Genomic DNA, 72,089 nt, shown 5'->3' with positions numbered 1-72,089 from the left:
GCGCTGCTGAACTCAGCATTATGCCCGGACTCGTGTTTTTGTTCAACCATCAAATGATGAATAGAGAAGCTATTAGCATGAAATTCCTTAATGGGGCCACCATTCCCAGCAGGCATGTTTGTTGAGCATTTCATATACAGAGGAAAGGAGATTTTGTATTCATCCTTAAAAGGGAAAAAACGAGCCCGGCACAGAGAGCATGTGTCTGTTGACTTCCCCTTCTTGCAATGGGTCTTAAGATGGCAGAGGCATTTCCAAAACAAACTCATTTACAGTACTATCCTAAGCAGAGTTGCCCCTTTCTAAGCCTATTGTCTTCAGTAGCTTTAGAAGGGTGTAATTCTGTGTAGGATAGCACTGATTTTTAGCTATACAACCATATTCTGTGGTCGCTTGGGTTCTTGCAGTGTTACTAGTTGTGAAGAAGAGGTTATTTCTGCAGGAGCAACTTTTCTTAACTCTGCCTACCAAGACCACCTGCCAGAGTTCCCACTTCAACCTAACTATCAGAGGAAGTAGAAGACCTGCCCTTGTGACCGGCACCAGCAGTCAGCTAAGTTAGTTGCTGACCCAGACAATGACCAAGGACACACAGAACTGCCACCAGCAGTATTCATCTTTTGCTCAAGGTGTCCAGAAAGCAAGGATCTTTCTCATGCTGTGTCCCACCTTTCCATGTGCCCACCACAGAGAGAGTTCTCATGCACAAACACTCATGTGCACATACCCTCTGCAATGTGCAGAAGATTGGAGAGATTCTCACACCCCTAGTTAAAGGAGCCATGTCTGTCTACCTTCCTTTGCTTCTGATCAACCTCTATGAAACTCCGTAGGTAATGGGGGGAGGGGGTCGCAGTGGAAAGACCACTGTGATGATAAATGGTTGTCTGTCTTCATGGAAATAGGCATACAGCTAGAGGCTATTCTTCATTCTCATTTTCATCGCCCGTGTGTCCCTATTGCTTCAGGATTTTCCCCCCTTTTCCACATGTGTTTTGCTCACCCTAGTGGTTGGTTCAACATTACATCACTTTATGTCAGGCATATCTCCCTGCAGATTTAAACTGGAGGTTTTTATGTCAGACATACAGCACGTAATATTGACTCGACCACTGGAAGAAGCAAAACACATTCAGAAAAGGAAGAAAAACCCAAAGCAATAGGGAGACACAAGTGACGAAAATGAGGTGCAGAAGAGCCCTGGGATACGGATTTGCATTAAGGGATCAACACAGACTTTTTGTGTGAGGTTAATGGTCTAGATGATGGTTTAGGAGATAGTTTTGTTCAGAGGAAACAACAATGTTTATTGGCCATATTGTGACTACTCATTCCAGGAAATTATATAAATAACTAATCATGCCTTGTCTCGTGCATTGTTAAATTCTTAAGGATGTCTAATTGTCTTTCCCTCAGGAAATCAAGAGGTGCCACAACTCATTTAAACTATCTTGGCATGGTAGCAAAGCTTTTTTCAGGAAAGGGATCTCTGAGATACTGGAAGACCATCCTTTCTTAAGTAGATGGCTGGTTAACAGTCCGGAGTGATTGGCTGATCTTTCGTCAATGGCAGCTATTGACAGGAAATGTTCTCATGGTGACTGGGAATCTCTCTGAAGTTTTGGGTTGTAATAAATACCAGAGCATGGAAGAAGACATTCCTTTGCTAGTGGGAGGGAGCAGAAGAGTGGTGTTGTCCAGGTTCAGGCAGGCACCTGGAATAAGAGGCAACAAGTGGAGTCTAAACACAGTCTAGGTCAAATACAGATATTCAGAAGTCCAAGCATCAAACCAAGAGGGCAAATCTGAATAGCACAAGCTAGGTCACAGTTCAAGGTTGGGGTGAATCCAATAAGCAAAGTCTAAGATCCTCTTGTTTGTTTCCCATGCTCTGAGCATTAGTGTAGAGACATCGGAATCCATGGTTTATGTACCGTTTCATTTCTGTACTTACCTGCAAATTAATAGCTCCTTGTATATGTGCTGGAGCCCCATAGTGCAGAGTGGTAAGCTGCAGTACTGCAGTCCAAGCTCTGCTCATGACCTGAGTTCAATCCCGACGGAAGTCGGTTTCTGGTAGCCAGCTCAAGGTTGACTCAGCCTTCCATCCTTCCGAAGTTGGTAAAATGAGTACCCAGCTAGCTGGGGGTAAAGTGTGGACGACTGGGGAAGGCAATGGCAAACCACCCCATAAACAGAGTCTGCCTAGTAAATGTCAGGATGTGACATCACCCCATGGGTCAGTAATGACCTGGTGCTTGTACAGGGGACTACCTTTACCTTTTTTTAACCTATATATGTGCCATTCCCCACACATCTTTAGTGTTCTTATCTCCAGTTGTTGGCATCATACTAAGCTTTAAATTTTTGTCTCGTTCCCCTGCAGGATTAAGTTTAAAGCCCTTCTTATCAGGTTTGCAAGGTTCTTACCAAACACATTTTTCCTACCCTCATGAGGTGCAAACCATCATCTGACAGAAAAGCTTCATCTTGAAAATGTAAGCAATGGTCCAAAAAACCAAACCTTTCATGATGATACCGTCTACATAGCCAGTTATTTCCAATATTCTTCTTTCTTCTTAAGCCATGGCTTTTGACAGGAAGAACTGACAAAAACATAACCTGCGCTCCCAGGTCCTTCACCTATTTACCCAGAACCTCATAGTCTCTTTTAACATGTTTTGGGCTGTGCCAGGCAGTATCATTTGTTTCCACATGGATGAGCAGGAAGAGATAATAACCTGGGGCCTTGATGAGTCTTTTTCGCCTTTCTGTCACATCGTGGATGTGTGCACCTGGTAGACAGAACATGGATATGTGCACATTTCCCTCTGTGGGGCAAGCAATTGCATAGTGATCTTAGTGTGTGACAGAAGTTAGGAAAACAATAGGAGGGGATGGGGCCCCTCCCCCTTCTCCCATGCTCCGGCTCCAATCTGGACCTCCTTACAGCTGCTATTTTGCACTTTTAAAATGAGGGAAATCCATTTTACAGATCTCCAAAAGTCACACTTAGTTTAGGCAAACCAATTGTCCTGCTCAGTGCTGAGGTCCCCAAGTCAAAGTAGTGATCATTTGGGGTGGACTCAATGAAGCCGAGAGCTTTAGTGTTGGTTCAGCAAAACCCCACCTGTCTAGGAACAAGCTCCTGGCTGTTGAATGTGAAGAAGAAGAAGAGTTGGTTTTAATACCCTGCTTTTCTCTACCAAAAGGACTCTCAAAGCGGCTTACAATCACCTCCCCCACCCACACAACAGGCACCTTGTGAGGTAGGGGAGGTTGAGAGAGTTCTGAAAGAGCTGTGACTAGCCCAAGGTCACCCAGCAGGCTGCATGTGGGGAATCTAATCTGGTTCTCCAGATTAGAGTCCACCGCTCATGTGGAGAAGCAGGGAATCAAACCCGGTTGTCCAGATTAGAGTCCGCCACTCTTAATCACTACACCATGCAGGCTCTCCTTGACTTGACTCATTACAGTAGCAAGTGCTCTGAACGGGCTCAGATGTTTCTTGGCCTTGTGGAACTTGAGCGGTCAGCTGGGGAGAGATTTCAGGGTCTGTGGCAGGCTCTGAGGTGGGGGGGGGTCAGAGTCCGAGGAGAAAGGTAGGGCTCTTTCCCATGACAAGACACCTGGCCCTGTCTCTCAGGACTCCTCCTGGAGATCAAAGGAGCCTCCCAGAAGTGACTCGGATGCTTCTTTCTGGGTTGGTTCCAGAACATTGTCCTCCTTGTCTGAGTCTTCAGCTTTTCCAACTGGTGAGGAGGGGTCGGTGCCCTGGTCCTTGACACCTGTGAACTTTTTGAGGACACTGCTCCTGCCAGCAAAATAGCCTATGAGAACACAGGAAGAATGGCGTAATCTGTTAGATATTGAGTAATCATGCTTACGTGCACAGTCCCTCAAGGAACCATTTATGAAATCCCCACAGCCATGAACAAGAACAGTGCAAAGAGCCATACTGTGGATTGGGCCAGTTGTATTGTTTTTTTGAAGAGTTATTAGCATTTGTATCTATAAGCTCAGAATCATTCATCTCATGTTCAAACTCATGTTTTCCATGGTGTGATCGATGAGTTTGTAATATTTGAACACATATCTTGTCAGTCAATGCAGAAGTCTATCGCATTGAATTATAACATACAACTAATCTGCAGACAACAATTCCCTCCAGACTCGTCAGTTTTCCTTCTCTAATCAATCTTTTCAGACTGAACAAAGGATTGCAGCCTGTATATTGAAAATATCGTTGCTTGAATACTGTTGCGGAAGCCATGTGAGGAGTGAAAACCTACAGAGAATGTGCAAAATTCACACCGATTTTGTACAAAGTATGTCTCCACAAATCCTTGGGTGTGACATCCATCAACCAAATCTGTATGCATCACCAGGCAGCACAATCAGCAATGTGCATTGTACCAGGTACATTGATAGCATCAATGAACAAGTTGCTCACAGGGTTCCAGAGACAGATTGGAACTATCACTCTTGTAAGAGTGAGGACTTGCATACAGTAATGGAAGAAGTAAGGGTTTTTATATGACGACTTTCTCTACTTTTTAAGGAGAATCAAACCGGCTTACAATCTCCTTCCCTTCCTCTCCCCACCACAGACACCTTGTGAGGTAAGTGAGGCTGAGAGAGTTCAAAGAGAACTGTGACCAGCCCAAGGTCACCCAGCTGGCTTCATGTGGAGGAGTGAGGAAACCAATCCCGTTCACCAGATTAGAGTGCTGCTCTTGTGGAGGAGTGGGGAATCAAACCCGGTTCTCCAGATTAGAGTCCACCGCTCCTAACCACTACACCATGCTGGGGCTGTGGTTCAGTAATAGAGCATCTGCTTGGTAAGCAGAAGGTCCCTGTGATGGATAAGGGGTAAATCTGCAGCAAGAGCTGACAGACCAAGAGTGGGCAGAGCCAGAGAGCTGACGCTCTGAGCTCTGAGAGACAGAAAGCATTCGAAGCTTGGGGACCCAGCCTGGATAGGAGGCTGTGAAAGTAGTCGAAGCTTGGGACCCAGCCTGGGAGAAGGCTGTGATAGACTGGGAGCTTGGTAGCGAACCTGAGCAGAAGCGAGACTGTACTCTGTGAACCTGAGGGGGGTTCTGTTACAGCCGAAGCTATTGACACACACACAGCCTGTGGGAGTGGCAGGAGTGAGAACTGGGTTAGAGACTGAGGGCCCATTCTCAGGTCACAAAGGGGGATTAGTCTCTGAGGTAGAGCTAGTCCGGTAGCAGGGAGGTGTGGAGGATTACAGCCTCTGAGGTGGGGTAGTCAGAGAGAGCTGGGCTGGGGACAGAGACTGGGAGTCTGAAGCTGAATGACAGAGACTGAAAGTCTGAATAACAGTTCTGAGGGACAGAACTAAGCTTGAAACTGAGAACGGAAGGAACTGGAGTGAAGAAAACATCTAAGCTATTTCTCTGAAGTAATCTTGCGAATATAAACCTGACTTTGAGTTTCCCCTCCAAATTCTGCCTTTTTCTTGTAAACCAATCTCTCTTTCTGTTCAATAAACTTCCCTCTTTTGTCTGTTTAAGTTGAAAAGCCTCTTGTCTCCTATTTCTCTCTGAGGTAAATACTGGTGTGGGACTGGAGGAGAAGGGAAATACTCTCCTCACAAATAGACTCCGGCCAACGCCTTTTCCCCTCAGCATATACGGCCGGGCTGAGTGAGTGGGGTATTGAAGTGGTTGGAAGGGGGGTGCGTCATAGTCCCACATCCCATCCCTGGCATCTCGAGCTCAAAGGATCAGGTAGTAAATAACATGAAAGATCCTGAGACTCAGGGGAGCCACTGTCAGTCTGGGTAGACTGGGGGTCCCCAACCTTTTTGAATCTTAAATTCATACATGCCAGATTTATGCAACCCCAAGTCGGCTCCTTAATATGTATATTAGGAAGCTCCAGTTTGATGCCAAGAGTGGAGGGAAACCTCCGTATGGAAGAAGCTTCCATTCTGCCAGTAGCCGTTGTCACCTCCATGAATGCAAACTAATTAAACAAAAATATTTGATTGAACGAATTCTCTTCTGCAGGAGCTCGCGGCTCCTTAGTATCCAGATGGAGAGCTGATGAACACCTGAACCTTTCCTTACGGTCTCTGTTGCCCAACAGCTGCTATATGTTTAGCTCCTCTCTCCTCCTGCTGTGCATTTAGCTTTGCTCTATAATAATACCGCATAGAACTTGTGTTTGTGTGAAGTTGCGTCAAGTCGCAGCCAACGTATGGCAGCCCCAGCAAGGGGCTTTCAAGGCAAATGAGAAGCAGATGCGGTTTGCCATTGTCTTCCTCTGCAGAGCCATCCTTGGTGGTCTCCCTTCCAAGTACCAACCCTGCTTAGCTTCCAAGATCTCACGAGACTGGACTATACCATGCTGCCTCCCCTCACAAAACTTACCCACATCATATCACACTGTTCTGCATTTCCTCATTCAGCTCCATATTCTTGGCCATTGCTGGTGGAAGCAATGGTGGGGGGGAGAATGGGATGGTGGGTCAGGATACAGATATTACCAGATATTCACCCTTGTCGGTTGTTACATTTTACCATGCATATGGGGAAAGAATGCTAAATGTAATCCTCCAATACGCACAACAGCCATTCTGTCAAAAAGAGGTGACGTGTATTTTCAGCCTTGGTATAGACCAAGGATGAAAGTATGTACGTTGCAACATGGCAATCATGTGTATGGAGGTGGGAAACATTTGTCTTTGACCAGGATAGAGAGAATAGACAGAAAGAACTTTTTCTCCTTCACCCAAAATATTAGAACTGGAGGGCATCCAATGAGGTTGTTGGGCAGCAGATTCAGGATGGGCAAAAGGAATTATTTGTTTATACTGGTGGCTAAAATGTGGAATTCGCTGCCAGAGGATGTAGTGATGGCTGCATCCATGGACAGCTTTAAAGAGGGATTAGACAGATTCAAGGAGGAGAGGTCTCTGTGGCTACTAGACATGGTGACTAAAGGGAACCTCCATGTTCAGAGGCAGTCAACCTCTGATGACCAGTGCCAGGAAACAATCAGGGGAAGGCCTGGGCCTCTATGCCCTGTTTGTATGCCCAGCATGGTGTAGTGATTAAGAGCGGTGGACTCTAATCTTGAGAATTGGATTTGATTCCCCACTCCTCTGCATTAGTGGTGGACTCTAATCTGGCCCTTGAGAGTAACTGGTTGGTCCCTGTGTGAGACAGGATACTGGACTAGATGGACCACTGGTTTGCTCCAGCAGGGCGTAGTGGTTAAGAGCAGTGGTTTGGAGCGGTGGAGTCTGATCTGGAGAACGGAACCGGGTTTGATTCCCCACTCCTCCACATGAGTAGCAGAGGCTAATCTGGTGAACTGGATTTGTTTCCCCACTCCTACACATTAAGCCAGCTGGGTGACCTTGGGCTAGTCACACTCTCTCAGCCCCACCTACCTCACAGGGTGTCTGTTGTGGGGAGGGGAAGGGAAGGTGAATGTAAGCTTGTTTGATTCTTCCTTAAGTGGTAGAGAAAGTTGGCATATAAAAACCAACTCCTCCTACTACTCCTCCTCCTCCTCCTCTCCTCCTCCTCCTCCTCCTCCTTCTTCCTCTTCTTCTTCTTCTGTTGTTATGACCAAGTAAACATGCTTTGGCTCTTTTGCCTGTGCCTTACGCAGAGCACTGGATTCTGAACTTCCCTAATCTTCACATTAGAGCGAATCCTTCGTCCACCTTCCAGGGCTATTTTCAGAACCACTGTGTTCATGTCCACAAAGCATTTTAAAGACCTGCCTTGTTCCATCCAAGATCATACTGTCCTAATTAAGCTCAGATTTCTTATAGACAATCAATACTCTTTTATAGGCAACTTATCGCTGCCTGCGCTTGCGATCGAGCTTTACAGTCTAATCCTGACCCACCTTTACAACGCATTTATTTCCATTTGGGATTTAATTGGGGGCGCAGATGGTGCTCAAGAGCAGGAAGAAGTGGTTAATAACCTGTGAAGTTTAGGCAATTTCCTCCTGCCCGTGGAAGAAGAGAGTGCGTCGACTACCTGGGATTCCTGGTTGACAGATTTGCATTGCCACCCTAGATTCCAATCAGTCACCCAGTAAAACGTTTGCAAAGTGCTTGGTTCCATTTACGCAAAGCTCTGTCTGCTTCCCCTTTCCCAGCACAACAGATGAATCATCCGGGGCCGGGTGTTTTTATTCATGCATAGCCTACCTTTCTGCACCATGAATTGTTACGTCTTACTGACACCATCTGCTTCTCACGCCTAAACCAATTTGTATTCCATTTTGGACGGCGTCCCCTGCTCCTCCACTGCCTGACCTTGTAAATCCATCTCCTGGTGCCGTCATTTTTTTAAAACAAATGCTTTCCTAAAATCTGGATGAATTATATTGATGGTTTCATCTTTATCCACGCGGTAATGTGCTGGAATGACCCTAAGACATTTATCATACATGATCTTCATTTAACTGATCCAGGCTGACCAGCCCCGTACTAAATCACAACCTTAACTGAATTGTAGTCTTCTCCCTTATAAATATTTCCATTATCTTTTCCAATATTAGAAGCGATGCGGCAATCTGGATGTTTTGCTAGATCTTCCTGGAGCATCTCTCTGACAACACTCAAGTGTGCTTTGTGTTAAAAGGAGGGCCCCCAAAGGGGAAAAGAACCAAACTCGAAGCCTCACAAAGCATCGTCATTGTATAAACATTTAATTTAACGCACGGGAAGGAGGTGGATTTCTTTACTGCTAGTTTCCAATGGTGGCACAAGCTTCCACGACATGGCAAAATGATTGTGCTGTAGAGGATTTTCTATGGCCGCTGCTCAAATCCAGTCAGCTGGTCAGATGAACGCAGCTTAAAATATAACAAAGACTTGGGCCACCAAATCAATTTGAAGGTGCATAAAGATCCCATTTGAAGGTGCATGAAGATACCATTTTAGCAGGGTGTGTAAATCTCAGACACTTTTGAGCAGGGTTCTGTCTTGGAAAAGAAATCAACGAGAGAGTCTTCTAAGTGGGTAGACATTTCAAAAACACAACCTGGGTATATTATCAAGGGTCTATAACCCCAGTGGGCCTTAGAAGAGCCTTGAGGAGGCGAGCTCAACGCTGCTCTGATGAACAGCTAGAGATTCACTATGCAAAGACCAAATCATGGCCTTTGGCAGACATCTGAAAGTGTGAGCGTGGAGTATAAATGGCCACAAAGTAGAACAAGTGGGCAAGTTTAAATATCTTGGAGTAGTTTTACATGCTTCTGGTTCAAGGGGAGCCCACAGTGAATATGCAGCAGAGCTAGGACAAAAATCTGCCTTTAAAATAATCACATTTTTAAGAGCTGAAGGAGGACACTATATTCCAGCTGCCCTCAAACTATACCAGGCCAAAACTTTGGCCCCAATGCTGTTTGGGACCATGTTAGGACCACCTTTATCACGCTTTGCTCCACTTGAGCGAGTTCAATCAAAATTCCTGAGAGCCGTCTCACACTTGGCCCCGTTGTGTGCGTGACGCACTCATACAACCAGAGACAGGAATGGTGAGGGTAGAATCATTTCATCATTCTGTGGCTTAAATTTAATTTAAATCCCCAAGGCCTGAGGCCATTGATTCTGCAGGACAGTTTTCAGTCCCCGTGGCTTAAGGAGGTCTTCAACAAAATGGTAGGGTTGGGCTTCTCTCCACTATCTCTTTTGAAACAGGGCAAATATCAGGCAATACACCCTCTGAAACAAAGGGTAAATGACACTGACCGCCAGACAGACCTTGGGAGATCACTGTCTCTTTTGTCATCTGAAAAATCTAAATATATTGTCTCCCCCGCAGCCTACCTAACTCATCTGGAAATTATTAAGCATAGGAAAGCCTTTATTCTTACCAAATGCTAGGTCCTGCCATTGGCAGTTCTGGAAGGAAGATACAAGAAGGTTCATATAGCAGAACAGTACTGCTCCAGTATATGAGCCAGCGAGGTGCAGTGGTTAAGAGCAGTGGTTTGGTGCGGTGGAGTCTGATCTGGAGAACGGAACCGGGTTTGATTCCCCACTCCTCCACATGAGCAGCGGAGGCTAATCTGGTGAACTGGATTTGTTTCCCCACTCCTACACATGAAGCCAGCTGGGTGACCTTGGGCAAGTCACACTCTCTCAGCCACACCTACCTCACAGGGTGTCTGCAGCACTTCAGTCAACATTCAGCTCACAACCTGAGTTCGATCCCGATGGAAATCGGTTTCAGGTAGCCGGCTCAAGACTGACTCAGCCTTCCATCCTTCCAAGGTCGGTAAAATGAGCACCCAGCTTGCTGGGGGTAAAGTGTAGCTGACTGGGGAAGGCAATGGCAAACCACACCATAAACATAGTCTGTCTAGTAAATGTCGTGATGTGATGTCACCCCATGGGTCAGGAATGACCCAGTGCTTGCACTACAACCTTTACCTTTTAATTCATAATGTGACCATAAGTTGGAAGCGACTTGACAGCACATGACACACACATTTAAGGATAGTGAATTTATTAATAACCATGAATGCCAAACCTTTATGTAGACAGACATCCTTTTTTACCATCAAAAGTTAAAAGTCAAGGGGCACAACCTTGTTTTCCACTAACCTTGGCAATATGAACCAATACGTTGGGCATCCCCAGTCTTCTGGGTCTCTGGCAGCTTTGCTAGGTCTCCTGCAATGGCAGAAGACTTCCGAGCAAACTTGGTCTTTGCCTTCCAGCGCCTGAAATGCCGGCGGGAGGGAAATGGGGGGAAATCGGGGGGTGCACCAGCATGGTGCTGACATTGAGCCAGCACACTGACATAACTTCTAGCAAAACCCCAAAGTGGCATCATGATGTTAAGAGGTCCCTCTAGGATTTGCCAAAAACTCTACAGTTTAACCAAAAACTTTACAGTTTTTTTGCAAATCCTAGAGCTTCTCCTCAGCATTATGACATCATTTCCATTTTTCACCAGAATTAACATCAGTGTGCCAGCATGATGCCAGCACACCTGTACCTGCCCCCAAATGGTCTTGGGGGTTGCAGGCTGCAGCAGGGCAACCCTAGTCGCCAGGCAAATTGCCCTTTTTGCCCTCCATTGCATCTCCAATCATACAGAAGCTACCTTGAAGACCACTTGGTGGAAAGAAGGCTATTAATATTTTAAGTAAATAACTACACGTTGTGGTGATGAGGGAATCCCTCCACAGAGACGTCGTTTCCAGACCACTAGATGAATGTGGATGGATCCCAATACCCATGTGATCAAGTGATTTCAGGCACAAATTCAATAAAATCCCTAATCAGTTAATGGTCATCTATCACTCCAAGTAACTTCTATAAAATAGAAAAGGATAATATTGCATTTCATGCCTAGTTTATATAGAACAGCCTCTTCCTAGAAACTGCAAGGAGTCTCTCTCCGTTTTGCTACATATGTGTTTATGGTAATAAGCTTTGACTCATCTTTAAAAAATATGATTTATGGTTTCTTTAACACAGCAGTGTAAGCATTTGCAAAATAAGAAATTCCCCGAAGGTTAACAATTTTGCATACCCTGGATTTTAAAAGGTTCTGCAAGAGGATAGAACTGGAATGTAGAGATAAATTGATAGAAAAATCTTCAAATTACGTATCAGGCCCAGACTACAGTTAGATTGCAGAGTGCACAGGCTTGGTTTGGTATGCCCACTCTGTGGAGCAGTCAGACATGAAACGTGGAAGCCAATGTGGTGTAGTGGTTAAGAATGGGTGGACTCTAATCTGGTAAACTGGGTTGGTTTCCCCACTCCTCCACATGAAGCCTGTTGGGTGACCTTGGGCTAGTCACAGTTCTCTTCGAGTTCTCTTAGCCCCACCTACCTCGCAAGATGTCTGTTGTGGGGAGAAGAAGGGAAGGTGATTGTAAGCCTCTTTGAGACTCCTTAAAAGGTAGCGAAAAGCAGGGTATAAAAACCAACTCTTCTGCTGCTGCTGCTGCTGCTGCTGCTGCTGCTGCTGCTGCTGCTGCTGCTGCTGCTGCTGCTGCTGCTGCTTTGGAAGGTGGACTCTAGGGCATTATATTCCACTGCCAAAGCGGGCATTATACCCCATAGGCATTATACCCCATTGCCAAAGCAGCCATTTTCTCCAGGTAAACTGATCTCTATCGGCTGGAGATCAGTTATAATAGTGGGAGATCTCCAGCTGCCATGTGAAGATTGGCATGTTAGACATGTGGGCATAGGGTTGCCCTGGGTTGGGAAATTCCTGCAGATTTGGGGCTGGAAGGGGGGTTGGGGGAGTGTAAGGACCTCAGTGGGGCATAATGCCATAGAGTCCACCCTCCAAAGCAGCCATCTTTTCATGGGAAACTCACTCCTGTAGTCTGGAGATCAGTTATTATTCTGGGGTATCTCCAGGCCTCACATGAAGGTCAGCAACTCTAGGTGGGCTACAGGACTCGGGGAGACTTACTGACAGATGATTAACTGAAGCAAACATTATACTGACTGGAGATATCAACATCTGGGAAAGAGTGACAGCAATGAAAATGCACCTGGAGGTTGGCAAGCCTACTGCCGTTACTTCTGCTCCTACCTCCTTCCCAGTTCTTCGTCAAGGACTTATGTGAGGAAGCTACTGTTCTTCTGGCCTGCCTGGTTCTGCATGAGACAGAAGGTGTGGACAGGGGGTGGGGCTGTTACTCAGTGGTAAAGCATCTGCTTGGCATGCAAAAGGTCCCAACATCTCCAGTGAAAAAGACTAGGCAGTAGGTGATGTGAAACTTCTTCCTGAGACAGCCCTGGAGAGCTGCTGCCATTCTGAGTAGCCAGTACTGACCTTGATGGACAGATGGTCTGCTTCAGAATAAGGCAGCTTCATGCGTATGTACTATGTGTGCCTTCCTGGCATCCCTGTTGTGGGGAGTATTGTCATCAAATGAGATTGTGGTTGCATGGAAACAGCACTGCCAGAGTCAATGTGGGAGTTGCTGTCAGAAATACAGTCAGGGTACCCTTTTTTCTAGCCCTGTTATCGAGCTTGTAACAGGATTTTAATAGCATGAGAATATTCAGTTGTTAATAAATCCACCAGAGGGAGCTCACGTGGCCCTTTAAGGACATGAGCAGTCAAATGGACAAAGAGAATCAGAAAAAATGATTGGGCAAGCTAAGCAAACAATACTTTGCAGACTTGCCCAAAGGGAGACTTCTTTGTGTGTTCCATATTTTCAGAGTCCCAATCCAACGCTTTGTGGTGGTTGTTTTAATTTTATGGTGTAAGAGCCCCTTGCATTGGGCTTGATGCTACAGATCTCTTCTGCCAGCAGCAGCACTTTTCTCCATCACAAGAAATTTCCTGATCCAAGAGGCCCCGGCAAAAAGGGCCACTGCTAGCATAAGAGATCTGCAGGATATAATACACTGATGTGGTGTAGTGGTTAGGAGCGGTGGACTCTAATCTGGAGAACTGGGTTCGATTCCCCACTCCTCCACATGAGCTGCGGACTCTAATCTGGTGAATTGGGTTGGTTTCCCCACTCCTACACATGAAGCCTTTGTCTGCCTTTGCACAGCGACCCAGGTCTTCCTTGGTGGTCTCCCATCTGAGGGCTAACCAGGGCTGATGCTAATCAGCTTCTGAGCTCTGATAAGTTCAGGCTAATTTGGGTGATTCAGGCTGCTCCACTTATCTCATGTGTTAAGTGCCAGCAAGTAGCTTCCCATTTATGGCAACCCTATAAATTAATGTCCACCAAAACATCCTATCATTAACAGAATGGAGCGAGTGAAGAGGATAGCGACAGGGATGATTGGGGGCCTGGAGACCAAGACTTATGAGGAAAGGCTGAGGGACTCGGGAATGTTTAGTCTGGAAAAGAGGAGAAAAATCGGCATATAAAAACCAGCTCTTCTTCTTCTTAACTTCAGTGGATTTAGAAGGATGGTAACTCTGCTTAGGATCCAATTTCAGTTGGAGGGGTAAGCACATGCTCATTGGGATTATTATTGTTGTTGTTATCCTCCTTCTCAACTGTTAAATAAATTTGAATATAGAATAATATAGTAAACAAATACGAAATGACTACTGAAATCAATACAATTTAAACAGCATTTAAAAAAAATCTAATGGCACTAAACTTCAACATATCAATTATTCTCAAAGACCCTCTAGAACATATGCATTTTCAGAATACGGGGGAAGGAATTTCATTGCTTAGCTGCAGAGTGACTCCAGTCTAAGCCCATTGATTTCAATGGCTCGCACTGTAAAATTGTTTAATTTTGGTCAGATATGCTCAATAACCTTTAAAATAAAACAAACATACATACACATCAAATTCCTACATTATAATGGGCTTTATAACTTCTATTCTATTATACCTTTTTTGAATATTAAATTTGCATATCTGATTTCTTACTTAAATTCTTACATTCTATTATTTTTATTACTCAATAAACACTTTCCATTTTTCGTAAAAATCAGAAGATTCACTAAAGATGTAAACTTAGCTATAGTTGAATATTCTGCTACTTCATTTGTCCATTTGGTTACATCTGAGTAGACTTCTGCTTTCCACTTTCTTGCATACTCCACTCTTGCCGCTTCACCATATACTTAAATAGATATCCTCAGTAACTTGTAATTTTTAGAAAGCTTTTATGAGTGTGAAATCTTGGGAGTGAGCCTCCCAGCAGCTCAGTACTTTCCCAGAGACGTCAGCATTTTTTTTTTTTTTTTGCCATCAAGTCTCAGCTGACTTATGGTGACCCCGAAGGGTTTTCAAGGAAAGAGACATTCAGAGGTGGTTTACCTCTGCATCAAGCCCCTGATATTCCTTGGAGGTCTCCCAGCCAAATACTAGTCAGGGACAGGGCTGAGAGTGTGTGACTGGCCCAAGGTCACCCAACGAGTTTCCATGGCAGAGTGGAGATTTGAACCTGGGTTTCCCAGATCCTAGTCTGATGCCTTAACCACTACGCCATGCTGGCTCTCTAGAAAAGTGCATGGGGACAATCAGGGCCGGATTTAGTTTTGATGAGGCCCTAAGCTATTGAAGGTAATGGGGCCCTTTGTATGTCCAGCTGTCCTTTGTCAACAACAAATTGTCGGTGGTTTTTGTTGAATATATGCTATATGGTAATTTATGGACCTAGTAGGTATCTAAAGCCATTTGCACATAACAAAATATGTATTTTATCAAAGTAATTGTTGAACTGAAATACAATTAAGAAGTATAGCAGGCGGGGCCCATTGCTTACATCAGAGGAGCCTACACAACGCAAAACACTGTTGCTGTATATAGGTTTTATTTTATTTGTTTTTTATCTTATATTTTGGAAATGTACATCTAGTTTTTTTTTTTCGTTTAAATTTTTGGGGGGGCCCCAAGAGAGTGGAACCCTAAACTATAGCTTGTTTAGCTTATATGTAAATCCGGCACTGGGGACAACCGCATGGGGACCAGCAAATGAATGTCCTGGGTTTCTGTGGGTGGGAGATTTCTGAGTGTTCTATCCTGAGGAACTCTTGTTCTGTAAATTGTCTTTGAAGCACCATTTTTCCATGGGCCTGAGCCCAACTATTTATTGTTATTTGGTTTAAATCAGCGTGTTTAATTTTGCCTCCAACTTTGGCCAAAGATAAGGCCTGTATATAACAACAGACTAAAAATTAAGCTTCAGATTATTTATTTTGAAAAGTGGGGTGGGGTGGGGACAGATGTTTGAATATCTCAGTCGCAGTGCAGACCAAATGAAACTAGTGAGGTTCATCAGAACGTGTTACATAAAGATGCTTTCCTACAGCTCTAAAAGTTGCACTGATGATAGAATTGTACTAGGTGTGACTTTGCCCCCTCTGCCCTGCCTTAAAGGAAAACCTGGTGGGATTTCTCCTTTTTCTCAGTTCTTCTTTCTTTATTCGTTTTCTTCATTTGTGCCACACTTTCTTCCCCAGTGGGTACCCAAAGTGGCTTATAATATTCTCCCTTTCTCCATTCTGTCCTCAGAATGACCCAGGGAGGTAAGTTAGGCTGAGAGGGTTGTCAGCTCTGGGTTGAGACATTCTTGGATATATGGGGGTGGGACCTGTGGAGGGCTGGGTTTGGGGAGGGGAGGAACCTCCATGGAGATATGCCATAGCCTCCACCCTCTGACGCTGCCACCTGGGAACTGATCTCTGTGACCTGGAGACCGGTTGTCATTCCAGATAGGCAGACCCCACCTGGAGGGTGGCAACCATATTGTCAGGTTCAGGCGTTTACCTGCAGCATCCCAACACACTCAGGCAGGTGATCCTGAAGCAGTGTACTTTATTAGGAGCAAAAAGGTAAATATAAGATCTGGCTGTATGGAAACAGATGAAGGCTGCTAATGACCACAATAGGGAAAGCGCTAGCTTAAGGGAAATATACACAGTATTTACAGGCATGTGAACCAAGGTCGCTTGACCTGGAGCCAGAGCCAGGCCAGAACCAGCAATGGTCTGACAGAGTCATGTCAAGGGATCAGGCCTGAACCAGCAAAGGCCTGACACATATGACTATAGGGAGCAAGGTTCTCTATCTCTCTACCTGTCTCTCTCAAAAAAAAATTGGTGGCCTTGATTCTTTGCATAATTGTACGGCAGATTCAGGGGCTCACCTAAGATTCCCAACCTCCTGTTGGTGGCTGGAGATCTCCCACTGTTGCATCTGATCTCCAGGCAAAGGAAATCAATTCACCTGGACAAAATGGCTGCTTTGGCAATTGGACTCTATGTCATTGAAGCCCATCCCCTCTCCAAACCACACCCTGCTCAGGCTCCACCCCCAAAATCTCCAGGTATTTCCCAATCTGCCACTGGCAACCCTAGGCTGACCTCTTGGGTGGTGTGCAGCGTCTGCTGTGTGTGTAGGGTTGCCAACCTCCAGGTGGTGCCTGGAGATCTCCTGCTATTAGAACTGATCACCAGCCGATAGAGATAGAGAAAATGGCTGCTTTGGCAATTGGACTCTATGGCATTGAAGTCCCTCCCCTCTCCCAACCCGGTCCTCCTCAGGCTCCACCCCAAAATCTCCAAGTATTTCCCAACCTGGAGCAGGCAACTGTAGTCACAAATAAGGTTGCCAGCTCTGGGCTGAGAAATACCTGAAGATTTTTGGAGGGGAACCTGAGGTTGGGGGGTTGGAGAGGGGAGGGACTTCAATGGGCTATAATGCCACAGAGTCCACCTTCCAAAGCGGCCATTGTCTCCAGGTGTACTGATCTCTCAGCCTGGGGCTCAGTTGTAATCCCAGGGAATCTCCAGCCACCACCTGGAGGTTGGCAACCCTAGTCTCAAAGGCCCTTCAAACAGTACGGAGTGTGTTTTATTTGTCCCCGCTTTTGCTGTGTTGCTTTGCATTTTTTTTACTGGTGCCCTAGCCCTAGAGTATAGTATTACACTTCCTCTGCAGAAACCGATCTGGTGCTCATAAGACTAAGGGAAATGTCTGTGTGTGGTGGGGACAGGTCATGTTGCAGGAGACATTGCAGGTGAACGGGGACCTGGACACAAGGTCATGCTCCTGTGAGAAGAATCTGTGCTTAACAACCTCTTCTTAACTAACGTTTTAAATTTCAAGAGGCACTTTGCCATTATGCAGCAAAATGTCCATTTGAGAGGAAGAGAAAAACCAAAACAAACCAAGTGAAAGCCAACAGATGGCTGTAACCAGTGATTATTTTCTTTAAAAGGTCTTGGTACTTACCTGGCAGGTGGGCAGTGCAAGTCCAGGGTTGCCAGCACTGGGTTGGGAAACACCTGGAGATTTTTGGGGTGGAGCCTGCGTAGGGTTGCCAGGTCCCTCTTCACTACCGGTGGGAGGTTTTTGGGGCGGAGCCTGTGGAGGGCGGGGAGGGGAGGGACTTCAATGCCATAGAGTCCAATTGCCAAAGAGGCCATTTTCTCCAGGTGACTGGATCTCTATCGGTTGGAGATCAGTTGCAATAGCAGGAGATCTCCAGCTAGTAGCTGGAAGTTGGTAAGCCTAAGCCTGAGGAGGGTGGGGTTTGGAGAGGGGAGGAACTTCAGTGCCATAGAGTCCATTTGGCAAAGCAGTCATTTTCTCCCGGTGAGCTGATCTCTCTCAGCTGGAGAATCAGTTGTAATAGCAGGAGATCTCCTGCCACCACCTGGAGGTTATAAATCAAAACAATGAGGCACCTCCGTGCTAATACCAATGGTTAGGAAAAACTGCACCGGAGACTATACGTACAAAAGTAGCAAAATTCTTATTGGTGCTTAAGACATATATGACAGTCACACAATACAGTGGAATACATGAACAAGAAAGGTGGGAATATATACAATGCATACAAAACTAGTTTGATGCACTGTCTATGCAACAAGACGAAGAGACAATGGACTCTTCTGGGTATATATTTCAAAATGTTTCTTCAAAAGGGCCAATTGCTGGTACATAGATCCCAAAAGCAACACTTTTTTGCACTTTGGCTGCACTTTGGAGTATCCCTTGTGGAACTGAGAACTGTGAACTGCTTAAAGAATATTTAACAGATGGATATTTATCTGGCAACATAGATTTGATTGGTGCTGAAGAAAAGACTTTGAAACGGCCGTCCCCCAGCATTTCCCAAAACGTGTTGCTTTGGGGATCTATGTACCAGCAATTGGACCTTTTGAAGAAACATTTTGAAATATATACCCAGAAGACTCCATTGTCTCTTTGTCTTGTTGCATAGACAGTGCATCAAACTAGTTTTGTATATATTGTATATATTCCCACCTTTCTTGTTCATGCATTCCACTGTATTGTGTGACTGTCATATATGTCTTAAGCACCAATAGGAATTTTACTACTTTTGTACGTATAGTCTCCGGTGCAGTTTTTCCTAACCACCTGGAGGTTGGCAACCCTATCTGTCATAGACTTACCCTTAGTCCAGGTCTATATATATTTTAATGATGCCACAATGTTTGGCATGACGAACGAACGTTTCAGTAAATGGCTGACGGAAGGAATCAGCCGCAGAACGCAAGCCGGTCTCGCGAAGAGGAAGCACGGCAGTGCGACAAGCGTGAGCAAAGGGAGCCATCTTGTAGACGTGGTCGCAGCTGCGTCTTGCGCAGCTGTGCTAGTTATTTTGTTCCCTTAATTATAGTGCTGGGCAGGATGTTCATTAGGCAGGCAGCTACCCTCTCTTAGTCACCAGGACGCTCCGAGCGCTCTGCTGCTTCTCAATATGCTCCGAAAAGCAGGGATGGCTCCTTCTGCGATGGAGGGGACGTGCTCCGTCTAAGCAGAGTTGGAAGAAGCTGTAGGCTTGCCAAGGAGGTTTTCCACAGGTCAGACAACTTTACCCTCTCAGAAGTTAATATAATGGAAATATTTACAATGGATTAATCATTTTAGCATGGAAATACTCAGAAGACTTTCCCATCCCGTCCTTTCCAACCTCTTCCGTCTTTATGGGAGGCTTTGCCCCAGATCTACTTCCATCTGACTTTTAAAAAATTCAACTCCACGGCTGTATGCTGCAATGTTTTCTCAAATCCCTGCTTCTCAGCCTACTGTTTACTGTGTTCAGCTTCTATTAGCCAGGTGGACTCCATGTTGTGTGAACAGGAGCAACAAGGATATGGTATTTAACATGCACATACAACCTCGGTACATGTGAACACGAACCCTGAAAAAATCCAGTGGTCAGTTTGCACGTGCCCAACCTGTACACACATGGTAAAAACTTGTGTTGCCCTTGTTCACACAACATACCGGTAGCAACTGCCTGTATGTGTAGGGTTGCCAACGTCCAGGTATTAGTTGGAGATCTCCTGCTATTACAACTGATCTCCAGCTGATAGCGATCAATTCACCTGGAGAAAATGGACTCTATTTAGCAATTGGACTCTATGGCATTGAAGTCCCTCGCCTCCTGAAACCCTTCCCTCCTCAGGCTCCCTCAAAAGCCTCCCGCTGGGGGCAAAGAGGGACCTGGCAACCCTACGTATGGGGATGATCATGGGTAACACCCTCTCATTATGTGCGGTGTGTAGGCTCCTAGTATGTAATGTCTGAAAAGGTCTTGCATTACAGATCAGACTGAAAGAAGAAGCTGAGGGAAGAGGTGAAAGAGAAGGAAGGTTGAGAAAAGAGAATGAGGAGGCAGGGAATTATGGAGATGGGGCTCTGAAGGGCTATAAAATATTACTGGAGGCAATAGGGTTGCCAGGTCTCCCCTGGCCACTGGCGGGGGATGGGGGGTAGGGTTGCCAGATCCAGGTTGGGAACTCCTGGAGATTTGGGGGTGGAGCATGGGGAGGACAGGAACCTCAGTGGGGTACAATGCCATAGAGTCCACCCTCCAAAGCATCCATTTTCTCCAGGGGAACTGATCTCTGTAGTCTGGAGATGAGCTGTAATTCTGAGGGATCCTCAGGTCCCACCTGGAGGCTGGCATCCCTAGTCCACAGTCTTAAAGGTCCCAATTGGGCAGAAAGGTTACAATGGTTTAAATAAAATAACTATAAGTAGGGTTGTCAGGTCCCTCTTCACCACTGGCAGGAGGTTTTTGGGGGGAGCCTGATGAGGGCAGAGTTTGGGGTGGGGAGGGACTTCAATGCCATAGATTTCAATGGCCAAAGCGGTCATTTTCTCCAGGGGAACTGATCTCTATCGGCTGGAGATCAGTTGTAATAGCAGGAGATCTCCAGCTAGTACCTGGAGGTTGGCAACCCTAACTATAAGGAGGATCACAAGGAGTGTTCATTCCTATCAGTGCACTTGGTAGGCTCCTAGTATGTGTTGATTGTAATGGCCTTTTATGCATTCTCAGTTTCCTCCTGTCTAACTTCCTGTTTCTTCAGAGGGTTTTCAGTTATGCGTGCATTTTGCTTCCTCTAGTGGTCAATTCGATATAACACCAGTTTTTATGAAGCTTAAAAAGCTGCTGATGTAAACTACAGGGGGAAATGCTTCATTTAAAGCTGTATGATGTCGAATTGACCATCAGAGGGAGCAAAACGTATGCATAACTAGTAAACCCCCCCAAAGAAATAGGAAGTCAGATGTGAGGAAACTGAGAATGCATAAAAGGTCTACTATCTCAAAAGAGGTATTTTAAGTAGGGTTGTCACGTCCTCCCTGGCCACTGGTGGGGGATGGGGGTTTAGGGTTGCCAGATCCAGGTTGGGAAACCTGGAGATTTGGGGATGGAGCCTGGGGATGACAGGGACCTCAGTGGGGCACAATGCCATATAGTCCACCCTCCAAAGCATCCATTTTCTCCAGGGGAACTGATCTATGTAGTCTAGAGAGGGTTTGTAATCCCGGCCGATCCCCAGGTCCCACCTGGAGGCTGGCTATCCCAATTCAGAGGAATAGGGAGAAAATCTGGTGCAGGGATGCTGTTTTTGGTGGCAGGCATGTGTCCGAAATGGTCTTATTCCACTCTTCAGCAGGTACTTCCAGAGAGAAGGGAGAACTGCATTGAGGAAATGTGCATTGCCTACCCCTAGTTTTTAAAGAAATCCTTTCCAAAAATCATGTCATGAGGATGAAATTAGGATATATACACATCCTCTCTAATTCCTGGGTATGATGGGCCGTTGGACAAGCTGCATTTGTAAAGCTGCTATTATAAAGGCAGTTGTTATCCCAATTAGTATGCAGCGGACTCTGGTCCCTTGCATCCGCTAGCCAGTTCTCCTCTGGACATTCAAAATCAGGAGCTTATTGATAATAGCAGATGGTGAGTGTTTTATTAACCGCTGACCTTACACGCGCCACAATGAAAGGGAGCAAATTGCAGCCCAGCACCTGCAGCTCAACGATGATTCCGGCTGCTGAGTTGGTTACCCAAGAACCGAAGCCCCCAAGGAAGTGGAGAAAATGATCCATTTTTCACACAATCCAGCCCTAATGTCCGAGCAGTAAATAGAATTAAGTGTGTAGAGAGAGACACCCATATGCTCAAATGGGCAGAATATTGCAAGCTCGATTTAAATGTGGCAATGTAAGCCTTTACGGATGACCTTCAGAGACTCACGTTGAGAACAACAGAGTAAAAAAGGGGAGCTTAGCAGAAATGTGCAGATCTTGCATGAGATTGTATTTTCAGCTTGACCTTGCAGACAAATTAAAAACTCCAAATGGGCACTGGTTAGTAGGTGTGCCAATCCTGCCAGGTTCCAAATTTTTGTAATCATATTCATTGAGGAGTTTATACACTTGCTATGAGATCTCACAAGAACACACAGTGGCCAACCAGGTGCCTCTAGGAAGCTCACAAAAAAAGACAACTGCAGCAGCACCTAATAGGCATTCTCATCTGATCCTGGAGAGAATAGGTACGCATCATGACTAGTATCCATTCTAACTAATAGCCATGAATACCCCTCTCCCCCATGAATATGTCCACTCCCCTCTTAAAGCCTTCCAAGTTGGCAGCCATCACCATATCCTGGGGCAGGGAGTTCCACAATTTAACTATGCATCTCGCTAGGGTTGCCAGCTCTGGATTGAGAAATACCTGAAGATTTTGGGGGTGGAGCCTGGGGAGGGCAGAGTTTGGGGAGGGAAGGAATCTCGGTAGAATATAAAGCCATAGAGTCCACCCTCCAAAGCAGCCATTTCTCCTGTAGTTACCCCGGGAAATATAGCCACTTTGGCAATTGGACACTATGGTGTTGTACCCCATTGAAGTCTTTAACCTTTCCACAACCTGCGCTCCTCAGGCTCCATCCCCCAAATCTCCAGGTATTTCCCAAACTGGAGCTGGCAACCCTTCTTATCAGACATGCAGCTATTTGAAGGACAATGGGGACCCCTTGTTTGAAAACCATACATCTCTGTCGATTAGGGTTGCCAACCTCCAGGTTCTAGCTGGAGATCTCCTGCTATTACAACTGATCTCCAGCCAATAGAGATCAGTTCACCTGGAGAAAATGGGTGCTTTGGCCATTGAACTCTACGGAAAATGAAGTCCCTCCCCTCCCCAAACTCTGCCCTCCTCAGGCTCCACCCCAAAAATCTCCTGCCGGTGGCGAAGAGAGACCTGGCAACCCTACTGTTGATCCCTTTTCCAGACTTTGAATTCCTCCTAGCTATTGTAGGGTTGTATTTATTTATTTATATATTTTCTTCTAGACTGTAAATAATTGAAAGCAGGTACATGGAGACCTGCCAGTGAGCAGGCCAGTCGGTGCCAGGAAACCCTGGAAGTTGTGTTCTTTCATTGAACAGAGAAGTATACAACGGTGCTTTTCAGTACAGAGCCCCTGTGTGGAATTCTGATGGGGCAGTTGAATGAGAGAAGCTTTTAAGATGTTCCCAAAGTATATTAATAGAACTCGTTTGGGTCAAAATGTAAGTTTTACCACACATAATTGATTAGGAACATCTATAGTCCAAACTGTGTAGTTTCAGTACAACAAGAAATCAGATAATATCAAGCCTGCATCAGGAGAGAAAAAAGCCTCCTGGTGAAAATTTAGCATTGTTAAGAGAAATTGTCTGAATCCTCTTTGCCCAATTTCTTCCTGAACTCCAACAAACTGTTTCTTTCCCTCTATTTAGTAACTTGGAGTCAGTTTCTATTCAGTTCCATTTTGATCAAGTTAAAGAGAAACCATTCTTTCAAAAGAGAGAAAAGAGAATGTGAAACCGAATTATTTGAGAGGACTTTTCCATGCAGGTAATAGGGGTGCACTGCACAACATAGTTTTACAAGCTTGCTTGGATAAATGAGTTGGGACTGTGGTCTATACTGCTGTGTATAGCTTATTTTAAGTAGGTTCCTGTCATGTAATTTTTGTACTGCTTAATGCAGGGGCGGGGAACCTTTTTTCTGCCAAGGGCCATTTGGATATTTATAACATCATTCGCAGGCCATACAAAATTATCAACTTAAAAATTAGCCGACCAAGCCCCAAACAGGCAGCTGCCCCAGATGACACCCGCCCCGTGTGGGCAAGCAGGCAGGCATCCAACCAGTGGCGCACTTGCCCACCTGGTGGCACAGTATGATCTGTTGCGCCAACTGGGCGTAGCCATCCAGCCACACGCCTGAGTTGCTCCTGCTCCGCATGGATTCTATAGCTGGCTCCTGCTACCTCCACCTGCAGGGATGAAATGAGGACACACTGGCTAAGAACTCACCCGCCCCCCACGCATTCTGGCCCTGCCTCCTTTAACACCTCCATTGTCGCCACTTCCGCCCCCAGCCCTCTTGTAGTACAGAGGGAATACGTTTCTCCACGGCCCAGGTGGGAAAGGGTTAACACAGTTTCTTGGGCAGTCCTAGCAGCTCCATAGCTAACGACTCTTCTGCAAGGGGGGGAAAAGTTCTTTTTCTCAGCAAAACAAACTCACATCCGCCTTGAATAGAGGCTATTCCTGTCCGCGGGAGGGGGTGGATCCTTCTAAGCCAGTCTTAGATCCTTCTGAGCTAGAGATCTGCCAGGACCCACGAAGGGCCAGACCAAAAGATTTCATGGGCCTTAAACGGGCCCTGGGCCTGATGTCTAGTCCCCCCCGGCTTAACGTGTCATGGGAATACTTATGCTATGCTTCAGTTCTTTCTGGTGGTTCCAGACTTCTAAAACCCTAAGGCATTGGTTATTGAATGTCCCATTTTGTTGACTATTCTGACTCACTAAAAGTAATGCATCTTGAGTCCCTGTGAGAAAGGCAGACTATAAATAACCTAAATTTAAAAATAACTGGTATCAATGGCTACAACTCCCTATAACAAGACTCAAAAAATTAATATGTGAAGTGGGACGTCCACTTCAATACTAGCTCAATGAATAGGGGCAAGGTGTCAGTATAAAACGGAGATGAGCTTGCTGGAATCCAGAAAAGGGAATTTGGCTGGATTTAAGGGTGGAGCTAGGTTTGCCAGGTCTGAGTTGGGAAATACCTGGAGATTTTGAGGGTGGAGCCTGAGGAGGGCGTGGTTTGGGGATGGGAAGGACTTCAATGGGGGAAAATGCTTAAGAGTCCACCTTCCAAAGCGGCCATTTTCTCCAGGGCAACTCATCTCTGTTGCCTGGAAATCAGCTGTAATAGCAGGAGATCTTCAGGTGCTACCTGGAGGTTGGCAACCCTGGGTAAAGCCTTATTACTCTTGATTATCAGGACCTAATATTGCTTATCTGACAGAATATAATCGTGCAATTTAATGTTCTTTTCATGCTCCCAAACTGCACAACAGACACAAAAATCAAAAGGAGAATTTTTTTCTGCATGTCATGCAGCAGGTACTAATGGAAACTCTGTTCATGAAAAAGACAAAAACTTCCATTTCTATTTTATTATTTGTTGGTTTGGATTTGTATCCTGCCCTCTATCCCAGCTGAGGCCATACGCAGGCTGGCTTAACATCATCAAAACAGCAGGAGAGGGGGTGGATGGGGTCTTACTAGCCATAAATTGAGGCCTCAGCCTGGTCGCCGCCACCACATTGACGTCACTTCCGGAAGTGACATCATCACATCACTGACAATGTGGGAGATGCTCTGGTATTTGGGCAAAACCTCTATGGTAAAACCTGATTTTTTTTCCCATAGAGTTTTGCCCCCAAAACCAGAGCATCTCCCACATTGTTGGCAATGTGATGATGTCACTTCCAGATGTTATGTCAACACGCTGACGGTAGGGTTGCCAACCACCAGGTACTAGCTGGAGATCTCCTGCTATTTCAACTGATCTCCAGCCAATAGAGATGAGTTCCCCTGAACAAAATGGCTACTTTAGCAATTGGACTCTATGGCATTGAAGTCCCTCCCCAAACCCCGCCCTCCTCAACCTCCACCCCCAAAACCTCCCGTCGGTTGCATAGAGGGACCTGGCAACCCTAGCTGACAGCGATCAGGCCGAGGCCTCAATTTATGGCTGGTAAGACCCTCGCAGGCCGGCTGAACAGTGCTGGGGGGAGGGCCCCAAAGCGGGGGCAAGTCAGAAGCGACTTGACGGCACTTCACACACTCATAAACCAGCATTTACTTGCTTGATATTTTTCTTTTTGCAATCAATAATTTTTAATGGATTAAGTATAAACTAATATTTTTAAACTGTGATGTCTATACGGCTGTCGATTCGGTTCCATCTGACATGGAAAACAGCCGAATTTTCCCCGATTCGGCGGTTTCCAGTTCTGATAGAGCCAAAGTCAAAAAAGGCGGGAAAACGACGCACTGAACTCGGCAAGTTCGGGCGGACGCCGGATAAATTCGTACAAATTTGGAGCCCCGAATCAGCATTCTCCCGCGGCCAATGGTGGCCCAAGCTGGGTCTTCTTCTGAGCAGGGATTCTCCCTTTTGAATTGGCCAGGAGAAGAGTATAAAAACTCCTATCCCGTCCCGTCCCGAGTCTATTGATTTCCTTCCATTTTGGTGGTGCTGCTCCTGAGAGATCCTGAGCTGAGCTGCTTCCTGGAATAGGGTTGGATTTACTTCTCCTCCCTGCTCCTGCTGGAAGACATCCACACAGTTTGATTTTTGGGTTTTTTCTCTATACCTTTTCTCCTGTGTGTGTGTGTGGGGGGGGGGAAAGCAGATTCTGTGTGTGTGTGGGAGGGGAAAGCAGTTTATGTGGTTGGGGGGAAGCCAAAGGGGGGCTGTTGCCTGTTCTGCCGGAGGGGGTGTCCGCTCGCCTCTGTGGGAGTGTGCGTTCTGTCTTTTTCTGCCCGTTGCCGCCCTCGCCTGGAGTTGAGTCAGTGCGGCAGTGCGGTGTGAGTCTCCCTCCGCTCGGCACCCGCTCCTCCTCCTTGGTTCGTTTGTTTGGGGTTGAGCTGAGCTGTACTGGTTTGAGGGGGGGTTGCCTGTTCTGCTGGGGGCCCCGCTTGCCTCTGCGGGAGTGTGCGTTCTGCCTTTTTTGCCCGGTTCCACCCTCGCCTGGAGTTGAGGCGGTGCGGCGGTGCGGCGTGAGTCTCCCTCCATTCGGCACCCGCTCCTCCTCCTTGGTTCGTTTGTTTGGGGTTGAGCTGAGCCGTACTGGTTCGGGGGGTTGTTCTGCTGGGGGGGGGCTTGATTGCCTCTGTGGGGTGTGATTTGGGGGGGTTACCTGTCCTGGGGAGGCTGATTGCCTCTTTGTGAGTGAAATCTATCAATCCTGAAGATATGGAATTTGCACAGGTCGCACTTACGCTAGTAGAGTTATAAGATGCACTTTGGCTGTGTTGAAATGAAAAGATACGTTACCCATGCTAGTTATGCTGTAAACTTACGCTTTGAGCGTTGTTGGATGCACTTTCATCGTAGTTACATCAGCTCTTAGAAGCCACGGACTGGCTTCTACTGTGTGTGGGGGGGAAGCCAAAGGGGGGGTGACCTGTCCTAGTGCGGGGGGGCTTGATCTCTTCTTTGTTAGTGTGATTGTTGCTGTGGAAGATTTGAATCGAGCAGCATGAAATCTATCAATCCTGAAGATACGGAATTTGCGCAGGTTGCACTTACACTATTAGCGTTATTAGATGCACTTTGGCTGTGTTGAAATAAAAAGATATGTTACCCATTCTAGTTAAGCTGTATACTTACGCTTTGAGCGTTGTTGGATGCACTTTCGGTGTAGTTACATTGGCTCTTAGAAGCCACGGACTGGCTTCTACTGTGTGTGTGTGGGGGGGGGGAGCCAAAGGGGCGGGTGACCTGTCCTGGTAGGGGGGCTTGATCTCCTCAATGAGAGTGTGATAGTTGCTGTTTTCACTGGTTGCCACCTTCGCATGGAGGTCAGTGTGGGTCGGTGAGTCTCTCTCTGGCTGCCCCAGAAACAATGGAAGGTTTTGCCTTGGATTTGCCACTCTCTGATGTACATTAAGGATTGCCGGCTCCTCTTCATTCCAATGGGCGGCGGGGGGAACCCCTTCCAGAACCCATAAGCCAGGACCCCCTGACCCAATCTGCACCAAACTTGGGGGTTCTTGCAAGAAGGGTCCCCTCAAGCTACACTGAAAGTATGGGACCTCTAACTCCAGAAATGCCCCCCCCCGGAGCTGCGGAAAGCCGCAAATATACTTAAATGGCATTATTCGGCCGAATTTATTCGCGAACGCTGAATTTCATGCCAAATTCCATGGATCCGAATAGAGGGACATAGGGATCCGAATAGAGACATAGACTTACAATTTTTTGCCATTTGGCAAATACAAAAAGGCCCTTATGTAAATGCTGAAATAATCCTATGTCAGCAAGAGGCAAGGTTCATTCATTTGTTTCACTCTATCCACCCCCATGGATTAAATTCAGCTTTGGATCTGTCCAGTTATTTATAAATATTATAAATATCATAATTAAATAATGAATTATTAATCATATTTTATTCAATTCTATCATATTTATCCACTGGAATCATGTTCTTTATGTTTTCTTATGTATCCATAGGAATCATGTTCTAAAAACCTTTTCAAAAATCTTTTCAAAACTTTTTAAAATTTAAAAATTTAAAAATTCAGTAACTAAATGCATTAGCTATAGAAGTCTATACAGGATACTTACCTTGGTAGACTTTAGTATGAACACCTGGTAGATGTTATTTAAAGATAGGTCATGGTACAAGAAATCAAGAAACAGAGACTATGGGTCATTCTTATGAACTGCAAGTCTGCAGTCAGGTAGGATAGGTTCACTTTTATTTATCATATTGTTTGCACAAGGGTGGGTTTGAAAGGAAATTCATTGATATGAAATTTCATTGATATGAATTTAAAATGTTGTTAATGTTTTAGAGATATTGCACATTCTGAAGAAGCGAATTGTACTCTTATGCGAAACAAGGATAAAACAACCGGGAACTTGTTACCATTTTATGTGCCATATATATCATAACAACAACAACGCAAAGCCACAGAAGCTAGCGTTTGGAACCGGCTCACCAGCAGTAACGGGATTGGAGCCATTGGATTGGTTTACGCGTGATCAGCTGACCGCGATTGAAAACGATCTTGATTTATACTGCCTGAGTTGTGGCGAATTTCAATACATCTGGAAAGACTTTGTGGACACTACTGCTGGTTGTAAGAATTATTCCCCCGGGGGTTTGTATGCTCTGAAATGTTTGTAATATTTAGAAGATAATTGTGTAGTAGTACAGAGTGTTAAAGCCTATTTTTTTCATCACGTTTAGGCTATTAGCTCAGAACTTTATTGAAAAGAGTGTTACACATACATTACGTGCATATTGTGATATAATATATAAGTAAATTTGCATATGTTAAAACGATTAGTGGCTTTGTACTGAGATTATTTCCTTAGGGATTTACTAGCTATATATCAGTAAACCTCCAGATGGGGTCAGGGGTCTCTCAGGAGTACAACTTATCTCAAGGCTACAGAAATGACTTCCTCTGGAGAAAACAGTCACTTTGGAATTCAGACTCTATGGTATGACCTCCACACTGAGTTCCCTCCCCCTCCCCTCCCCAGGCTCTACTTCCAAATCTCCAGAAATTCCCCATGCCGTATTCAGTGATCCTGTCAGGGTACAATATAGGGTTGCCAGGTCCCTCTTCACCACCAGCGGGAGATTTTTGGGGCGTAGCCTGAGGAGGGTGGGGTTTGGGGAGGGACTTTAATGCCATAGAGTCCAATTGCAAAAGCGGCCATTTTCTCCAGGTGAATTGATCTCTATCGGCTGCAGATCAGTTGTAATAGCAGGAGATCTCCAGCTAGTACCTAGAGGTTGGCAACCCTAGTACAATTTTAGCCTGAGAAGCCATATTGGGGGGAAAGGATATTTGAATAGGGTGATCTCCTCATTGGAGTCTGAAAACTCAAGCCTTTGACCAGTCTGGGATTTTCTTCACCTTGGTAAAGCAGGCACCTCGTTGGCCACTGTGTGAACAGACTGCTGGACTTGATGGACCTTAGTCTGATCCAACATGGCCTTTCTTATGTTCTTGAGATCAAATTCTACAGTGTATAATCAGAACCTTCATACTGACCTCTAGTGGTGTCAAAGGAAAAAGCACTTGGTTGAAAAAGGGACTGGAAAGGGGGGAAATCTCATAATTGGAGTTTGATAACTTGAGCCCTTGACCAGTCTGGGATTTTCTTCACCTTGGGGAGGGGAGGGACTTCAAGGCCATAGAGTCCAATTGCCAAAGTGGCCATTTTCTCCAGGTGAACTGATCTCTATCAGCTGGAGATCAGTTGTAATAGCAGGAGATCTCCAGCTAGTACCTGCAACATGTGCCTGTTCTACCAATTCCATAGAAGAATGGAAAGGAAAAATCAGGATTTAAATGCCCGTTAGCATAGCAACTCAATGCTGCATTCTGGTAGTTTCATCCTGATTTCTCTCTTGCTACTTTCTCCCTCATTATCCATTCTGTGTTTGGTCTTTCAGATTCAATGCCTATGAACAGATGCTTTGTTTTTATTTTGGGTTTCCTACCTAATTTCAATGCTTTAGGTGAAATAAGTTGGGGTTGTTGTTTTTTACTACTTAAGTTTTAATAGCAGGAGATCTCCAGCTAGTGCCTGGAGGTTGGCAACTCTATGGCCAGCTCCTGGTTGGGAAATACCTGTAGATTTTGGGGGTGGAGCCTGAGGGCAGGGTTTGGGGTGGGGAGGGACTTCAATGGGGTATAATGCCATAGAGTCCACCTTACAAAGCGGCCATTTTCTCCAGATGAACTGATCTCCGACACCTGGAAATCATTTGTTATCCCAGGAGATCTCCAGGCACCACCTGGGGGTTGGCAACCCTAGCTTATGAGTAGGTTTGCTAGTTGGGAACACTCCAGCCTGGTGCTCAGCTTTCACATTTGTTGTAGACCTTCCAAAGCACACAGGCTGAGGTTGTGGGGAGAACTAAAGAGCCAAAATCCCAGAGGGTGTGGGCCATGGGATTGGGCAATCCTATGCATCTCTACTCAGAAGTAAGTCCCACAATGTTCTATACTTTCAGTTTATCATGTATAGGATTACACCCTAAGTGTACTTAACTTTAGTTGGATCTTACCCCATATTTATTGGAACTAAGTCCCATTTTTAAAAATAGTCTCTGCTTCTGAGTAAGCATGCCTATGATTGACGTCTCACAGTCCAGTCTTTTGCAGAGGTAAGCAGCACTTGATGGAAACATGCTGTTAATATCCCTTGATAATAATTTGATCTCCAGATTCCAAAACACTCATGAACACATGAAGCTGCATTATACTAAATCAGACACTCGGTCAATCAAATTCAATATTGTCTACTCAGACTGGCAGTGGCTCTCCAGGGTCTCAAGGCAGAGGTCTTTCACATCACCTATGACCTGATCCTTAACTAGAGATTGAGCCTAGGAGCTTCTACATGCCAAGCAGATGGCCTACCAATGAGCTACAAAAACACTACAAATTACATTAATTTCTAAAAAAATAGATTTTGGATCCTTCCTCATGCTTAACAATAACCCATGTTTTAAATGTGGTTGTCCTTGCAGAATCTTTGGGTACAAGTATTCCCATTAAAAGCTGTTACTGTTATCTAAAGGAAGTTGTAGATGCCATGTTCTTTATTTCAACAGGACTTAAAGACATCAAATTTCCCCTGGATTTTGCACAGAATCCTGTCTTGTTGAAGAAGGAAGGAGGATAGTTTCATTTCATTTTATTTTCACATGAGTGTTATGCTCTTTGCTGCATCATATTTTTGGTCTCATGATCTGCATTTCAACCACATTTTAATTTTATAGTTATCTCTTATGGCTCTCCCCAAGTGACTGGTAGCTTTGAGCAATAAAGCCATTTGAGTGATATCGTAAAACTTAATCTAACATTGATGAAACAGATGTAAATGTGTTTTTGAAGGGGTATCCCCAGTGGGCAGAACAGAATTGGAATTAAATTCTATTGAAATCAAAGAGGTTTAAATTAGGCCTGGTCTAAACAATACAGCTTAAAACATTCCTGACTGGTGATGTGATATCTGATGTGAGTACTTGCCGCGAGTATGAATTATTGCAAATGAAAATTTTTAAAATTCTTTACAACACACAATACATAACTTCATTTGCAATAATTAACATTGGTAGCAAGTATTCACATCAGACATGTCCATCGCAATGTGTCCCTACCCCCCACCCACTCCCTCGAGGTCTGGAAGTTCCATATCCCGCGAGTCACTGTTATCTAAAGGAGGTTGTAGATACCATTATTTTGAAGGAGACCATAGACATACGGATGGCCTGACAGTCTCCATTCCTTCAGATGGTTCAGAATCAGAACTCCATGACCATCAAATACTGGCAGCGCAAAACAAACCCTTCTAATTGCCTTGGGCCAAAAAGAGGGCATGAAATCATCATGGAAATCTTGAGGTGGAGTCATGAGGGGGCAAGCTAGCAACTCAACGCAGCAAAGGCACGTGGTGACCTTTCTAAATGAAGAAATAATTCACTGTAAAATAGTCCCTGAGGTGAGTATATTGTATATACTGGGCTCCAGCCACTGCTCGTAAGCCCCATTCCATTATTTCCAAAGGAATGCTTCTGTGGCAAATAATGTTTTCTGGACTGAGTCTGATCGAGCAAATAAAGCAGCCCATTGTGAGTCGATCAAGATGCACATCTGAAAAACTAATAATAAATAAACAGTAGAGTGCAAAGTCTTGCTGTATCTTTCTGTAATTTTTACAACCCCAACAGGCAGGTTAGTATTATTACCCCCATTACAGGTAGAAGGGGGTTAATGCTGAGAGATGGGTTTTCCTGCAACTACCTCAGGAATTCAAAATGTGCCCTGATCCATAAGCTGCACGGCTGCTAAGTTATGTGAGCTGAGCTCCTTATGCACATCCCCACCTAGGGATTTTGGTTGAAATGTGCAGCTGGTTGCCTGTGACTAGAGTATTTTGAATCATAGAGAAGCTTGCCTAGACTGCACATATCATTGCGCGTTCTCTTGAAATCTACAGCGCCTGCCTCCCAGGAAAATGCGATTGGGATTTTGATATCAAACACATTTATGTACGAACAATGTTTAATGAGAATGGTGGGCTTTATAACGTATCTTCGATGTACACCTTTGGGTTTCCAGTCAAGGAACAGATGAAACGGAGCTGTCCATCGGCCATTTCTGTTATAGCTCACCACGTGGGACTCATTAATGTAACCCAATTTTTAAAAACAACCAACTAGGATCTAGCCCATTTTTGTGGAGTGCCCTAGTCGATAAGGTGATCAGGATACACAGACATCTGTGGAAATAAGAAGCATCCAGCTCCTTACTATCTTCAATATGGTCAATTCACACCCTCCCTATTAAATTTCTTCTGAAATAAATTTTGCAAAAGCATGGTGCTTTTAAAGTCTCCTTTATTTCAAAGGGTGTTTAACTTTTGTTGAATCATGCCCTAGATCAGGGGTCCCCATCCTTTCTGAGCCTGTGGGCACGTTTTGGAATTCTGCCACAGCATGGTGGGTGCCGCAACAAAATGGCTGCCATAGAAGGCGGAGCCAGCCACAAAATGGTTGCCACAGCTTAAACTCACTGACACAGTGCAGACCCATGTGCTGTGGTGGTGGCTGCTACCAAAGAAACATTTTTTGAAAATCCGCACAGCCAATCAATAGTCAATCAGAAGCCTTGCTGGGCAAATGCCCTACTTGGCCTCGCCCACTTCCTAAAAACACTTGGCAGGTGCCAGAAAAGGTGTTGACCGGCACCTTGGCACCCACAGGCCCTACGTGAGGGACCCCTGCCCTAGATCATTGTTCTTCTGTGTATTATGAGAGAATTTACGAAAATAAAATGACTCAGGCTGCATTTTGGTTATTTCAAAGGACTCCATTTTTATATCATTACCTAATGCAATCATATCATAGGAATTATTTTCTTCACATATGACATTTAGTAACATAAGTCATCAACAAATCATGCTTATAGCTGGGCATGCTATTCGATTTCCATGATTAGGAAAAATGGGGCTAACCAGTGATGTAATGGAATACTTTTCTCTATTGGGGGTTTCCATGTTACTCTGGAGCGGTGGACTCTGATCTGGAGAACCGGGTTTGATTCCCCACTCCTCCACATGGGCGGTGGGGGCTAACCTGGCGAACTGGATTTGTTTCCCCACTCCTACACATGAAGCCAGCTGGGTGGCCTTGGGCTAGTCACACTCTCTCAGCCCCACCTACCTCACAGGGTGTCTGTAGTGGGGAAGGGAAGGTGATTGTAAGCCGGTTTGATTCTTCCTTAAGTGGTAGAGAAAGTCGGCATATAAAAACACACTTATCTTCTTCTTGTCAGGTGCTACAGAAACTAAAGCTGCCTCGACCCATTAATTTATAATGGAATGACACTAGAGAGGGTGAGGAGAGATTGGGCACAATCCAAAAACCATTATGTAGACGAAAAATCCATTGAAATCTGTAATGAAACACGTTGCTCCTCATTGATTTCAGTGGAATTTAATTTTCCCTGCAGAAATCAGAGACCTGTGGCTCCATGGAAGCTAACGGAAGGCCTCAACTTTCATCGCTGCGTCTAAGTAGACTCTAACCCACAACAGCTCATGCCAAATAAATATGGCAGTCTTTAATGTCTGGGGGGATTCTTTGTTGTTTCTCTGGACTGTGGCCATGATATTCGTTGTATTACACGTTTTTTAAACGCAAACCCTGAGTGTGGTTGCTGGCCTAAAGATATGTGTGTGTGGCCTAAAGATATGTGTGTGTGTGGGGGGGGGATGCGTCAGCTGACAGAAGACTTCTGCAGATAGCTGCTAAGTCCCATGTTACTAAAGCTTTACATTTAGGAGAGTAATTTGATTCTGAAACAGATCCCTGACATATTGTAGTATACAGGGGATGGGGGAGGGAAGGCAGCACGGTATAGCCCGATCTCATAAATTAGGCAGGGTCGGTAGTTGGGAGACCCCCAAGGAAGGCAATGGTAAATCACCTCGGCTTCTCACTTGCCTTGAAAGCCACCAGCCGGGATCGCCATACGTTGGCTGTGGCTTGACGGCACACACACACACACACAGCATACAAGGATGTTCATTAGTGAAGATTTACAGAGATTGAACATTTATGATTAAGAACACATAGTTTGCTTGCTACTGCTCTGCCACACCACCTCCTGGTCCTTTGTGGGTCCGAACTCCCATCCTACTCTCCCACTTGCTGCGTTATAACATTAATGGCCTGCTTACTTCAGTAGATGGGAGCAGGGATGGGGAAAGGATTTACACCCTCTCCTGCAGTATATGCATCGGGAAAGGGAAGCCCAACAAAGCTAAAGTTGGGGGGTTTTGATTTTGGAAAATGAGCAAGGCTGCACTGTAAACTCAACCAAAATGAACTCTGCACAAAGTCAAGGCTTCTCACTCAAGACCTTCAAGAGAAAAAATAAGTGTTGTGGAAACTGAGCTTTTGGTCTGAATTTTGAAGATGTTGAGGAGCAAAAATGGTCTAAAAACTGGAGAAGTACAAAAGGCATTTATATGTTATCAAGAGGCAAGATGTTTATTTTGGTAATGGAAAAGGAATCTATCCTATTTGTAAGTCTGGGGGGGGGGGGAGCTTTATTGTTTGTAAGCATGGCTTTTTCTTGAGAGGAGGAACAAAATTACATATTTAAAAAATGGTAGTCTTCCAACCATGATGGGCCAATACAGCTGGCCATCTTTGCATTTCACTGCACTGAGTCCCCTGCATTAAAACCAACAAGGCCTTTTTTTTTTTTTTGCAATTAATACAAGATTTCTAATCACGAACTCATTGCGTACAGTGACCTTTATCACTGTTGCAGATTGCAACGGCCCAAAACTGAATGAGAAACATGCGGTGGTCTTATGAGGATGTTGTGAACAATACAAACACGTTGAAACATGTTGTGAACAATAACGATGAACATAGCTGTAGACAAAAAATGGATTAATTCAATGAAAAGGCCTGAAACAGGAGTTCTAAAGGACAGATATTGGAATGCAATGTCAAAATTAATCGGGAAGATGGAAGAAACATGGCAAAATTAACAGGGCATCAGTCAGTCAAGTTATACACCATCCAGTCCTGCTTAATTCAGTGGGAGAATTAAGGATATGTATGATTCAATGGGAGAGCCAGCGTGGTGTAGTGGTTAAGAGCGGTGGACTCTTCTGGAGAACCGGGTTCGATTCCCCACTCCCCCACATGAAGCCTGGTGGGTGACCTTGGGCCAGTCACCGTTCTCTCAGAACACTCTCAGCCCATGCAGAGGCAGGCAATGGCAAACCACCTCCGGATGTCTCTTGCCTTGAAAACCCTACGGGGTCACCTTAAATCGGCTGTGACCTGAGGGCAGTTTCCACCACCACCAAAATTCAAAGGTACTTTGAAGACCTTTGACCTGCTTAACTGGTGGGATCCTGGGTTGGCTGGGGGGCAAGGGATGAATTGCTCAGGATCATGTTCAGATCACATTACACCTTTTTACTAGGTGTGATCAGAAAGATACATGGTGGAGCCCTGGATTAGAGGTAGCTGTACATCCCGGTATTATCACCACAGTTCAGAGCCAAGAGGACTGATGAATGCAGGGATGCTGTTAAGTCAGCCTTCAGGGGAAGATGTTTAGGGAACGGATTGCATGTAAGTTGCTTCCCTAAAACAGACTGAGCATTCCAGAAGAAACCTGTCTAATCTGCTGAGCTGGATTTGTTTCCCCACTCCTACACATGAAGCTAGGGTTGCCAGCTCCGGGTTGGGAAATACCTGCCCTGAAAAATCTCTGGGTATTAGAAGGGGGGGGAATACCCAGAGATTTTTAGGACGGAGCCTGAGGAGAATGGGGTTTTGGGGAGGGGAACTTCAATGCCATAGAATCCAATTGCCAAAGCGGCCATTTTTTCCAGGTAAACAGATCTCTTTTGACTGAAAATCAGTTGTAATAGCAGGAGATCTCCAGCTAGTACCTGGAGGTTGGCAACCCTACATGAAACATGCTGGGTGAGCTTGGGCTAGTCGCAGTTCTCTCCAAACTCTTTCAGCTCCACCTACCTCACAAATAGGGTTGCCAATTGCCCGGTGGTGGCGGGTAAACTACCGCCCATCCACCGGGCTACCCGCCGGCCAGGGTTAAACCGGAAGTGACGTGGGCACATCGCGTGCTAACGCCACGAGCTGCAAAGCTCCCGCCGGTGGAGCTGCGGGGCCTGGCAAGCCTACTCACAAGGTGTCTGTTGTGGGGAAGGGAAAGGAAGGCGATTGTATGCCGCTTTGAGATCCCTTACAAGGTAGAGAAAAGTGTGGTATAAAAACCAACTCTTCTTTTCGAAATCATGACTTAGCAGTGCCCCCTAGAAGCTCAGCCTGTCCTTGCTACTCCAAAGGGCCAATAAGCAGCTGTTTCCTCTTACTATTGTATTCCAAGGGGCAACTTAAGCCACTCTTCATCAGCAAAATACACAGATGATAGAACAACCCCCCTCCCCCCGGGTCTCAGTGTAACTTTAACAAAATCCCAGGCAAATATGTGGAATTGCTCTTTAAATACCATTGCTGAAAAGGCCGGCTAAAAGGAAAGCCGCCACAGGGGCGTTTCCCCCTCTTCTTTTGTTCCAGCGTGGTGCCCGTCCTTCCTCTTCTCGTTTCCCCACCTCCTTCGGTTCTTGCACTGATGTTTTAGATGTGTTAGAATTAATTCTAAAGCGTCGCCCGCTTTCTGAGTAATTATAGGCTGTAAAATGGGCACGGCATGCAGTTAACCAAGTTAATGCAATCCCTGATTAAATACATAAACGTCTAAAAAGTTCAGAAAACTCCTGACTAATGCCGCGAGGCACATCCTACCTTCTGGATGTGAGTAATCTGTCCTTTCTGTGTCTGGGTTTTTAGGTGAAAACATCATTGTACGTGAGTTACCCCGCCCACTCACCCACCCCTTTCCCTCCCACATAAACTCCTTCATAAACTCAAGTCAACTATTATGTGTTCAAATATTTGTGTGTGGCCTTTAAAACTGGAAGCAAAGAAAAAATCTCTTCTGTCTGTGGACACAGCTGTGAATGAGCGAGGGGCCTGCACGTAGATTTCCTTAAATATTTTAAAGAGCTTGTTTTCGTTATCCCACTGGAATATTTGGGAGAAGGTGTAGTCGCTGCCCAAGGCCAGGTAGTGATTATTCTTAAAGGAGAAGGGCTGGAGGGTCATGGCACCCCGAGAAGGAAGTGCCTGGATCTCTACAAACTGCTTGCCGTTCCACTTCATGACTCGTGAATCACCTATAAACCTCGTGAGCGAAAGGTAGAGGTTGTCTTGTATTCGAAAGCTTTTCACGGACAGCACGTCCTCCATGTTAGGGATCTCGCTGTGCGGGAGGAACTTTTTGGAATTTTTGTTCCACTGCAGGATGATGGGGATCTGCGAGCGGCTCGACAGAATCAGGTGAGATTTTCCGTCGATATCAACAAACTCAGCGTCTGTGTCCCGGAACCATTCGTGCAGGGACTGGTAAGAGTAGAACCCCTTGTTATTCCACTTATAAATGGTGGTCAAACCGGCTTTTGAGCTGTCGGCAATGACAAAGAACGTTTCACTCTCGATCTGAAAGAGTTCGATATCGTTTGGCTTTGAAATGCGGGATACCTCGATGTCTTGGAATTTGACAAACTTGGTCCAGCTGTCATCATACTTATATATATGTGAGCCGCCAAAAAGTTGAGCCACCACCACGAAGACCTGATCGTCAATCAAGATTGCTTTGCATCCCACTATGGATTGACCTGTTGGTTCAAACAAAGCAGCAGGGTTAGAAGCAGACAATTTAGCCTTTAAAATATGGAGGACGTTATCAGTTTCTCATTGTCCTGAATGTCTTGGCCTTATCCCCATGGAGCAGTCGAAGTAGAGAAAGAAGGCAATGTTTTCATTGAGAATACCATACAGGTACAACTTTGGGAATGTTCCAACAGTTGTTACTGATGATCTGAACTACTATAATTGCTGAGAACTGCATGGATATGCTGTTGTTAGAACTGCCCTTGAACCTGTAAGAGTACATGGGACGCTTCCAGCATGTGATAGTTCCCCATATTCCATGGCAAAACCCAATTTTGTCATAAAGGAACAGACTTTCCTATTCTGAGTCTAGATTGACTTCTTCAGGTTTGTTCCCTTGGGTATGGGGAATTGACGCTGAAATTGAAGAGATTCGAGAATGCAAAAGATTCTGTGTATCACAACTGAGACCTAATGCAGCAAAATGGGCATCATGTTTTTAATAATTAGCTACCAACTAGTAACATGAAAGCTGGCACGTGTAAAGAAAAGAATGGGAGGAAAAGGAGAGGTAGCAAAATTCGAAGAAAATTACACAGTCATGACTTGGGAAGAGGAGACTGTCTAAAATTTTGGGCTGACTGTTTTGAAACCTTTCTCCCAAATATTGCTTGCCTGATCAAGAAAATATTATGATGAGAAAAATAAATAAATAAATGGATTATGTTGTTGTTGTTTTTGCCCTCAAGACACAGCTGACATATGGCTCCTCTGTGGGGTTTTCAAGGCAAGAGTTGTTTGGAGATGGTTTGACATTGTCACGACCCTGGCATTCCTTGGAGGTCTCCCATCCAAATACAACTGGCCCAGGGTCACCCAGCAAGCTTTCATGGCGCAAGTGGGTATTTGAGCCTGGGTTTCCCAGGTCCTAATCCGACTCCTTAGCCACTGTACTATGCTGGCTCTCACATGTTCTAATACAAAGGATTATTTTTCCTTCCTGCTGATGCAATTATTTGACAGACTCATAGACTGAAATGCTAACTCCTGAGTTCCATCTCTTTGTCATGTTCTAGTGTGGCCAAGAAATGGAATGGAGGGCAGAAATACAATTAGGACTGGGCTTGATTTCAGAGGCTCCCATTAAGCAAACAGACCTCAGCTGGTAATACTGTTCGGTCATTATATACCCTTATTCCCCAAGAAGCTAGGGAAATAGAGGAGGGGGCAGATTTAGCCTACATGCCAAATACACACAGACACATACACATGAAGTTGTCATATACTTAATCAGACCACTGGTCCATCAACGTCAGCATGGCCTACTCAGACTGGCAGCAGCTCTCCAAGTTCTCAGGTAGAGGTCTTTCACATCACCTATCACCTGATACCCTAACTGGTGATGCTGGGGGTTGAACCCAGGATCTTCTGCGTACCGAGCAGATGCTCTACCACTGAGCCATGGCCCCTCCTCCACTCCTGTGGGGGAAAAGTAGAGTGCTGCATCCCTGACACAGGGAAGAAGAAGAGTCGGTTTTTACACCCCACTTTTCGCTACCTTTAAGGAGTCTCAAAGTGGCTTACCATCACCTTCCCTTCCTCACAACAGACACCTTGTGAGGTAGGTGGGGCTGAGAGAGTTCAGAGAGAACTGTGACTAGCCCAAGCTCCCCCAGCAGGCTTCAGGTGGAGGAGTGGGGAAACCAACCCAGTTCACCAGATTAGAATCCGCTGCTTTTAACCACTACACCACACTGGCTCACCATGGGTCATTGCCATGCATCTTAATCAGCACATGGCACATAAGTACATTGTGGCCTCAGGGCCCCCCTGCAAATTATAGCCTCCTCTTTGTTTGTTCATCCTAATGAGAAATCCCCCAAAGATGTGATTTAGAAATATAATATGTAGGTTCCTTTTTTCAATCAGAAGTACATTGAAAATATCCACGATGTGTTTCAAAAATCCTTTTTGGAGGGATTTACAAAAATACGTCATGTCAGATAAAGCTGCATTTAGGAGACCCATAAAACAGTATTACTTAAGAATAAATGATATAGTCCTAAACGTTTAAAGGGGCAAAAAAATTATTCCCCCCAAAAATAAAAATTTCATATACCATGTAAAATGGATGTACCTTTAAGAATTAATAGCTACCCAAAAAATGTGTCATTAAAATGCATTGGCTTGAATTCTATGACTCTCTTCCACTTTCCCAGTACTGCAGTGGATGGCACGGGCCGTCTTCCAGCACGATTCATTCTCTGTTCACACCAGATGAGCATCTCACAACGAACAGAAAGTGAGAAACACAGAAGGAATCTGCTCTACAATGCAGGACTGCATGTGCAGCCCGGTGCAAACAGAAGAAAGGTACAGGATCCAAGCATTGGACGTGAAAATAGCAATTCCACACAACCTACATATGGCAAACTGCTGTAAAAGACATGTGGAATTGGCAATAGACTTGTGCATAGTAAGAGCTTCTCTTTCTAAAGAGTAGAAACAAGGTTTTAAAGAAAACAAGAAACACCTTTTTAGTATATCCACATTAATGCACATTAATGTTTCTGTAGCTATAGTTTGTTGTTTGGAGACAAACAACCCATTTCTGAGCCTAGCGGCGCACAGGCACAAATCCTCCAAAGAGGATTGGAGGCTGCCACGAGCAGGAGAAAGGGCTTTTAAACTGTAAAAATAAATAATGGGGGTGGGGGGAAGCCCCATAGAGAAATGTCCTGGCGCAGCACTGCTGAGGCATAGGGGAGTGTTCCCAGGCTGGAAGGGGTTAAGAAGCTACGTACTGGCAGCTCCACCCCCGGAACGCCCCCCAGGATGATGGCGTGAGCACTTGCACTGGCAGGACGCCAGCGGGAGGCCAAGCTGGTGTCCCAGGGCCATGCTGCTGCTGCAGTCCAGGGAGGCCAGTGTGAGCGCCCCAACGCCAGCGTCCATGCCATCATTGGCGGTACACTTGTGCACCTCCTGACCTCTTTCAGCCTCAGAGCTCAGGAAGGGGCTGTTTGATGTATTTTAAATAGTTTTTTACTTTGTGCTCAATTTTAACCTGATGAGGTTTTGTGCCCTTTTAAGGTTTCAGGAGAACATTGTTTATTCTTAGGCAATACTATTTTAATGTGCTCTTAAATGTAACGTTATCTGATTTATACATTTTAATAGATTTCTCTGTGCAACATGTGGAGGATTCTCTTTGAAACGTATGGAGGATTTTTACAAAAAATGGGGATGATTTCATATTAGGTTTTCAAATTTACTTTTTTGTCATGGCCCCTCTCTTCTCCAGTGTCTGGGGCAGCCCCCTGTTCTTTTAAGATTTATCATAATGATAACCTTTTGCTAGAGATTTGAAATACGCTAGTTTTTATTGAGCCAATGACTCCAACTAAATTTTTTGCAGAGATCGTTAGGGGCCATCATTTCAAGGTGAAGCGATTTTTCTGGCATGTGCATTCAAATATGCCAAAATGAAGTAGTAAGCACTGAAAACAAATGAGATATATACATTCGTTTTTTACCAGTAATATTATCGTAGCTCCTGAAGTTCTTCTCAATGTGATCCCATTCTAGCACCATGCAATTTTCCATGCTGGGCTGTGCAATGGCTACGTACACATCGTTCTTTGAATGGAAGCTGTCCACAGAAACTGACTGGTAGGGTAAAATCTGATGAACTACAAAATCTGAAAACACACATTAATTATTATTTTTTTACAAATGATTCTGTGTTGAAAACATGAAGAAATTGAGAGGGGATATTGATATTACAGAGAAACCTGTTAATATTTCTGAAAAGTATTTTTCACGCTAAGGCTGTATTTGGTCATCCTGCTAAGCCATGATTTGCTGCGATGGGTCAGAACACAGGAGAGTTGCTGGGTCCTCCCTTCTGGTATCCTTCTGGACTGCTATACCTGGGCTGGGGTTGGGAGACACCGTTCTGTGATGGTTCTGGTACTACTTGGAAGGGTAGGTTTCAGAAGGTGGTGCTGGGAAACTGCAGCTCAGCCACTTGGCCCGTAGGGTCCCGCAAGGTTCCCTCTTGTCCCCTATGCTCTTTAACATCTACATGAAACAGCTGGGTGAGGTCATCTGGAGATTTGGGCTAGGTTGTCCCCAATATGTGGATAACGCTTACTGATTCATCTGTTTCCACCAGGGAGGCAGTAGAAACCCTGAACTTATCCCTGGGGTCAGTTTTGGAGTGGATGCGGGCTAGCTGAAGCTTCATCTCGACAAGATGGAAGTGCTACTGGTGAGTGGAAGTTCTGACCCAAGTTCCCTTCAGTAATTCCTGACTAAGAAATTCCTTTCCCAAAGGTAAAAACTGTATTACTTTGAAACATGTCAAGTAAATTCTGAGTTATGGGGTAAATATTTTAACATTTATGAAAACAATTGTGCAAGATGGGTTTATAACCCTGTATTTGGTTAAAAAAACACACCAGCGAGCTCTAAAGTAGGATATAAGCGGTGGGCTTCAGGAAGGGAAAGGATTCATGTTAAGTTTAAAGGAGAGCACTTTGCAGCCAGTTAATGATTTTGAAATGCATTTTTCCAACGGTTAATAATAATTTATTATGCAGTGGCTGACACAAATCAGGAAAAGTATGAAAATACTAAAAATAACAAATAAAAATAACAGAACAATACAACAGTCAACTAAATGTGATGGGAAAGGAATTTAAGAAATGGATGCTCAGATGGAAGCATGATATCGGGGGTGGGGGGGGGACACCACTTTCTTATACAGAACCCAGGAACCAAGAATGAAAGATCTCCACTTATAAATGTTGTCATCTTTAGAGCCGGCACTTAACAAGAGTTTAAAAGTTCATTGTGTTGGAAACCTATACAGATACCATTTGACAAGAAATCACAAAGGAACTGCAGAAATTGTCATATAGGACTTTCAAGCCCTATATGGTTTGGGACCAACATACCTGAAGGACTACTCTCTTATGAACCCATCTGACCACTATGGTCCTCTTTGGTGGCCCTGCTTTGGGTTCCCCCACCTTCTGATTAGGCGGGTGGCAACCCAGGAGAGGGCCTTCTCGGTCATGGCACCAAACCCCTAGAATTCTCTGCCCTGGGAGATTTGTCTGTCTCCTTCTGTTGCCATCTTCCCTCAGCTGATGAAGACTTCTTGGTTTCATCTGGAGATACCTTAGAGATATGTCCTTCCTGAACAATATTTTAATTGCTGTTTCTATGTCTCTGTATGCATTTTAACTCTGTTTTTAATTTGTTTTAATTATGTATGTGTGGGGTTGATTTTAATGGTTTTAAAAGTGGGATTTTATCATGTATGTTTAAATTGTTAGCTGCTTTGGTGGCCCTTCTGAGGGCAGAGAGGAGGGATATAAATTTTGTAAATAAATAAATATACTTTGGTTCATTTGTTCATGAAGCCTGAATACAGGCCTAAGACAGGCAAGAAATAAAAAATTAAGAGTAGGTCCTGTATTGCAAGATGGAGTTTAAAATGGGCCAGAGAGCTGAAAATGCTGATTCTGTTTATCACCCAAGAGCAAAGAAAAATGCCCAGATGAATTTCCCAGTTCTGTGCAAACGCTGAAGGTACAGAAGTCCAGCCCTCCTTTGCGGCTGGTTACCTCAGGAAGAAGTGTACCTTGGGGACTACAGGCAGAAAGTAGCAGGTGAACAGAACATAGTGTCCCCCTTTTCCACTATAAAACACACCCCATCCCAACTGACATAGTTGGGACAGACCTTTTTTTAAAGTTGTGGGTCTTCTTGCCATCGTAGTTCCTTAACTCTCCGGAAGCATGCTAAGTGACAAATTATTCCACTGTTGCACACTGTAATGTTCAAGGATCAGGTGTTCCAGGCCCTCTTTCCCTCTCCTGCCAGCCTTCCTATGGACAATGTGCTTTAGAGCGAGAAATTCTGAACAGAACACTTGTGCAAGAATATATTCTATCCAGTACGTAGTGAAAGCCAAAGGAGAGATTAAATGATACACCCAGCTTGTTCCAAAGTGACAGAAGTCAGGAGAAGGTGAAGGAATCTCAGCAATTCGTTTCACACATGGACTCTCAAGAATTCCAGATCGCACTACTGTAATGCTTTTTGAAGCATTTTATCTCCCTCCTAGAGGATGGCCACAAGATCATCCCTTCGCCAACGGCATTGCTCTTGCTTTCTCAGCATTTTCCTTCTTCTGCTGCTGTTTCGAAAGCTGGAACATATTTTGCTCAATTTATCCATTCTGAATCACCAGCTTTCCTCTTTTTTCCACTTCACTGTTGTTCAGCTCAAGTAGCAAATCGGTTTCCTTCACGTCCCCCTGACTGTATCTTTCTAAAAACCTTTGGTTGCACAGGCTGCCCCTTTGAAACTTCCAATCTACTCTTTACAGGGTAAAGCACCCAAGATAAATGTCAATAATAATATTTCTTTTTTATATATTTAGGGTTAAGCAGAAAGTGCCAAAGCAGGACTACAGCTGAACATCAAGAAGACAAAAATAATCACTATTGGGGAATTACTCAACTTTTAGGTTGACAATGAGGAAACCAAAATCGTTCAAGACTTTCTATTCCTTGGCTCCATCATTAACCAAAAGGGAGACTGCAGCCAAGAAATCAGATGGAGATTGAGACTGGGAAGGGCAGCCATGAAGGAGCTAGAAAAGATTTTTAAGGGTAAGGATGTGTCGCTGGCGACCAATGTCAAGTTAATGCATTTCACAGCATCCCCCATTACTATGTATGGGTGTGAAAGTTGGACAATGAAGAAAGCTGACCGGAAGAAAGTTGGTTCATTTGAAATGTGGTGTTATGGATACCCTGGACCGCCGAAAAGACAAATCAGTGGGTTCTAGAATCAAGCCTAAACTGTCTTTAGAAGCTAAAATGACTGAACTGAGGCTATCATACTTTAGTCACATTATGACAAGACAAGAGTTACTGGAAAAGACAATAATGCTAAGAAAAGTTAAAGGCAGCAGGAAAAGTGAAAAACCCAAGATAAGATGGATGGAATATAAAGGAGGCCACGGCCCTCAGTTTGCAAGAGCTGAGCAAGGCTGTTAATGATAGGGCATTTAGAAGGACATTAATTCATAGGGTCGCCATGAGTTGGAAGCAACTTGACGGCACTTAACACACACAATTCTACATTCTCAGCAAGCATTACAACAACACAGCAATCTTGTCGACAGGCCAGCATTATTAACCCCATACCGGAGATAGGAAGTGGTCTGGCATGCCTAAGGAAACCATCACCACCCAGTATGAGGTGGGGTGAGATCTGAACTGAAGACATTTCAGCTCAGAGTATGCTTTTATCCCCTACACTACATTAACAGTGCAATCCTCAGCAGCATTACACCCTTCCAAGCCCATTTATGATGCAGGGGAACCTCCATGTTTAGAGGCAGTAAAGCCCTCTGGATACCAGTGCTAAGTAGGATTGCCAGCTCCAGGTTGGGAAATGCCTGGAGTTTTTGGGGGCGGAGCCTGAGGAGGGCAGGGTTTGGAGAGGGGGGCTTCAATGCCATAGGGTCCAATTGCCAAAGCAGCCATTTTATCCAGGTGAACTGATCTCTATCAGCTGGAGATCAGTTGTAATAGCAGATCTCCAGCTACCACCTGGAGGTTGGCAACCCTAGTACTAGGAGGGGAAGGCCTCTATGCACTGTTGTTGACCCTCCAAAGGAACTAGTTGGCCACTGTGCGAGACAGGATCCCGGCCCAAAGAGTGTCCGGCTGTCCTAGATCAGGGCCAGGGCTTTCTCGACCCTGGCCCTAGCCTGGTGGAACTCCCTTTCGAATGAGACCAGGGCCCTGCAGGATCTTAAACAATTCCGCAGGGCCTGCAAAACAGAGTTGTTCCACCAGGCCCACAGTTGAGGACAGTTATGGTTTTATATCTGGGCTGGACTCCCCCCACCCCTTTTCTCTACTATAGTCATATTCTTGGTGGAATTGGGGACCCTGGCTGCTTGAGAGCCACAGCGGTTTTAATATATGAGCGCCATTTATTAGTTATTTATTGGCTTTAAAGTTTTTGGATAGTTTCCCGGTTTTATTGAGGGGGATTTTATTGTATTTAACAGAACTTGTATTGTTTATATGTTGTTAGCCGTCCTGAGTGCGGCTTTGGCTGGGGAGTGACGACGGGGTACAAATTTAATAAAATTAAAAAAATAGACAGACCACTCATCTGATTCAGCAGCAGAGGTGTAACAAGGGCAAGGCTTGCCTTGAGCACACAAAGGTCGTTTATGCATGGGTACTTTCACTCACATTTGCCCCCAGTCTGTCTCGGTTGTTCCTTGGAGTTATGCATGAGTTTCCCCTCCATTAGAGATGACCTTGCTGCCAGCCCTCACAAATGCCAGGACTTCCCTTCCTTCTGTTAACCCAATTCTTCCCTCTCCCCTGAGCTCAGCCCGGGTGAAATCCCCATGCATACGGCAAAGCGAGGGACATGCAAACTTGGTTTCTCTCACAGCCAATTACAAAGCAACGGGTAAAGAAGCAGGGATTCAAATGCTTCCTGCTTTCTCGGAGCTCTTTCTGAGCAGAAGAAAGGCTTTTTAAAACTGAGGCTTGGATTTCTCCTCACCCCTCCTTTCAAATTGCTCCGTTTTTTTGTTTTTTGTTCCTAAAATGCTTTTTTATGCGGCAACTGGGTTTTGGGGGGGGGGAGTTTTTTCTCACAGTAAGCTCTACAAAATAAGCCAATTACAAAGCAGCATTTAAAGGGGTGGGGTCTTGATCTGAGCTTGGAGACTGCTGGTGCATAGATTCCCAACAGGAAAGTGTGGGTCCAGAGATCAACGAACCTCAGGTAAAACTCCCATGCATAAACGACCAAAGCTGAGCGGCACAAACTATATCATGACTAAAATACATGTTGTGTTATTATTACCCTTGTTATTTACGTATCTACCTTTTTAGCAAAATAACTACTATGAAAGTATAAGGGGCACAATTGTATCTTCTTGCCTTAAGCTAGTTATGGTTCTGTTCACCAGAATTCATCTTACGTTCTTGAAGCAACCCCTTCGTCTGCCTGCTGTAACACAAGAATAGAGCATGGGGGGGAGACCTAAAAAATGATGACTGGGATCCAAAGAACAGGCATGAGTTGGAGGAAAGAATTGTGCCCAGAGGAAGATCTCCCATTTTTCTGCAGGAGTCTCCGTTGCCAGAGAGAAAAGCCATAGTTCAGTTCTAGATGTGGCTTGCCTCTTCGTCAGCAAAGTTTGGGCTGCCTTTACAGTATGCCTGTGCCTCTTTTCTTGGTATTCCGGCATGTATGTTAAAACAGAAAACATAGGGTAGCACTAAACATTACGGGAAACAACGGCTGACCAAAACAACATCTATCTCGTTCTCCTCTCATCCTCCAAGTGAATCTCACCACGCGACTCGATGTTGTCACACTGTTTCCCCATCTCCTCTCCACACCTTGGCTGCCATCAGCAAAGGGGCAAGACAATACACAATGTGGTAACATAATGATACAGGTACATGCTCATAGAGATATCAGGGAGAATGAAGCATGCTGTCTGTAACTTTTAATTCTGTCCTTCACCTTGACTAGACTTGACTTTGCTTTGTCCACAAGGATCAAGGTGGATTCTTAAAGAAGCCTAAACCACAGAGCAGCTTCAGAAAAAGGAGGCAGCAGGTGGAGATTGATGGGATATTTTATCAGCCTTCTTAATTAAGATATTGCACAATGGCTTCTCAATCAGTGCTCTTGTAAAGAATAATTTAAAAATGAGACATGGTAGCACACCAAAGCCTGGAGAAAAAGGACAGTATTCGATATTCATTGGCAACGAAATACACTTTCCAATTTACCTGTAGTGGTGCATTCGTCATCAAAACTGGAGACATCATTTAACTTCTTGTCCTGAAATTCTGCTGGACCAATACACAGGACATCAGAAACAGTGGAATTTGTCATCTTTAACCATAAAAACAGCCACTTGGCTTTGCAGTCACACTCAAATTTATTTCCCCTTAAATCTCTAAAAAGACACACAAGAAAACAGACAGATTTGAAAAGGTTGTTGTTGAATCAAAGTCAAAGATTAATTAAATTTCCATGTCATCCCCCCCCCCCCAATGTACAATTTAAAATTGATTCTGGTCAACCTGTCCTTGATCCTACATGATCCTACATGTGGCCTTGATCCTACATGTGGCCCAACGAAATGAATAGCAGCTCTCCAGGGTCTCAGGTAGAGATCTTTCACATCACCTCCTTGCCTAGTCCCTTTAACTGAAGATGCCGGGGACTGAACCTGGAACCTTCTGCATGCCACAAGCAGATGCTCTACCACTGAGCCTCCCTCCCCTTCCTGCCTGTTATATTTATATCCTTTAAAAAGAAGCTTTCCTCAATGTACGAATCTAGTCAAGTCGCTTTTGGTACAATATCTACTCTCTGGCATGCCTTGCCCAGTAAAAACTTAAACTAGGGCATGGCAACTGCTGTGCCAGCGCAGAGTCAGGAAGTGCGGAGATTACTCAGCACCGCATGTACACTTTACAAGCAAATTCTTTATGAGCTGCCTGCAAAGCCGGAGCAGAAGGCTATTCTTCACTTGACACAGTCAGGGCTCTTATTTAACAGAAAAGCAGCTGGGGGAAGTAGTTCTTCTTCTTAAGAGAAGAAGAGTACGAAGGAAGCTGGTTGCTTGGGGCGGGGCTATTTAATCTTTTCCCTTCCTGCTATTTGTGGGCTCAGAATTACATATCAACATACACATCGGGGCGGGGGGATGAATGTGAACTGGAAAATGACTCAAGGGAAAGCAGCAGCCTGCCAAAACTGCTTCTGATTAGGAAAAAACCCAATGTGGAAGAAAGTAACTTGAAACTCCATGTGATATATAGTTTGGACTGGTTTTTAAAGCACACATCTTTTTTTCCTTAACAGTGCTAATAATAGCACAGGAAGCTTGACTGTGATTAGCAAAACCAAGTGGAGACAGAAGGGTTAAATCTCCTTTCCCCTTTCCAAGTGGCCCAGATCCAACTTGCAAATATGTGTATATACAGTTGACCCATTACAGGTTGATGGACATCTCTGTCCCATCCATCCCTGTATCTGTCCAGTATTCAGAGGAAAGTAAAGGTGCAAGCACCGGGTCATTCTTGACCCATGAGGTGACGTCACATCCCAACGTTTACTAGGCAGTCTATGGTTACGGGGTGGTTTGCCAGTGCCTTTCCTAGTCGTCTACACTTTACCCTCAGCAAGCTGGGTACTCATTTTACCGACCTCAGAAGGATGGAAGTCTGAGTCAACCTCAAGCTGGCTACCTGAAACTGACTCCCGTCAGGATCGAACTCAGGTTGTGAGCAGAGCTTTTGACTGCAGTACTGCAGCTTACCACTCTGCGCCACAGGGCTCTTTAGGTACACCGCCTCTAGACATGGAGGTTCCATGTTAGAGAAAGCATTCACAGAGAAGAATTAATACAGGTTGTGGGTGAGATGTCTATCACAACATGGTAAGCATCATTATAGGGATTTATTAGCAAAGAAAATGGAAGGCATCCCACTGTACCAATCACCAACAGTTCATTTTAGGCGTCCCTAAACCCACTGATTTCAGGAGGTGCTGCTGAATGTTTAACACCTGCCTAGAATCAGGCCTGCCAGACAGTAAATATTGGCCCAAATGTTAATTTTAGTACCAGTTCCAGGAACAATAATCTCACACACAAAAATCTGAATCTCTGGTTTTAAAACCCACAGAAAACAGGCTGGCAGTTTTTAGAAAAGACAAACAAGATCTTTGTTGGCTTTACTTACAGTTCAATCAGAGAATCTAAATCGCCAAAGACGTCCCTTGGCAGAGCTTTAATCTGATTGTTGGCCAAAGAACTGGAAAAGTAAAGTCAGGTGTTAAAATAGTAGAAGAGGCGATAATAACTAAATACAGCAACACTTAGCTAATGTTAACAGTTGGCCACCGCCCAATTTCCAGTGCTGACAAGGAGTAATAGGATTATGAAGGAAATTAATAAAACCTTTTACAGTTAAAGGCAATCCACAATACACTGACTTCATAAGAACACCAGTCAATCTGTTTTTGTTATTCAGGTGGCAGGGTGGGGGGAGAGGAAATGCGCAAGTCACCAACTGATGGTTCCCACAAGCCTATTTGTCATTTGATGACTGCGTGGAAGAGGGGGCCACCACCCAGAACCCCCCCAACAGTGGCCACGAATACACTTTGTCCAGTCCTCAGAGCATACCACGTGTCTAATACGTAGGGCTGTCAGCTCCGGGTCGGGAAATACCTGGAGATTTTGGGAGTGGAGCCTGAGGAGGGTGGGGTTTGGGGAGGGGGAGAATTCAATGGGGTATAATGCCATATAGTCCACTCTCCAAAGTGGACATTTTCTCCAGGTGAACTGATGATCTCTGTCGTCTGGTGATCAGTTATAATAGTGGGAGATCTCCAGCTACGATGTGGAGGTTGGCAACCCTACATGTTAGACATGTGGGCGTAGGGTTGTCCTGGTTTGGGAAATTCCTGCAGATTTGGGGCTGGAAGGGGGGTTTGGGGAGTGTAAGGACCTCAGTGGGACATAATGCCAGAGTCCACCCTCCAAAGCAGCCATCTTCTCAAGGGAAACTCACTCCTGTAGTCTGGAGATCAGTTATTATTCCGGGATATCTCCAGGCCTCACATGAAGGTCAGCAACTCTAGGTGGGCAACAGGACTCGGGGAGACTTACTGACAGATTATTAGCTGAAGCAAACATTATACTGGCTGGAGATATCAACATCTGGGAAAGAGTGACAGCAATGAAAATGATACAAAAGCTGCTTTTGGTGAACTGAGACAAGGAACTCCAGAAGAGAAAGGCCAAGGATGAGCTGAGCCCCTTCCTGGCAGTAATACTGGTTGCGAACCAGGTGGGGTTCCCCAGGCCTAAACCCACCCTCAGTGTTCAAGCACCACGACCACATGGACCCTTCGCAATACTCCTTCCCCCTACAATGGTGGAATGGCTTTCTGACAGACTAAAACAACAAATTGAAACACGCACTAAGCAAAGTTTGAAGCCTTCCTCCAGCTAGGATTCCCAACACTACCTCAGCAAATGCCAGGAAATTTGGGGGGCACTTTCTGGGGAAGTCAGAGTTTGGGGAAGAGGTGATGTCATTTCTGGGTAGGGATGCCAGTTCCGAGTTGGGAAATACCTGGTGATTTTTGGGGCGGAGCCTGAGGAGTGTAGGGTTTGGAGAGGGGCAGGACTTCACTGCCATAGAGTCCAATTGCCAAAGCGGCCATTTTCTCCAGGTGAACTGATCTCTGTCGCCTGGAGATCAGTTGTAATAGAGGGAGATCTCCAGCCACCACCTGGAGGCTGGCAACCCTATGCATTGCTCTGGGGCTGATCCATGCTTATGTGAGACTATTTAAAAAATGACAGAGTTGCAATCTGAATGTGCTATGAGGTTAGCACAGTTTTCAAATCCATCACCTTTCCCCGTTCAAGGAAGATTTGATTCACATTCATAATAAACATCTCTGCATCAATGAGGGCTACATTGCTTTGGTTCATCAAACTGTAAGATTCCAGATCAAGGAAGCCAGATTCCATTCAGGGTTTTGCCTAGTGTACATGAGGTGCGCTCGTGTTCTACTTATATGTAAAAGCAAATCTGATACAAGACAGGAAAAAAATTCAAATTAGCATTGAAGACTTACAGGTGGGTCAGATCTCGAAGGCCGCGAAATGCATTTCTTGAAATGGTTTCTATTTTGTTTCCTTCAATAAATCTATACAGAAAGATTTGTTTCGGAGAGAAAAAAAACATATACATTAAGGGCAGACTTTTGCTCAGTGTATACAAATTTAAGATCTGGGCACACAGAGGTACAGTGGCTGTACAGAACTGCTTGACTCGTTTTTATTTTATGTTTTTAATTCTCACAGACAAAGTATCAGAACTGTGGAAGCATCAAAACTACAGAAACAGGTAACTGGGAAAGGTTAGGAGAGAAAGGAACAACAGAATTCTGATGCAAAATGTGACGTAAGGGTGCCAACTCCCGGTGGAGTAGGGTTGCCAGCCTCCAGGTACTAGCTGGAGATCTCCTGCTATTACAACTGATCTCCAGCCGATACAAATCAGTTCACCTGGAGAAAATGGCCACTTTGGCAATTGGTCTCTATGGCATTGAAGTCCGTCCCCTCCCCAAACCCCACCCTCCTCAGGCTCCGCCCCAAAAACCTCCTGCCGGTGGCAAAGAGGAACCTAAAAACCCTAGGGTGGAGCCTGGGGATTTCAGGGCTTAGAGACGGGTGGGACCTCAGCAGGGTGAAATGCCACAGAGTCCACCCTTCAAAGCAGCTATTTTCTCCATGGAAACTGCTCTCTGTTGTCTAGAGTTCAGTTGTAACCTGGGAGATCTCCAGCCCCTACCTGGAGGCGGGCAACCCTACCCAAGCTACTACCGAAACAGCGCTTTCCCCTTTCTCCTGGCTCCAAAGGTCTGTGATTTCATTAACACAAGCCTCTCCATACATGCTCCTTACTAGGGTTGCCAACTCTGGGTTGGAAAATTCCTGGAGATTTGGGGGGTGGAGCCAGGGGAAGGCAGAGTTTGGGGAGAGAGGGCAGTCAGCGGGGAGGTGATGCCATACAGTCCGCCTTGTGAAGCAGCCATTTTCTCTAGTGGGGAACTCATCTCTTGTCGCCTGGAGATCAGTTGTAATAGTGGGAGATCTCCAGCCACCACCTGTAGGTTGGCAACCCTACTTCTGAGCAGTGTCTGACGGCTCACATGAACACAAGAAGCTGCCTTATACTGAATCAGACCCTCGGTGCATCAAAGTCAGTTTTGTCTACTCAGACTGGCAGCAGCTCTCCAGGGTCTCAGGCTGAGGTCTTCCCCATCACCTCCTTGCCTAGTCCCTTTAACTGGAGATGCCGGGGATTGAACCTGGGACCTTCTGTGTGCCAAGCAGATGCTCTACCACTGAGCCACAGCCCCTTCCAGGATCATCATCCAGTCCTGAAGCAATCTTACCCCAGAGTGGCAATACAGCCTATGTTCACCATGGGAGCGGCTCCCAATTTCACAACAACTGAGCCAGTCTGGTGTAGCTGTTAGAGCACTGCTAGACTATGGTCTGGGAGACATAGGTTTGAATCCTCACTCTGCTGGGGGTCTTTAGGCCAATCAGCCTAGCCTACCTTACAGGGTTAGTGTGAAGATAAATAGGGCAGAAAGGCAGGGTATGAACGTAGCAAGCAAGTTAATATATAAATGAACTGGCAGCCCTGGATCTGGCCCTACTTTGGGATTTTGAATGTTTTCTGCTCTCAGGGGGCTGGCAACTCTATTTCCAGCTTTCAGACAAACTACAGTAGGCTCCTGGCTGAGCTGGCATTTGTTAACCTCTCGCAAACTGGGAGTCTAAATCCCAGCTGGAGTTTCATTGCAGTTTGGCCCAACGGCTGAATGCAATCATTTAGGAGCTCATCGGATTATTTAATACATTAAATTATTTACATTTACCAAAACGTTTATAACAATGCTCTTCAGCATTCAGGGTAACAACTTTTATAACAGTGGTAAAATAATTTTTAGAACCAATAATGTAATAGAAATACAAAAGTAGATCCCATTCCAGCTGAAGTCAAGTAGTCCTACTTATTTCAATGGGAGAAGTTTAAGCATGTGCTGAACTTCCTTTCTAAAATCAACTGGGATATGAAAGTGCTTAAATTTGGCTGGATCATGTTTCCGTCTTTCTTTCTCAGTAAGCACCAGTGACAGCTTTATGGAGTGCAAAGAATGGGGGCCAAGGCTGCATCAACTCATTTCGTCATTAATCTTGTGGCACTAAAGAAAAAAGCATCCACAAGAAGGCAACCGAAGACATGAAAAAAAATAGTTATGGTCACGCATTCCATTTTTCAGGGAAACCCCTTCACTTAACTTATTCTCATTCAGTTTTTCAAGATGATCAAGAGCCCATTTCATTAGACTTAAAAGGTTCCATTGGATTCAAACATATTACATCACATCTGGAATGAGATCACCAATTTCACCCCAGTTCCTGATCATTAGCCCATTGGCTTGGATCCAGAGAGTTACTTTAGGTTCTCTGAAGCCTTGAGCGTGTCCAGTGGGATTGTCTTCTATTCTTGGAACAGTAGATTCACCCACCATGCCACCATCTGCTTTTAACTATGCCTCTGTTTCAAAAACAGCATGAGGTATGGCACGGATGGCGTCGGGGGAAATTGGGAAAGACAATCTGATACCGTCTTGGGATATGTGGGCCATCTGGAAGGGGCTCTGGACTCCAGCCATTATTTTTCAACATAAAATAACCACAGACTAATCCATTTGAGAAGTAAGTTGCCAGTTCTGCAATCTTGTAAGGATCCATATGGCACACTGGTACCAAAGGACACTTCGTAAGTTATAACTTGAAGAACAAAGCAGGAACATGAACGGACCTGTGTTTTAGATTTCCCTTGTAGAAGAAGAAGAGCTGGTTTTTATACCCTGATTTTCTCTACATTTAAGGAGTCCCAAACCGACTTACAATAACCTTCCCGTCCTCTCCCCACAACAGGCACCTTGTGAGGTAGAAGGAGAAGAAGATGAGTTGGTTTTTATATGCAGATTTTCTCTACCTTTTAAGGAGAATCAAACCGGCTTACCATCTCCTTCCCTTCCTCTCCCCACAACAGACACCTTGTGAGGTAGGTGAGGCTGAGAGAGTTCAGAGAGAACTGTGACTAGCCCAAGGTCACCCAGCAGAATTCATGTGTAGGAGAGGGGAAACCAACCTGGTTCACCAGATTAGAGTCCACTGCTCTTAACCACTACATCACTCTGGCTCTTTATTGGACATTCCAATAAACAGGCAAACGCTTACTAGGAGGCTCAGTATTTCCCTTTTACTGAATAGCACTTGTTCCTGGTTTGCAAGTTACAGTTTGAGCTGGAAACCAGAGATATCTATTGCTCGCACAACTCCTTGCCCCCATAAGTAACAATGTACAATGCCATCCAGATAAAGGAACATGAATCTCTGAACAGCAATCAGGACTGAGTTATTCTCTTTCCAAGGACCAGGTAGTGCTAAACCATCAGATTAACGTAATGCATTTGAAACATCTTCATTTAATACACAAAAAAGAATAAACTTACAAGTACTCTAGATGAAAAAGACCACCAAAGGCATCATCCCGTATTATAGTGAATGAGTTAGCATTCAGCAGTCTATGGGGGGAAAATACAAACGTTAAGGGGGGCTATACAATTTATTGTATGGTCAGTGAGGAATTACCCTTAGGAAGTTCACTGAGTGCAGAAGAACTGAGCAAGGCTCATCTCTTGTCCATCCAAGTTGTAGTTGCTGCATTAAGTGATATCTAGGCATTCAACATTCTCCTGCTTGGTACTTGGATTACCAGGGACCAGGAGGGACTCCCCACTAATGTGACTGTTCTTAGAAAGCTATCCCTTTAGCTATAGTTCTTGGAAGGCCATAGGAGAGGCAAGAATCCTACTTCTATTCGAAGGTAAAAATGGATACTAGTCATGATGCACAGCTATTCTCTCCAGGAGCAGAAGAGCATTCCTATTATATTGGGTGCCTTGGAACACAGGCAGGATAATTCTGCTGCAGTTGTCTTGTTTGTAGGCTTTCTAGAGGCCCCTGGCTGGCCACTGTGTGAACAGACTGCCAGACTTGATGGACCTGAGGAAGCCAGTTCAAAAAACACCTCTATTGTTTTCCAGCCTTTTTTGGTGGCACATTCTTTTTCAGCTTTTTTTATGTTCTAAAATGAGCGCTATAGCACCACAGCAATCCAACACATCCGAATGCTAGTAATATAGCATTGAATTGCTATGGTGCTATAGCACTCATCTTAGGGGTTTTTTTAAAAGCAGGAAAAGAACACACAGCCAAAAAAGACAAGGGGAAAAAGAGGTCCTTTTGGAAGAGCTCCAGACAGTTCAAACAGCACACTGGAGTGATTCAGAAGCACATGGAAGAACTGAAAACGGGAGAAAGCTGTTTTCATAAAAAGCAGCAGAGCCCCTCGATGCTGATGGGATGCAAGCGCCTTTGTCTGAACAGGTATTTTTTTAAAAAAAACTTGAGCAGCCGGGAGCCAATCCGGTTGTGTCTGAATTACCCCAAATATCCATTAGCACCACGCTGCTCAACTGGATTATAAGGGCAGTTTGAAAGGGGCCGTAATGTTATTGGACAAGGGAAGGTGGTAGAAGTCACTGTTAAGAGCCTAGCCACACTGGGCTGTAGAAGGCCAGACTACTGGGCTAGAAAGACACTGCCAAAAGAACACAGCCTGTCCAAGAGTCCAATTTAAGTATGTATGTGCCACCCTGTCGCAACTAGACTTGTGAAGAACCCCAGCAAAGGGTTTTCTTACCATTGCCTTCCTCTGCAGAGCTTTCCTTGGTGGCTTTCCCCTTCCAAGAACCAACCCTGCTTGCTTCCAAGATCTGCACAAGATCAGGCTATACCATACCATTCCACATCCTGAGTCCAATTTAGCAAACATTATTTCTGCCCACAAAACTCCTAAGGGAGGGGCAACTGATCAGCATCAACAAAGGTATACAACAAATGTTCGGGGACAGCCCCATTAGTTAGACAGGCCATTAGTTAGGATCTTCTCCTCAGCTCAGAGGAAAGACAATTTACTAGGTGGCACTTTCCTTATCGCTCTGACCTTGATAGCCCAGGCTAGCCTGATCTCACCAGATCTCAGAAGCTAAGCGGGGTCAGCCCTGGCTAGTACTTGGATGGGAGGCCCCCAAGGAACACCAGGATCGCTATGCAGATGAATGCTATGGCAAACCACCTCTGTTAGTCTCTTTCCTTGAAAACCCTACTGTACCTCCAGATCCCTAGACATGAACGCCTATGCACATGCGGTTTAAACTTGTTAGATACAATTGACCACATCCTTTTAGATTGCCCCTTCTATGTGACTCTGCGGGATAAACTGCTATCTACTTTGCTCCAGTACAAGACATACAGGAGTAATGAAGTGAAATGCAAATTTCTTTTGAGTGACCATGATCCCAAAATTACTGCTACCGTGGCTGAATTTCTTACAGGAGTTCTTAAAGAACAAGAAAAGTTTTATTAACCTGACTGTAACTTATATGTATTGCCCTTTGGAGGTATTTTGTTGTTGTTTTTTCTATCTCTGTCTTTGGTATGCCAATAAAGGTTAATGAAATGAAAACCCTACTGGGTTGCTGTAAGTCGGCTGCGACTTGACAGCACTTTCCACACACATCTTCCTTATTCTTGGCTTGGTTGAGGAAGCTGAAGTTCTCCACCTGCTGTAGAACAATTGCGGACTCAAAGCCCTGAGATGGATGTTTTATAAATGAGGTAGCATGTTCTGGATGTTCATTTCCAATCACCACCCTCACCCTTCCTCATTTAATCTAAAAACCATCCAGAGTGGTCAAATACATTTATTTTGGTGAGTGCGGATGCTTACAGTGTGAACGCTGTGACTTGTGAAGCAATCTATAAGAGCTTATTCAATACTTTCTCACTGAGGCATAATGGCGTTTTAGGCCTCTTATTACCTTCTCCTACCTCAGGTCCCCCGTCTGATCTATAACACAGCAGAACCTGAAGTAAACTAAAAACAACCAACTTTTATTTATTTCCCTCAAAAGGGTTAAAGGCTTAGTGAGACCTCTGAGGCTTGAAAGTATGTAGAAACGTCACTTGCAGCTTCAGCCGGGCTGAAGACATTAGACACCGTCAAATCTATTTTTTAAAAAATGTATTCTGAGGAAAGTGAAAGAATAACGGCCAGGCTGTCCTTTGTGAGAAAAATTACAAATGACTGGGCTCAGGGACCAGAGGGCCTTTAAACGAAAACTCAACCTTGGATGACTGAAGAATAAGAACTAATCATTCAGCCGCAACCTAGGGGCAGAAGTCAAATAAATAATAACATAAATAATAGTGTCCCCGGAACACCACAGGCTACCAGCCCTCTTTCCCCGAAGACAGACACTGAGGATGCTTTCACCCATGCTGAATAATGCACTTTCATTCCACTTTCAATGCATTTTAACAATCATTAGCATGCGAATTTTGCCATTTCACAGTAAAATCCAGCTGCAAATTGGATTGAAAGTGCTTTATTCAGCATGTGTGGAAGCCCCAGACTAATGCTTTTTCCGGAGACAAAGGATTCCCTAACCTGGCCCACTGTTGTCGGGAGGCCAGGTCCTTCCTGGCCAAAAGCCGGGGGTGGGGGTGGGGGGTTGAGTTGCCAACTCCAGGTTAGGAAACCCCTGGAGATTTGGGGATAGAGCCTGGGGAGGACAAGGACCTCCGTGGGGTACAATGCCACAGAGTCCCCCCTCCAAAGCATCCATTTTCTCCATAAGAACTGATCTCTGTAGTCTGGGAATGAGCTGTAATTCCAGGGGATCCCCCAGGTCCCACCTGGAGGCTGGCATCCCTACATTGGCAGCTAAGCCCTGTCTGAAGGAAAATGGCTGTTTAGCTGCTTTTTGCTCCAATTCCCTCCTTCCCACCTGCTCTGTCAAGGCTCCAAGGCCACTAAATGACTGTTACTGACTCTTCGAACATTCCCCCCAGGTTTAAAGGGGATTGGTAGTTTTCAGGAAATGGGTCGGACTTTTGTTGATGGGCTATGTTGGGGGACAGGGTAGAGGGAGGGTAGCTGGTAGGATTATATTTACAATCTTCTGTGGAAAAGTGGTTAGGAGTCTTCTGAAGTTACATCGCACTACATATTATGAATTTGCTCTTGATTTTCTGGCTTCCAAATCAACCAGTGCGAGGTCGTTCATGACTGATGAAGGTGCGTACGTCGAAACAGGAACTTAGCCGGCATCCTGTCAGTTGTTCTTTGTTGCGTGTGCTTCTCCAGCTTGTAAACTGTTTTATAGAACTGCCACACTGAAGTTGTACACAATATTTGAATTGAAATTGTTAATTGCTATATTGGACTTGTAAATCTTTTGATAGTGTTCCTATTTGTTGCCATTTTGACTTGGACATATTATGATATAACTTGGTGCATTTTTAATTACAACAATAATTCTTTGCATTTTTATTACATTTTGCAATTTTTGAATTTCCCTTTCCCTAGATTTAACATCTATTGGCCTTTCATCTGCCATTTCACACTTTTAAAAAGGGAGAAATGAAGATTAATCTTTTCTTGACACTATAAAGAGAAAAGTTGCAATTCACTGATCTACTTGATAGCAGATAATAACAGAGGGAGTGATATATTTATTTCGTGCAATATTATTTCATGAACATGCTAAAACAATGTGGGCTAGGGAGTGTACTTCATTAGGTTGAAATGGGCAATTGCGTTCTTCTGCAATAATTTTATTGTATCTCCCTTGCATCTCGGCTGAGTCTAAGGCATTACACCTTGCCAATAAGAAAGCTCATCTAAATTTATGGATTTCTAACAAGCTGATTTCTAACAGTCCTGTGGCGCAGAGTGGTAAGCTGCAGTACTGCAGTCAAACGCTCTGTTCACAACCTGAGTTCGATCCCGATAGAACTCGGTTTCAGGTAGCCGGCTAAAGGTTGTCTCAGCCTTCCATCCTTCCCAGGTCAGTAAGATGAATGCCCAGCTTGCTGGGGGTAAAGTGTAGACAACTGGGGAAGGCCATGGCAAACCACTCCATAAACACAGTCTGCCTAGTAAACGCTGGGATGTGACATCACCCCACAGGTTAGTAATGACCCAGTGCTTGCACAGGGGACTACCTTTATCAAACAAGCGGAAATAGTGAATTTTTGAATTATATACTTTTTGGCATGTTGATGCTTCATTTTTTGGACCTATTGTACTTTGCACCCGTTGTTTTTGACGTTCAGAGGTTTCCTCCTTTTTTACTTTGGAAGGTGGGCTCTATGGCATTATATCTCGTTGAGTTACCTCCTCTCCCCAAATGCTACCCTCCCCAGGCTACATCTCCAAACCGGTAGGAATATCTAGAGCTAGAAAGCCTAGTTGCACAAACTATTGGGAAATTCTTTCTGCAACCTATATGAGTTTCCAGCAGGTCTCGCTGGTTCTATATGGCCTCACAAACCTTGTCCACAACCTGTGTGCCAGAGCACACTGATGACATCATCAGCCCAAGTGGATGCTTGCAGCCCACAATGCGCCACATTGATTTTTTTTAATTACAAGATTTTGTTATTCCCAACTCCCCCCAAAAATGGTTATCACAAATGAAAATGTAAACATTACTGCAACTACAGATTACAAAAAGTAGATATTGTATGCAGCTAATTTTAGTGAAATCCAATCTAACAGTGTGCTCCTATGCAAAATGACAAACTGTGCTGCATATTCAAGCATGGATCTTGAAAGAAGAACACCAAACGTCAGAGATCCCTGTGGCTCTCTTGCTCCCACTGAGTTGACATCAATGGTCCTAGACTGGAGTAACTCTGAACAGGACCGCACTGTATGAGTACTAATGCATCAAAGTCAGCCATAATTTCTAAATAGCCCAAGGGAAAATGATCAGTTCAGTCTGGTAGAGGCCAGATGTTAAATTTCCACACATTTTTACGGTTCATTACTTTCACTTCAATATATAATTTCTTCAACTGTTGTATGATAACTGCAGTTCTGGAAACTCACTGTGTTGATGCACAATTACAGCTGACCCAACTGATCCAAGAGAGTCAGCTGTGTTTGTGTGTGTGTGGGGGGGGAGAAGTAGAAGTGTCCTGCTTTCAACTGGGTCTACTCTAGCCACCAGCGGAGGGGAGGTAGGGTTGCCAGACCCAGGCTGGGAAACTCCTGGAGATTTGGGGATGGATTCCGGGGTGGACAGGGACCTAAGTGCGGTACAACACCATACGGTCCACCCTCCAAAGCAACCATTTCCTCCAGGGGAACTGATCTCTGTAGTCTGGAGATGAGCTGTAATTCCAGGGGATCCCCTGGTCCCACCTGGAGGCTGGCATCTCTATTGCCGAGTCATCTGTATTAGTTGTTAGAGAGAGGAATGCTGCTGAATTTGGTCAAAGTTATCAAAAGACAAAACTGAATGGAAATTCTAGTACTGGGGACAGCTGTTTTGTTCTCAAGAGGGCTTTCCCCTTGCCTCCTCTCCAAATGGGTGAGGCCCTGGCTCAATGGAATAGCATCTGCTTTGCATGCAGAAAATCTCTGGTTCAATCCCCAGCACCTCCAGCTAGAAGTATCAGATGAAATGAAAAACCCCTGCGAGATCCTGGAGAGCTGCCGACAGTCAAAGAAACAAGAGCACATGAACACACATGAAGCTGCCTTATATTGAATCAGACCCTTGGTCCATCAAAGTCAGTATTGTCTACTCAGGCTGGTATCGGCTCTCCAGGGTCTAAGGCTGAGGTCTTTCACATCACCTGCTTGCCTAGTTTCTTTAACTGGAGATGCCGGGGATTGAACCTGGGACCTTCTGCATGTCAAGCAGATGCTCTACCACTGAGCCACAGCCCCTTAATAGACCAAAGGCCTGGCTCGGCATATGGCTTTCCTTCATTTATCCCTTAGAAGCTCCTTGATCCATTGATCTTGAGCAGTGTAAATCTAATGTTTGAGGGATATAAGGACTGAAATAAATCTTGCCACTGACAATGTAGCCTTGGGATCCCTGTCACTTAATAAAAAAGGCATTATGTCAGAGACAGAGGCATTAGATTTATATGTTAAAAGGGGAGCGATATGACGTGATCGAAGTTTCTCATAAAAGCGGCATTCCAAGAGGGCACGAGCTAATGAATCGATAGAGCCAGAAGAGCAAGGACAGGTCCTGTCTGGGTATGGCATATTCAAAATCCTGCCCTGCATAACCATAGAGGGGTTAGCATTCAGTCTAGCTAAACAGAAGGCTCTAGAAAGACGAGGAGTTGTCAGATAATTAGTATAAGCGGGCAAACCGCGTGGTAGTGGTATTCTGAAGAACTGGGATGCATAAACATGGCAAGCACCAAAAGTAGTGCTGTTATAATCAAGTTCTTTAATGCGCTTTTTAATTTTGGTGAAGGCTTCAGTTTTCCCAAGATCTAATAACTTATCCTGCGAGAAGCCCAACAATGAGAATTTCTCATCTAAGATTTTTCCCCATGAGGATTTAAAAGGGTTGTGCTTCAGAGAAGCTAGGAGCCCCTCGGTGCTAAAGTGCACCTTAAGTTGTAACTTAAAGGCAGCCAACCACGCCCTGGCTTCGAGCGACATTTGGCAAAACTTGGAGCGAAGGGTAACACCAGCAACACATCGAGGGGCATTTAAGAGTTTTCGTAAAAACTGAAGCAATGGACGATCTATGGATTCACTGACAACAGTTATCCAAATGGCAACACCAAAAAGGACAATTGGAATGATTTTTAAGTTGAAAACCTGAATAGCCCCAGGGATAGATTTGCCCCCTTTGGTATGGAAAAAATTGACTAGCTCCAGCCCCAGGTTTAATTCTGTTGGACACTGCTTTTGATGGGCATTCCAATTTAGGCTATGGGAGGTATATGGCTTTCACACATTCATGCGAATGTGGGAGGCAGTTGCCCCTTTTCTGACAAAAATCAAGGCCCAAAGAGTCAGGACCATACCCTGGTCTGTGATGAGGAGAAGGAAGCAGAGGAAGAAGAGTTGGTTTTTATACCCCAATTTTCTCTACCTGTTAAGGAGTCTCAAACCTGCTTACAACCAACTTTCTTTCCCCTCCCCACAACAGACTTCTTGTGAGGTAGGTGGGATTGAGAGAGTCCGGAGAGAACTGTGACTAGCCCAAGGTCACCCAGCAGGCTTCATGTTGAGGAGTGGGGAATCAAAGCCAGTTCTCCATATTAGAAGAATTAGTTTTCATAACCCTCTTTTCTCTACCTTGAAGGAGTCTCAAAGCAGCTTACAACCACCTTCCCTCTCGCCCCCCAAACAGGCACCTTGTGAGGTTGGTGGGGCTGAGTGAGTTTGGGGAGAACTGTGACTGGCCCAAGGTCACCTAGCAGGCTTCATGTTGGAGGAGCGGGGAAACAAACCTGGTTCTCCAGATTGGAATCCCAGCGCTCTTAACACAACACCACGCTGGCTGGAGAATGAGAGTGACCAGGGCCACAAGAATAACCTGGAAATGAAGAACTTTCCACGATCAATGAAGGGCTTCTATTGGACCAGGGCTGTGAAGGAGAGATTGCTATACAGACATGCTAGAGAAAGACAGCATGCATAACAAGACAGACCAGTGTTGCGACTGCATAAACTCCCTTCCCCAAACCCATTTCAAACAAGTTTCTATAATGTCCATTCTGAAGAAGAGATCTGGAGAAGCACTGTTATGTATCATTGGGTTGCATCCTAATAAAAGGTGTGTGTTCTTGGCTTCTTGGATTTGACTTCTGGATTTAGCAGTTAACAAATTCATAATCCATATTGCAAAGCTTGGACTGAACATCTAAGCATGAAAAAAACCTTTTAAAAATGTCAAACACCATGGATCCTTGTGGTGGGTCGGTCCCACTGCCCCATACGATCTGATGGGCATTACAGAAATCGCTTGACAAATTTCTGGCCAGCAAACCAGGTTGTTCTCAGTGGGATTCCAACGGAGTAAGCACAAACTGAGCCTTTCCTTCTAAAGTTTCTCACCTTTTTTATTTGACCCACCAATCCGGTTTTGGGTTGGGACCATCCTCTCAGGTTTTCTCTGGATAGAGAACTTAACACATTTTGCATTTGAGCGTGAGGCACCAAAAGGGGACCGGCGTGTGACCTGAAAAGAGCTGTTCTGAAATCCCACCACGGTTCCACTCTGGGATGAACCTGAATCATCCCTCTTAATTTATAATCACGCAATACTTACAGCAACTGGAGGGAAGGCAGATGAGAAAACATTCTTTCTCTGATTTCGGAAAAGGTTCCATTGACCAAGCTCCTGGGGGCGGGGAAACAAAGCAGGAAAAAAATCCAGAGGAACCAATCACATTGCTGACTGCACCATCCTCACCTGTGTGAAAGAGCTTTGCCATTTCCTCTCCCAGTAAAGATCATTCCTCACCATATTGTCGAAGGCTTTCACGGTCAGAGTTCATCGGTTCTTGTAGGTTATCCGGGCTGTGTAACCGTGGTCTTGGAATTTTCTTTCCTGACGTTTCGCCAGCAACTGTGGCAGGCATCTTCAGAGAGACACTGTCCTTCAGTGTTACTCCTCTGAAGATGCCTGCCACAGTTGCTGGCGAAACGTCAGGAAAGAAAATTCCAAGACCACGGTTACACAGCCCGGATAACCTACAAGAATCATTCCTCACCTTTTCTTATTGACTACAGATGTCATTCCCCTCCCCCAGTGGGTGCCCCTGCATGCTCTCTGTCCACTGTAACCACCCTTCACTGGGCATTTCAACCTCCTTTCTCCCAAACGGCAAAAGATTAATTGCTTTGTTCGCCTCTTTGTATTTGATGGATGGATGGAAAAAAAGATTGCCAGCTTGATGCAGGATTTTAAAGCTTAGCTGGTTTTAAAGGGGTGCAGGGCTGTTTTTTTTTGTTTTGTTTTTGTTTTTAAATCCTTCTTCTCCAAATACAGTTAAGTAACTCTCAAGTTGCAGGAGTCTGACCCCTCTTGGTGCCAAGGTAGTTAGTGCCAGATAATTAATCATCCAGATGTAAACGATTCTTTGACTCCAAAGGACTTAAAACATGGTCATCGGCTACATTTTGCTAATTCGTTGAGTTTTAACGGAGGGGGGGGGGTTGACCCATTTCCCCAAACCTTACTTTTCTGGACAGCTGTCTCTTCCAGCCCTCCCATGCTTAAAAGCTATCTATATCTATATCTTTGAGACCAAACCACCCCCCTCCCCAAGCCCAGCCCCAATGCGCTGCTAGAGCATAGAGAGCCCCAGACACCGCAATTATGCTGCCCACTGCTGGGGATGGAGAAGGCAGTGAAGAAAGTTTGATTTATATATTAAAAAAAAAAAAAAACCAATACCAGCCCAGCACCCTGAAGTTAATCCCCCCTCCCCGAAAATGGGGAGGGGGCGCACCCCCCACCCCCTCTCCCTCCTTCCTCCCTCCCTCCCTGCGGAGCTCCCTGGAGCGGAGGGGCCGCGCGCACTTACAAGGAGCCGATGTCAGTGGGGACGATGCGCGGCACGCCGGCCGAGCCCACGCAGATGATGGACTCCTTGGTGCAGCTGCACGCGCCGGGGCAGCGGAGCGCCTTCCGGCCCTGGGCGCGCTGCAGCAGGCACGCGGCCGCCAGCACCAGCAGCCACCAGGCGCCGCGGCCCCTGCCCGCCCCGCCGGCCATGGCGCGCCCTCCTCGGCCCTGCGCTCTCGGCCTGGCCGCTGCCGCTGCCGCTGCTGCTGAGGAGGCGGCTGGCAGAGGCACGGGAGCCAGGCTGCATGCTGCACCCTTGTGCTCCGCCGGCGAGGGAGCGGGAGAGGAGGGAGAGCGTCTCTCTGCAGCAGCGCGAGCGGCGGCCGTTGCAGCAGCCCGGCTCGCGCCGCACGGGGCTTCTGCCCTCCGGACTGACATCAGCACTTCGGGCCCCCTTCGCTCGCTCTCTCTCTCTCGCTCTCTCTCCCCCCCCCCCCGCTTCTGTGCAATGAATAATTGATCCGGAATTATTAATTGTATTTAATACTGAAGACATGCGCCTAATAATTTTTTTCATTTTTTTATCGAGTCAGAGATTGGTATATAGCCTCTCTGTGGAAAAGCAGAAACAACACCAAAAATCGCACTCTGGATTGATAAAGCATATGAATTTATAACAATGGCCCGCTTAACAGAACTATTACAAACAGGCGCTCAAAAATCAAATAAAGACGAATGGCACATCTTCTATGAATATATTGAAACCAAAAAACAATAATAAAACCTTACAAATGTTATAAAAGTGAAGTTGACAATTAAATATATTATGTTAATAAGGACAATTTGAACCTTGTTAAGGGGGTAAAAATATGTACTTCCTTGTTAATGTTTTCCCCTACCCTCTTTTCCTTTCCTGTATTCCTATTTAATACTAGAAACCAATAAAAATATTTTTTTTAAAAAAAAGATTGGTATGGAGGATGTATTGTCAAATGAGATGTGTAGCAATTATTGAAAAATAATAAATATATATATATTAAAAAAAATAATTGATCCGGAGCTCCAGAGCCAGAGAAGAGTTGGAAAATACACCCCCCCTCCTCCTCCTCTCTTTCGCACACACCCCAATAGGCCAGGCTCCACGGGGAGTTTCCCAAATTCCCCCTCCCTCTGGCCTCTCCTTGAACGGGAAGAAAGAAGAAGAATATGCTGTCCCAGTTGCAACCATCCTATGGCGACCCCAAGCATGGGGCGCTCCAGGCCAGAGAGAAGCAGAGGTGGTTTGCCATGGCCTCCCTCTGCATAGCAACTCCCAAGGTCTAGGCAAGAGAGGAGCAGAGGTCGTTTGCCATTGACTGCCTTTGCATAACAATCCCCGGAGTTGCAGGCAAGAGAAAAGCAGAGGTGGTTTGCAATGGGTAGGGTTGCCAACCTCCAGGTGGTGGCTGGAGATCTCCCGCTATTACAACTGATCTACAAGCAATAGCAACCAGTTTCCCTGGATAAAATGGCCACTTTGGCAATTGGACTTTACGGCATTGAAGTCCCGCCCCTCTCCAAACTCCACCCTCCTCAGGCTCCACCCCCGACATCTCCATATATTTTCCAACGTGGAGCTGGCGAGCCTAGCAATGGGGCGTTCCAAACAAGAGAGGAGCAGAGGTCGTTTGCCATTGCCTCCCTCTGCATAGCAGCCAATCTTCCTTGGTTGTCTCGTATCCAAGTACTAACCAGGGCCAATCCCTTTTAGTTGCCAAATCAGATTAATTCAGCCTAAACTGGGCTATCCAGGCTGCTTACGAATGTGAGAAGAACTCAGAGGTGCCCTGCAACTTTCCAGGAAATGGCAAAAAAAATCCAGGAGAGTCAAAACAAGGGTGAATTCCTGGGGTTTAGTACAAGCGAATGCATCGTCATGGGCTCCAAGCAACAACATTTGTGTGGGGTTGGAAAACAGGCCGCTAATGCCCTACCACTCATCGGAGGCTCTTGTCTCAGTGTGGTGGATGTAGACAGGGAAGAACTGGGTTCAGGTTCAGCCTTGATCCTTGCCAGGTGACCTCAAATGAAGATATGCTCTCTCAGCCTTGCCTACCTTGCAGACTTGTCATGATAATGGGAGGAAAACTCCAAAGAAGGAGAGCCCACCACCTCCCGAGGAAGCCTGTACCACTGAGGAACCGCTCTGTCTATAGTTTTTACCATAGAGATTTGGGAAATTCCTAGAACATCATGTGACATCACTTCCAGTTACATACCCGGAAGTGGCATCATGGGATCATGTGACACACACACACACACCCCAATTTGCTCCCACTGCTCTACCAAGGAGTGGGATCAGTAGTGTCTCCCGTTTCTGTATGTTTCGACATTCAAACATTTTTCTGGGGGAGGGTCTTACTGCAATTCCTTTTTAAATAGTCATGATACCACGACACTTGGCTTTGTGCTACTAAGAGGAAGAAGTTTTCTGGCTGGGATTGGGTGACCCGCATGCTGGACTGCATGAATTCCCCAAGCATATTCCTATCCCTGAAGTCACAAGTATCATTTTTAAGCAGATCATATTGGTCGAATAGTCAGCTTCTAAATTTATTCAGAAAATTGCTTTATTATCTTACTTACCACTTGTGAGAGTCCCCAGCTAGTTGGGCAAACTTCGCCAAATCAATTGCTCAGACTTGGATGCAGAAACAAAAGATTTATTGAAGGCTTCAAATAGAGTAGACAGGCTCATGGATTCAAAGTTGCGAGTGACTAGCTTATCGGGGTTACAGTATTTATCTACTACAGGGCATGAAGGTTCACACGCATGGGAGACATGGGAGGTTACAAGGCAAACCGGTGCAGCATAAAACATCAAACAGTCCCAGAGAGACAGTGAGGGCTATCTGCATTTCAAGGCCGGAGTCAGCCCGAGGGAGTGAAGGCAGAAGGCACAGCAGGGGAGGAGAGGTGGCACCTGGGCAAGAAGGACGAGGCGGGGGACTCAGGAAGATACACAGAGGTTGAACTGCTTGTACGAGTTCAAAGGGGGGGAGATAGAAACAGATAGGAGCCAAAACCAGATGGCCCTCACACCACTACCCTTTTACCATCAGTACCTGCATTCAGTATGCAGACTGGGAAGTAGTAAAACTCCAGCAGATCTGCAGATACCCTGAGATGTATGAACTGACCCCTGAGTCAGTTGAGGATGCTGAAAAGACTTCAGCATCTGTTCCTGTGAACAATGTTCTCCCTTCTTATCCTTATTTTTACTTTGGTCCAATGGTATCAGCTTAGTGTCAGCTCTTTAAGAGAGACACTGTTCAATTCTATGCAACTCATTTTTTAAAAAGAAAAGCAGGAGCTATCAAGTAGATTCTGTCGGGGGCATAAGAATACCGGTAGAATTTTCAGAGAATGTTAGTATTCAGAATGACAGAATTAATAAAATTAATAATGGAGGGGTAAGGAGCTAGAGCTTCTGGAGAATAGCAGCTGTGCCACATGTAAATGTGCAGAGTAGGATCAATGTGGCTTTGGATACTGCGCTACCAAAATCACTCTCTTTCTGCCATTCCCACACTGGGGATGGGGGATCCCCTGTTTCCAGCAAGCCCCACCACCACTCGTCTGGACAGCGGGAAAATGGCTGAAAATGGGGGAAATGTCAGCACCATCCCGACATGCTGATGTCCTTGTGCACTCAGAAGTGATGTCATAGAATCATAGAGTTGGAAGGGGCCATATAGGCCATCTAGTCCAACCCCTGGCTCAATGCAGGATCAGCCTAGAGCAGGGGTGGGGAATGTCAGGCCCAGGGCCGTTTAAGGCCCATGAAATCATTTGGTCTGGCCCTTCGTGGATCCTGGCAGATCTCTAGCTCAGAAGGATCTAAGACTGGTGATCTGCCCCCTCCCGCAGACAGGAATAGCCTCTATTCAAGGCGGATCTGAGTTTGTTTTGCTGAGAAAAGGAACCTTTTTCCCCCTTGTAGAAGAGTCGTTAGCTATGGAGCTGCTAGGACCGCCCAAGAAACTGTGTTAACCCTTTCCCACCCAGGCCATGGAGAAACGCATTCCCTCTGAACTACAAGGGGACTGGGGGCGGAAGTGGTGACAATGGAGGGGTTAAAGGGGCAGGGCCAGAATGCTTGGGGACAGACGGAAGAGTTCTTAGCCAGTGTGTCTTAATTTCATCCCTGCAGGCGGAGGTAGCAGGAGCTGGCTGTAGAATCCGGCCCCAAGTGTGCCACCGGTTGGATGCCTGCCTGCTTGCCGTGCGGGGGAGTCATCTGGGGCAGCTGCCTGCTTGGGGTTTGGTTGGCTAATTTTTAAGTTGGTGATTTTTTATGGCCCGTGAATGATGTTATAAATATCCAAATGTACCTTGGCGAAAAACAGGTTCTTCACCCATGGCCTAGAGCATCCCTGGCAAATGTTCATCCGGCCACTGCTTGAAGACTGCCAGTGAGGGGGAGCTCACCCCCTCCCTAGGCAGCCGATTCCCCTGCTGACCTACTATCACTGTCAAAAAAAATTTCCCTAATGTCCAGCCAGTACCTTTCCACCTGTAATTTATACCCATTATTGTGAGTCCTTTGCTGCCAACAGCTCCCTGCCCTCCTCTAAGTGACAGCCTTTCAAATACTTAAAGAGAGCAATCATGGCCTGCCCTCAACCTCCTCTTCTCCAGACTGAGCATTCCCAACTTCCCTCATCAGGCTTGGTCTCCAGGCCCCTGATCATCCTGGTTGCTCTCCTCTGCACCCACTCCATTCTGTCCACGTCCTTTTTGAAGTGAGTGAGGCCTCCAGAACTGCACATGGTACTCCAGGTGAGGAGTTTTGTTCACACTGAGATTGTAAAAATTAGATCTCATGGACCATGCTAGTTCATAAAAAGCAATTAAACAGAAGCAATAGAAAAATGCCCAATTTATTAGGATGAAAAAATCACAGCTAGATTTTGAAATTTATTTCCAAAATTAATTTTCTCAGAATTTTATCATCGATCTGCAATTTAAAATTACCTCAGAATGTAATCTCAGGTTTTGGTAATCCCAAGAAGTACAAAGTGTCAGAAAATCTCCGTGCTTTTTTGTGTACATATCTTGGCGCTGCAAAAAGTAGCACCAAGCCATCTCAGCTTTTCACTGTCAAAGGCGTAGGCAGAGGTCCCTGAATCCCTGGTCTGGAATAACAGGCCCCAGAGTGGAATGACGGCCCCTGGGAGTAGCAGAAGGGCTCTAGGGAAGAAAGGGGGGGAAGTAGGTTTGCTAGCTCTGGGTTGGAAAATGCCTGGAGATTTTAAGGTGGGTGAAAGGTCTGAGTCCACCTGTCAAATCCCAAACAGCAGAACATCCAAACAGAGTTGTCTAAGAAGCCATTTATTTGGGAAGCATAAGGTGAAAGGCAGCAACTTACAGGAAAAGATACAAGGACTCTCCTGGGGGGAAGACGAGCAGGCTGGAACATATACAGAAAATCAAAGGCACAGTTGGATACCAAGCCAAGCCTGGTTCCTCTGATAGATTACAGTTATCACACCAACGGAGAGCAAGCAGTCATAACAACCTTCTGAGCAACGACCTTGGAGGGTAGCTGTGCTCCCGGGCCTGGAGCTCACTTTGGGGGGCTGAGGAGGACAATGGAAGGGACTTCAGTGTAGTACACTGCCAGAGAATCCACCTCCCAAGGCAGCCATTTCCTCCAGGACAACTGATCTCTGTCACCTAGAGAACAGTTGTAATCAGGGTTGCCAGCTCCGGGTTGGGAAATACCTGGAGGTTTTTGGGGCGGAACCTCAGGAGGGTGGGGTTTGGGGAGGGGAGAGACTTCAATGCCATAGAGTCCAATTGCCAAAGCAGCCATTTTATCTATCGGCTGGAGATCAGTTGTAAAGCAGGAGATCTCCAGCTAGTACCTGGAGGTTGGCAACCATACTCCATCCCAACATCTCCAAGTAGTTCCCAACCCAGAGTTGGCAACCTGAATCCCACAGCAAGGTTCAGGTTAGCAGGCTAAACAGTGAGTGAAAGCTACAAAACTTAATTTTTATTTTAAAGGCATTTATTCTTGCAAATGTATTGTAGTCCTGAGATCTGAGAGAGCAAAAAAAGATTTTAATGTTGTTGTGTTCCCTTGGCCTTTACCAGCCACATAAGTAAACACATGCTGGGGCCCAACAGGAAGCATCCCTATTATTTTTAACCATCTATGCAGCATCTCTGCTACAACAGCTAAAAGGGACATTTTCCTTGCAGTCAGCTGTTTCTCAGATATAACAGC

At 45.3% G+C, this 72,089-nt stretch overlaps 1 protein-coding gene and 1 non-coding gene across 2 annotated transcripts; both read right to left on the bottom strand.

Annotated features, from left to right (window-relative positions):
* Positions 1-37,836: 37,836 nt before the first annotated feature.
* Positions 37,837-65,907, bottom strand: LGI2 (leucine rich repeat LGI family member 2). Its single transcript, XM_056855579.1, has 7 exons — positions 65,835-65,907; positions 64,574-64,645; positions 55,859-55,930; positions 50,479-50,550; positions 48,514-48,683; positions 42,187-42,351; positions 37,837-38,655 (listed from the first exon to the last, which is right to left on the bottom strand). The coding sequence occupies exons 2-7, from the start codon at positions 64,603-64,605 to the stop codon at positions 37,838-37,840; spliced, it is 1,329 nt and encodes a 442-aa protein (XP_056711557.1). The 5' UTR covers positions 64,606-64,645; positions 65,835-65,907; the 3' UTR covers position 37,837.
* On the bottom strand, positions 62,143-62,214 carry TRNAV-GAC (transfer RNA valine (anticodon GAC)). The gene has a single exon. It is a non-coding gene; the product is annotated as a tRNA-Val (tRNA).
* Positions 65,908-72,089: the final 6,182 nt, after the last annotated feature.

The sequence above is a fragment of the Euleptes europaea genome, chromosome 9 (assembly GCF_029931775.1).
Source record: "Euleptes europaea isolate rEulEur1 chromosome 9, rEulEur1.hap1, whole genome shotgun sequence".
Taxonomy (NCBI): Eukaryota; Metazoa; Chordata; class Lepidosauria; order Squamata; family Sphaerodactylidae; genus Euleptes; species Euleptes europaea.
This window is presented reverse-complemented; position numbering and strand designations above follow the sequence as displayed.

Bases quoted from the DNA above. Each gene is read 5' to 3' on its own strand.
- LGI2 (XM_056855579.1), bottom strand. From the start codon at position 64,605: ATGTTTTCTCATCTGCCTTCCCTCCAGTTGCT. The intron at 50,551-55,858 runs GTAAGTTTATTC...TTACTTTTCCAG, and splicing joins CTTTTTCATCTAGAGTACTT to TTCTTTGGCCAACAATCAGA. The intron at 42,352-48,513 runs GTAAATTGGAAA...GTGTGTTTTCAG, and splicing joins TGACGAATGCACCACTACAG to ATTTTGTAGTTCATCAGATT.